The following is a 72,089-nucleotide window of genomic DNA, read 5'->3' as shown; positions in this document are numbered from 1 at the left end:
TGTAAACCACTTGATCGTACAATAATGGGGGACGCTTCCATTTGGTCGCATGCACACTAGCAGTTGCAGTGGCAGAGGTGAGGTTATTGTGTGGGACACTTGGCTTCCATTTTGTGTACCCTTGACTCCATCTTTGGACTAGGCCTCACTGCGATAAAACGAAAAGGCTTCTCTCCCCTCTGCAGCGCCGCGCACACCGTGCTCATGGCCCCCACCTTTCTCACTGTGCTTGAAAGCTTTGCAGCTCCGTTCTCACGGCTGAGCCAGAGGTAATTGCAACAACTACACCAACGTAACATCTCACTCTTCCTCTGAGATTATTGTCCTATGTGTGAACCGGTTCAAACCATACCCTGTAGCTCATCCATCTCCACAAACCTGCCCGTGCCCTTTTAGCCCCTCTGTTGGAAAATTACTGCCACTGCAACCCTGTGTCCCTGCAAGGTATTCTCTTGATGTACCAGACGCGTGACCCCATTGTGAAGCCCACCCAAGTATGCCCCAACTAATACCAGACCTCTGTCACAGTATGTTGCACCCTAGAACTAACAAATGTCAGAATGTCTTATAGCCTCTTCGATGCACCTGGACCCACCCCACAGCCAATGTTATCTTACTGACCAGGATCCTAAGCCTTCATATAAGTCCCAATGAATAATGCTGTGATTATATGTGCACGATTTATAGATCTATGATGATGTACTCAAAGGAACTGTGGTGACCATTATTTAGTGCATGTCTAATGGTAACAGCTCACGTTAGCCTAGTTAGGGCCTATCCTACCACACCGCAACCTGACCCTCAACCCGCCTGGACGCTGGCAGCCAGACCATGTGATGTTCACCCTCCCGCCAACTGGGAAACCCATCCAGATGAAGCAATGCCTACAAAGACATATGTATCGATATTGTCTATCCAATCCTGCGCTGTTCTAGTATCCTATGTTAGTTGTGTCATCTATGACGCTGTTTTACTTTATATTGTCATGTAATTGTAATGTTTGCCAGAGCGCTATCAGCACCAGAGTTCACTGGATGCCAATTTTACATAAATGAAACTTAACTCTTGCAGCCTGGTCTCATTTATTGGTATTTCACATGCAAGACGGGGAGTGGGCCTTTACATTTGGTGACCCCCACGACGTGATTGGGACAGGTGCCCCGAGGCCCCATGCCGTGCGCTGAGATCCTGGACGCCCCCAGCAAAACCATCTCCTCCGCGATTGACCAGTTTGCGCGCACAAACAAGAGGTTCCACGGGTTCCCGTTTTCCAAATACCCAACTAGAACTGCTCGCCAAGGCGGGTCATGGCTTGGTTGGGGTGCGTACCAGATTGTGGATAGACCGTGAACGGTGGCTCTCGGACCACCCTACGGAACTTGGTAAAAAGTAAAAAGGGATAAAATAGGGGAAAATAAAAACAGATACTGAGGGTAGAGTTTGGGGTCTGCGTGAATGTGACTGAGGCTTTCTCTCATCTATCCTTTATATGGCCATTAGGTTGTTGTGGAAATAGAGATAAAAAGAGTACAGGATCCTAGATCCGAAGGGGGGTTGAAGGCGGCACCGCATTGCATTGTCTTGACCAGTGCAGGGAATAAATAAGTGGAGATAAAGAGAACAAAGTAGGAGTCTCATGTATTTAGTATACTCAGAGTAGTAATTTAGAATTTTCTTTTTCCGTGTGTGCAGAATTCTTGGAAAGGTAGAGTAAGGGGGTTCATAGGTGGGGAATGTCTGAGAAAATAAAAACGAGGGACAATAAACTAAAGTAATTGGTAAACAAAGGGCAAAAGAGAAAGGGAGTATATGTTACATGTTCAATGTGCTAAAGTTTTTCATGTTGGTTCGTTAGTGAGTACATATGTATCTGTGCATGCACCAAACTAAGGTCTGATGAGAAATATTGGTAAATAATTTGTGATTTACATTGGTAAACAATTTGTGATTCCTGCAAAGGGGTATAAGTAAAAGAGGTTGTGATATCTTCTGATGTGGACAGGGAAATAAGATTGAACAAAGGTGTTAAAGGAAAGAGGTCACTCGGTAATTGACATTGTGTAATTATACCCAGAGGAAAAGAAGTGAACACAAGTAAGAGCAAGAAATACGGTATTATGGGAGGGACTACACCATTAGCGCATATCTGTCAACACCTCCCTTTGTATAGTGACAAAATCCAGAAATATCATGATCAGTGGGTGGTGCAAATAAAAGGAGAGGGTGTATCGCCTATATGGCCGGAAGAAGTGTCCTTTGAGAAACGTGTATTGGATCTAGTGTCAACAGATCTGTTAGCGAAATATAGGGAAAAACAATTGCAGAACAGAAGGGAGGTGTTAGATTTATGGGGAACGTTCGAAGAGGTAGGTAAGTAAAGACACAGTAACCGAGAAAGAGAATGTCCCGGAGGGAGGAGAGGGTGTTACAGGGGAAGAATGTACAATAAAAACAAAAGAGAATGATCTTACTAGAATTTACCCGTTGTTGACAAGACCTGCAGTGGAATACAGTGAGCCCCTGTATGTGCCAGCACCCACCACACCAACTACCCCGGCAACTGCGTCAGCGACTGCCCCGCCACCATATGAAACAGGAGGGTTGTATCGGCCAACTAGTGCCCTTCCAGTGAACTTAGCACGACTGATAGGAGAATTAGACAGACAGCTTGCACATGCACAAATGAAAATAACATGGTTAAGAGCCTTGTGTGATAGGGGTCAGATGTTACCAGGGAGAGGGGAAGTACCACCATTGACAGCAGTCGACCTCACCCCTCCGCCAAGTGTCGCAGGGGGATTCACACCATCCCCGCCACCACCGGCACGTATACCAAAGGGCCAGGAGCAAGAGTGGCAATCAGGAGAGTTCCTTTTCCATTTGAATGGCAAACCCATAAGAATAATAAGCCCTACAACCCCAGACATCCAAAGAGGGGAGGGACAAGGAGAAAGAGAGTCAGGAGGGGTTACAGAGGAAGAATGGAGTGACCTAGATTAATATGAGGAGGGGGTGGCAGCAGTGGGATCTCCGCTGCCATTCCCATTCGACCAAGAGGGTGAAAGAGCCGCACCAAGGTGGCAGGGGAGGTTAAGACAAAGAGTTCGAAACATGCTGGTAAGTAAAACAAAAAAGGGAACAGTAAGTAAAAGTGGAGGAAAGACAAAGCTACAAATGCCATTAATACACAAGGGGGTGGGGAGCCCACACTACATTTCATGGGCACAGATGGATAAGAATAACCTGTTGAAACGTCTTCCTCCACTTTCAGGTGGGGCGGGGAAGTGGATACATGCATTTGAAAAAAACACAGCAGGAGTGTCCATAGCCATAGGAGATGTAATAAGTTTACTAGTGTCCGCAGTCGGTGATCAAGCAGACCCAGTGTGGGTGAAGGCAGGTTTCCCGGGAGTTACAATGAACTGTGACTGCCATGATGGGTCACCATTCAATAACGTCAGAGCACAAGTATGGGATGCATTGGGGATAACTTTTCCAGACACTCCAGATTTACACTTAGTGATGCAATGCACTATGGGAGAGGAGGAGGAGCCTACGCAATTCATCCTTTGGGTGCAAGACCTATGGAGATATGAAACGGATATGGCGTGGACCAATCCACCGCCTTTTTCTCCTTTATAATTAAAAAAGGGCTCCCGAAGGCCTTGGACAAAATAGCTGGGATAGAAGCCAAAGGCTGGCCAGAGATTCAGAGTATAATTGTGCACCATTGTAGGAGGATCAAAGAAAGGGAAAGAGAGAAAGTACAGAGAAGGTTGGCAGACAAAGCAAAGTTAGTACAAAATAAATTAGTGCAGGTCGCAGCAAGGAACGCCACAACAACAACTGACAGACAGGGGGAAGGAGAGGAGGGGGTAGGAAATACACCAGCAAGGATGGCCGCAACGTGGGCTGCAAACGGAGAGGAGCAGTACGGAGGGCCCCAGTGGCAAAGAAGGCCCGCAAGAGGACGAGGTGGGTACCGAGGATCGAGAGGGGCATTCGGAGGAATGGGAAATAGAGGATTTGGAGGGCCAGGGATGAGGGGAGGACCACAAGGGTCATGTTGGAATTGCGGGAGGTGGGGACACTTTTCGAGAGAGTGCAGGATGTGACCAATGGGTTATTACCAAGGGCAGCCCCCAATGGGAAACAAACAACAGTATGGCAACCCACACCCAGGCAGTCCCTATGGGTTACCTATGGGAGGGAATGGGCAGAACAAACAATACTATAATGAGCCACAGCAGAGGGAACCACAAATGGAGCAAAGACAGCAACCACCACCGCAGAGAGGTATGTGGCAACAAATGGCAAGGCAGAACACTATGGGTAAGGCAAACACTAACATTTTCGCAATGTCTGCAAATGGCGCGCCGGCACTGTTTCACGACGCAGCAGTAGAGGGGGACAATGTATTCTCTGTTCCAGGAACGGAGACATATGCAGACTAGGACGACCCACAGAAAGCACTTGCGTTTCCAATCCTATCCACTACCTTACGTGCAGAAGAGGAACCACTAGTGGGGGCAGGGATAGGCAACAAACAGTTAATCTTTATGGTAGACTCGGGAGCTGAAAAATCATGTCTGATGGAAGGCCGGTTCCCGCTCTCAGGAAAACATTTGGAGACGCAAGGGTTCTCTGGGGCTATTTTAAAAGTTCCTGACACAAAAGGTCTTGACATAACGGTGGGAGGTAAAACGGTGCGAGCACCTCTACTATATCATGAAGACTAGCCAATAAATTTGTTTGTTAGAGACCTCCTGAGTAAATTGAATATGACCATTTCCTTTACCGAGCGAGGGATAGTGTGCTCTACCCCAGGAGTGTGCCCAGTAAGGGCAATGCTGATCATTAGCACCGTGACAAACAAAATTGCGGTAAGAGGGGTGCCCATAGACATGGACATGTTCATATATGGAATCTGGGTACTCGCCAGAGTGGTGCCAGAGATAACAAGAAAAGAATGGAAAGTGCCCTCATATTTTGTCATCCGCCCAATTGTGAATACAGATGTTTTCCCGGGCACCATTTTGTCCATAGACCTAGAAGGGATACAGGTTTCGAGTAAACGTATTGCGGTGATAGGACTGGACATACATGTATGCGAATGGAGAACAGTACTATGTATAGATCCAAATATAATGTTGCGTGATTTAACTGATGAAGAACTGTTCACTGACAATGAGAGTGATAGGGAAATAATAATGGAGATAAGTGTACCATGTGACATCATGATCCAACACAGGGAAATACACAGCCCCCTCATGGCTAGTGTTAATGTGCTACCCTCCATATTTGAAGAAGACATGGAAAAGGTCCTGCCAGAGATATGGACGACTGGCCCCTATGATGTAGGGCTCTTACAAGAGGTCACGCCCATTAAAATAAAACTGAAACCAGGTGCAATACCGCCTAGAGTAAAACAATACCCACTATCAAGGGAGATAGAGGAGGGGATACGAGAGACAATAAATGCATTACTGCAACAAGGGCTAATAGTGCCATCCACTTCACCATGCAACACAGCAAATTTTCCAATTAAGAAAACAAGGGGCGGGGCTTGGAGGATGATCCAGGACCTACGCCCACTTAATGATGTCATACAAAAGGAGTTTCCATTGGTGCCTAACCCTGCATCCATTTTGTGTAGTATAGCCAAAGATGCCACTTGCTTCACAGTAGTGGATTTAAAGAATGCCTTTTTCTCGATACCACCTGACCCAAGCTGTCAGTACCTCACAGCGTTCACGCTAGGGGGGAACAGATATCAACATTGTAGATTGCCCCAGGGATATTGCGAAAGCCCAAGCATATTCAATAGAATATTGCACGAAGATCTTGGCAACATTGATGTAGAGAGCACGATAATACAGTACGTGGACAATCTCCTCGTCTGCAGTAAAAGTGAAAAACAGTGCAGGACCGATTTGATAACATTGCTAAATTTACTAGCCACAAAAGGATACAAGGTGGACAAAGGCAAGATGCAATATTGCCTAGCAGAGGTGCTCTATTTAGGACAGCTAATTTCAAAAGATGGAAAGAGAATTTTACCAGATAGAGCAGCAGCAATACGCCACCTAACGATACCAAAGACAGTGAAGGACATGCAAAACTTTCTCGGCATATGAAATTACTGCCGTGCCTGGATACTTGATTATGCAGCCTACACGCGCCCACTGTTACAGGCCCGGAAGGAAGCACAAAAGAATAATGGCCCACTAAAATGGACAGACGAGATGATGACACAATGGGAGTCATTACGACCTGGGCGCAAAGGGATACTGGGCACCGGTAATGACACCGGTGCCGGTAATCCCTTTGCACCTTATTCAGAGGTCCCTTTGTGGGTCCCTCCATTAACGCCTGGTTTTACCAGGCGTTATGGAGGGGACCCGCAAAGGGATACAGGGGTCAATAACGGTACCGCAGTTTCCTCCCTATGGGGGCTCAAATGGGAATGGGGAATGGCTTTTCAAATGGGGACTTACCGGTCCGGCATAGGTCAGAATAGACCAGTAAGTCCCCATACCACCAAGTTGGTGGCGGTACTGGTATTGGTGCTAGTCATGGCGCTAATGAGGGCCAATATTTCAAATTAAAAGACCTTATTGCACACGCACCAGTTCTAGCGAACCCTGACTATGATCGGGAGTTTTACTTGTTTTCCCACTGCAATGGCATTTTAATGACTTCAGTCTTGACCCAGAAAACATCATTAGGGCACAAGCCATTGGCCTACTATAGTGGCACATTAGATTCAGTAATGCAGGGCCACTTCTCATGCGAACAAGCACTCGCTGCAGTGGTCTTCGCAATAGAAAAAAGCGCCACAATTGTGATGGGGTGCTCAGTGACACTATACGCACTCACTCTTCGCAATTTCGGAACGTTCAAAATCTACATTAACAACATAGAGGGCAACAGCCTATGAAATTATAATATCTAGCCCACACCTTCATGTGGTGAGATGCAAGACAGTGAACCCAGCTATATTCATTACTTAACCATGTACAGTTGAGGACATGCAGGCGCATGACTGCGCTAGATATGAGGGAGAGGAAGATGATATTCCCAAGGTGAGCGGAAATGCATTGCAGGATGGGGAGATATACTTCGTAGACGGGTCAGCATCTATAGGCAGTGAGACAGGAGAAAAACATGTAGGGGCGGCAGAATGGAAGAAGAAAGTTATGAGATTATTGTGCAGAAACGCCTCCCCTCTCATTACTCGGCTCAAGCAGCAGACCTGCAGCGCTGACTGAAGTGCTGCAAACAGCAAAAGGATGTGTTGTCACAATATATTCTGACTCAGCATATGCCACCACAACAGTGCACTTAGGGGTGGCACGATGGCGACAAAGAGGTTTTCGAAAGGCAGATGGTTCACCAGTACAACATGCAGCCCTACTGAACAAACTGATAAAAGCCCTTGCAGAACCATCAGTGGTAGCGCTGGTGAAGTGCCAAGCACATACCAACAACACAGACGTGATCTCATTGGGAAACGCAGTGGCAGACGCCGCATCGAAGGACGGTGCGTATTTCAATATTCCGCAAGCAATAGAGTGCATTGTTAAAATGCCTAATACAGATGCACAAGAGGTGGGCCATACACCAATTGCCCAAATAATAGAGCCCAAAAACATGCACCTACAGAAGAACAAGAGTTGTGGGGGAAGAGAGGTTGTAAACAGTCCCCGACAGATCTAATATGGAGACAGGAACTAACAGGGAAGGTAACAATGTCAGTGGAGTTATTAGAAATAGCTTTTCAACAACTGCACTTCCCAACACATGTAACTAAACAACACATTGCAGCTGAGATAAAGAAACATTGGTTTGTTCCAAATCTGCAGGAACACGTGTCAAAATTCACAGTAGAATGCACAACGTGCCAGACATACAGTTCAGGGAGGACCCTAAGGAGGTTGCGAGGAACGTTACCGCGCCCTGTGGGCCCATTCAGAGAGCTCCACATTGACTACGCGGATATGGGAGAAAGATGTAATGGAATGAGATACCTGATTGTGATAGTTTTCCCATTCTCCAGGTGGGTGGAAGCTGGACCATGCCCCCACTCAGATGCGAAGTGTGCCGCAAAGTTCCAAGTGTGGGAGGTTTTCTCAAGGTGGGGCATATGTGACTTAATAATATCAGACAATGGCACTCATTTTGTTAACGATCTATTTAAAGAAGTAACCACCTTACTGGGTGTTAAGCATAAATGATGTTCAATTTATCACCCAATGGCTAACGGGGTGGTGGAAAATAAATCAAAGGCCTACTCAAAAGCAAACTATCGAAGTTGTGTAACACCCTTAAGAAAAATTGGGTGTATTGCTTTCCCCTAGCACTGTTCCAACTCAGAACGCAACCAAATAAAGACCATCATTTGAGCCCGCACGAAATAGTGACGGGTCGGCGCATCCATACGCCACCTTCCCCAGTCAGAGCAGCCTCAGACGCTCACAGAGCTGCCACAGTGCTGGGGGATGAATTTAAGGAATACCTCACCCATTTGACACGCGCAGTGCATAGCATAGCGAGACAGATCGCGCCACCCTTCACACAAAATGTTGAAATAGAAACTGCAATGCCAGAACAGGACAGCCCAAAGGGTAAATTAATGGCAGGTGAAAATGTGGACGTGCAAAGTTTTGTGCGGAGATGGAACTCTCCAAGATTTCATGGGCCTTATGATGTCATCTATTGCACACCCACAGCTCTGAAGGTAAAGGGATTGAAATATTGGGTGGATCTGTCAGATGTGAGAAGAGCACGTGATAGTGAAATCCCTCAATGTCAACAAAATAACAGCAACTCTCTCTCTTTCTCTCTCTCGGTCTCTCTCTCTCTCCCTCTCTATATCTCACTCCCTTCCTTTAACTGCCTCTCTGTTTTCTCTTCCTACCTCTCGCTTTCTCTCTGTCTCTCGCATTTTCATGGCTGACATTATGCACGAAAAAGTGACCATCATTATTTACATTTTCTCTGATGAAAAAAAATGAGTTTTTGTTGATACAATTTAAATAACAGTAGCTGAATAAAATACAAGTATGCAAATTAAAAGTATAATAAATTAAATAGAACTAAGTGAAAAAAATGATGTTAACAACAATGATAAAAAAATGAATGTGAGTAATAATGAAATGTATGCATGTCACTTAACAATTTTGTATCATCCCTGATTTAGATAGTGGGAGGGTAGATAGAATAAAGAAATATTATAATTTAGAGTGTGGCCTTAACTATGTGGCGATATTGTTTTCTGTGATGTTGTTTTTTGCGACATGGTACTGGATTGTAGCTTTCATAATTAAGGATATGAAAGAGGGGGGGAGCGGGGTAAACCTGATACGAGAGGGCTCAACGCTCATATGGGCTGGAGTTAAAACTATGTAGAGACATAACCACTCTGTAAATAGCAATCTTACTACGCTGTACAAAAAATAAAAACCGTACTGTCACAGCCCCACGTTTCTCACTTACTGCTATTAAACCAAGTAAAGCTAATGAGACTAATCCGTATGAGGCGGATTACTCCTGGGAGGGTGAGCCGGACTTCATAAACACTGATATGCAAACAACCACAGAACCTACCTCACAAGGCACTATAATGCACTTTAATCTTGTTACTATGATTACACAAGAAACTCCAGAACCACAGGCCTGGCAAACTGTTAGTGAACCCATTGACACAACATGGGCAGATGTCTTTCCCATAAAGTATAGAAGAGTGAACATGAAAAATAATAGGGAAGGGGGGAGGAGGAGACGAAAAAGGGAGCGGGAGGAAAAAGATATGATGTATACCATGGCCTAGGATTAGATGAAATTGAAGACCCCCGCCACCCAGATCTCAGACATGAGTGCAACAGCAAAATAAGCCACAAACGAGTGCTGCTATGTTTGCTCTCTCATACCGCACGCATCAGGCACACCTAAAATACTTGTACCTCAAGAAGTGCCCTTGTCGGATGCCCAATGTTTAATTCATCTCATATTGTATAGAATTCGGAGAACCTTCCAGTCACACACAGTCACAAGAGAAATGCTGCAGAACGAGAAAACCTGCACCAGCAAACCACAAGGAGTGATTTGCATCAAAGAACCATTTTTTGTCATCAAAGGGACAAGGTTTATAGAGAATAAATGGCATGATGAGACGATCATATGCAAAGCTGAGGCACTACGAGGACTAACTGAGGAAAACTATCAATGGGTCAAAGACACGTGTACTCCCGTCTGGTCCCAGCACATTGCAAAACCTACGTGGGTCACTGCTCTCAAGAAACCTATCAAAATGCAGAAAGAAATACTGCATGAACTTTGTTTTCACAGCGAAGGGAAGGTGCAGATGGGGTCCAACAAGCAATGCAACAAAACAATCATCATCCCAGATATAAAAAAGGGCACAGCCGCACTCATGGAAATGTATTGGGTGTGTGGCAAACAAGCTTACCTGCATTTACCGGCATCATGGAAGGGCACATGCAGCCTGGCCACCCTGCACTCAGCGCTAATGGTAATCCCAGAAAGCCACATCCAAGGCGGGAGAAGTTCGGCTGGCATATCGGCAGCAGGGCACTCGGCTGACAAATCGGCAGCAAGAGATTCGGCTGACACATCAGCAGCACTTCAACCAGCAACCACAGAGCCTCCCACTTACGACATTCTGTCTGAAAATGAGCTACAAGACAGAGTGTACAGCAAAAAGTAGTCAAACTATATCTCCAGAGAGTCATCCAACCTTCTCGCCGAGATTCCTGCAAAATATAAATTGTTCAATTCAGCAGAAACTTTCTTTGCCTTCCTCCTAATACCAGGACTTCAGGCACAAACAAATGCCAAATGGCTACAAATAGTGCGCTGGGAGCTGATCCAAATGGCCAACGACACTGAAGAAGGGTTCAATGTGATCAATGTGGAACTTCGCGCCTTGCGCCTAATGACAATGCAGAACCGGTACGTCCTGGACCTTCTCACAGCAATGGATGGCGGTGTTTGATGAAAATTTAGGAGCGCATGCTGTACATTCATACCTTCTGAAGACACGGATAATGGGCCCCTCCCCCAGGTCATCTCGGCAGTACACAGCTTGGGGGAGAGAATGCAGAAGGAAGGAGGAATAGAGCTGAGAAACTGGTTCGATAACATGTTCAATTGGATACCGTCCTGCTTCAGCATCATTTTTGTTCCACTCGTCATTTTTATTTTAATATTTTTCTGTGTGTGCCAATTAGGAATCTGATGAGCAAAATCAATGCCTAATTCAACAATGATGATGGTAACAATGGGCAAACAGACAACAGTAGCAACCATGATAGATGCACAAATGCAGACTGGAGAACAAAATACACCAAAATACTGCATGACAGTTGTCTATCGCAACATGGGGATAGGGTGGATAGTTTATATCACACAACAATTAAAGAGCCAGGAGAGCTGCAATGGTACAGGGAAGTGTGGGTGGACCTGGATGGGATGGAGGAATACATATGACATGCACGCCTGATGAGTACGCAAGAAGAGGGCAGAGGTTGTGAGGTGTATGTAGGGCTTGGATGTCAATAAAGGGTACACCTGCATGGGACGAGGCAGTAGCAGAAGCAGAGTGTTATCAGAATGAGAATAATAATAAAAAGTAGTTTGTTGCGAAAGTGGGAATGTGTGGGGAGTGAGGGGTCGTTTAGGCCCCCCTCATACATTCAGCAAAATATAAACCACTTGCTCGTACAATAATGGGGAACGCTTCCATTTGCTCGCATGCACACTAGCTGCTTCAGTGGCAGTGGCAGAGACGAAGTTATTGTGCGGGACACTTGGCTACCATTTTGTGTACCCTCGACCCCATCTTTGGACTAGGCCTCACTGCAATAATACGAAAAGACTTCTCTCCCCTCTGCAGCGCCGCGCACACCACACACCGTGCTCATGGCCCCCACCTTTTCTCACTGTGCTTGAAAGCTTTGCAGCTCCTTTCTCACGGCTGAGCCGGAGGTAATTGCAACAAATACACCAATGTAACATCTCACTCTTCCTCTGAGATCATTGTCCTATGTGTGAACCGGATCAAACCATGCCCTGTAGCTCATCCATCTCCACAAACATGCCCGTGCCCTCTTACCCCCACTGTTGGAAAATTACTGCCACTGCAACCCTGTGTCCCTGCAAGGTATTCTCTTGATGTACCAGAAGCGTGACCCCATTGTGAAGCCCACCCCAGTATGCCCCCAACTAACACTAGACCTCTGTCACAGTATATTGCACCCTAGATCTAACAAATGTCAGAATGTCTTATAGCCTCTTCGATGCAGCTGGACCCACCCCACAGCCAATGTTATCTTACTTACCAGGATCCTAAGCCCAGTACTTCATATAAATCCCAATGAATAATGCTGTGATTATATGTGCACGATTTATAGATCTATGATGATATACTCAAAGGAACTGTAGTGACCATAATTTAGTGCATGCCTAATGGTAATATCTCACCTTAGTTTAGTTAGGACCCGCCCTACAACACCGCAACCTGACTTTCACCCCTCCTGGACACTGGCAGCCGGACCACGTGATGTTCACCCTCCCGCCAACTGGGCAACCAATCCGGACGAAGCAGTGCCTACACAGACATATGTATCTATATTGTCTGTCTAATCCTGCGCTGGTCTAGTACCCTATGTTAGTTGTGTCATCTATGACGCTGTTTTACTTTATATTGTCATGTAATTGTAATGTTTGCCAGAGCGCTCTCGGCAGCAGAGTTCTCTGGATGCCAATTTTACATAAACAAAACGTAACTCTCGCAGCCTGTTCTCTTAGTCTCATTCCTCATTGGGGTGTGTCTCATTTATTGGTATTTCACCTGCAAGACAGGGAGTGGGCCTTTACAGGTGTCCCATTTTTTTTTTTTCCGTGGACATAATGGGAAAAGTCTTTGCGCACGGCTACAGCTCAAACCGCTGGACGGATTTCCACCAAATTTGCGGCAGGAGAGGTGGCTTAGTCTCGAAAGCGTGCTTTTGTTAATTTGGTGTAAATCCGTCCAGTAGTTTTTTTTTAAATGGCCAAAACATAAGGTGAAAAAAGGACTGCTATCTATGTCCGCTCCGGGGACACACTTCCCTGTTCGCACCGCGGACAGGACACTGATTGGTTGATCAGCTTGCATCTTGTCCGCGGACATGAACGTGTTTCGGCGATTGGCTGGGGTGAACCTTGAGGCGCTTTAGATAGTTTTGATGCGCCCGCCATCTTGGATCCGCCAACAGTGCGGCGGCGAACAGAGGCAAAATGGAATTTTGGGGAGTGTGTTGGTGTGTAGGAGTGCTTGTGGAGGGTTGAGGAGTAAGAGATGGGTCAAATATTGTATTTGTTTATTAGGTGGCAGGTGCCCTTGATGTGTTCGCCATGCTTGCGGTCGTAGCGGCTGTCCACGGACATAATGAATGCACTACTAGCTATTTTAGTTTAGTATGGTGTTGGTTTTGGGTTGTTAATAGAGGATTGATTGTAATTAATATCCCCTATAAGCAGCCACATACCAAGGTCAAAATGTTTGGTATTATAGGTGTGTTATGCTGCAGTGGTTGTGGCCAGGGCTTAGAGTCTTGGTTGCATGGCCGAAGGCCGTAGGTAGTAGGCCATGCAACCAAGACTCTAGGCCCTTGCCACAACCACCGCAGCATACCCACATACCACAGTCAAACTGTTTGGTATTATAGGTGTGTTATGGTGCGGTGGTTGTGTCCAGGGCCTAGAGTCTTGGGTGCCTGGCTAAAGGCCGTAGGCCGTAGGCCATGCACCCAAGACTCTAGGCCCTGGCCACAACCACCGCAGTATAACACGCCCATAGAATCAAACACCCATCAAATATCCACAACACAAAAGTGTGTGTACTGTTTCATTTGTAGAGTTTCTATGTGAAGTTTTGGCTAGGTTATGCAGTTGAGATTGTAGAGTTTTTAACGAGGAGTGCAGTGTTTCTGAGTTTATTTTTTGGATACTTACTGGTTGAGTTTTTTGTGGTTGTATGCAGTTTTATTATGACATGGGTAACTGGACCAGACATATTTTTTCGATCTCTGTGATAAAAGAAAAGATCATATGTTAGAGCAGGTAGTTCATAATGAGTTATTGCATTGCATAATAAACATTTCTGTATTTTTTTTACCCTCATATTTAGTACTTTAGGAGTACTACAGGTCAAACCAGTGTACTGCGCAATTTGCTCAGTTTCTGTGTTTGATTTCTAAATCATTGGGTCTGTGGGGAATAAAAATCCATGCTGGATTAAAAAAAACCTTCTATGGTGTGGTACAATAAATGTCTTTTTTTTACTGTTTATTTATTGTTTCTTGCTAATCTTCTATGTTTGGCTTGTTGTAGATTTGTGGGGCAATTAGATACCTGTTGGTGTATTCTAATTGTTTATTTTTACTTTTATGCTATTCATCTATCTGTTGGGTTGTTGCAGATTATTTGGGGCAGTTAGATACCTGTTGGCATATTATAACTGTATATTTATTGTTTGATTTTAGTAGTATTTGTTTATCTGTTTGTTTGTTGCAGATTTTTGGGGTAGTTAGATACCTGTTGGCGTTTTCTAACTGTATATTTCTTATTTGATTTTAGTGGTATGTATTTATGTGTTTGCTTGTTGCAGAATCTTGAGGCAGTTAGATACCTGTTGGCGTATTCTAACTGTGTATTAGATTACGTATTAAATGATGGTTTTAAGAATATTTAGTAAGCGTTTACAAGATTTGCTGGCAATCTCTGCTTTAGAGTAATGGTACTATCATTACATTTGAACCATCCACAATTCTTTTTTATATATTCAGTGTAGTGACTTGCATTGGTTGTAACTCCTGCATGGTAGATTACACCTATTGTTGTGAAGGTTTTTTTACCAAGTGATTCTTGACCATGTGTGAATCCGGTCAGTTACAGTTGTTTTTGGTACCACCTGCATTGTAACGTAAAAGCATTACTATTATGTATTTACTATGCGTCTTTAGTTGTAAGGTGGAGCAATTATCTGAATTGCAGGTAGTACATAATCTGCCATGGTTTGCATTTTGTACAAGTTGCTGAAATGGAATGGATTCACAGTTAGGTATGGATACATACACAAAGCGTTCATTAGGGACTTCTTCCTGTGCCACATGGTTGCAGAGAGTGCATGTATGTTTCCACATGTATGAAATCTGAAAGATTTAAATGTATAAGTATGTTTTTGTTTTCCAGTACTTGTAGTAAGTACATTAGAAATTCTTGTGGATCTTCTTGTGAGTGTATAGTGAATTTGACAATTGCAACACAGTAGTCCAATTCTTGTCTTATTCCATGAACATTGGAAGTGTTGACAGGATTGTTGGTTGAATTTCTATGAATGACAAACATTTGCAAACACAATTGGTCTGTACTAGGTAAGTAAATGTTCTCACTAATTGGTGGCAATTGGAATAGAATATGTATTGCTACATTTGCGTAGCAATTTACAGCAGTTACATTTGAAAATTTGAATGGACAAGATATTTCTGTGTGGAAGTCATTTGTTTGGAGTTTGTGTTGCTTTTTTGAAGAAGTAGTTGAGTTCCTTTGACCACTAGATTCTTGTTTGATTGTGGTACTTGATGAAGTATTCATTTCTTTTTTTTTCTTTGGAGGAATTGTGGTGATATCCTGTATCGTTTCAGTTTGAAGTAGTTTTCATTTACAACGTTTTGCTTCTTGTGGAACAGGATAGGTTTTTAGATGGGGGGATGTCGAGTGAACGTAGTCTATTGTATTCTAGAATGCAAGGAATATCAGCATTTACTTTACTTGCATCAAAGTTGATTAGAAATAGCCCGTCAAGTGTACGTAAGCATGATAGTGCTACGTAGCTCATGCCTTCTTTAAAGACTGTGCTATCAATATCTAGTAATGCTTTATCTAGGGTAAGACCATGTGATTTGTGAATGGTCACTGCGTATGCTAGAGTTAGTGAAAATTGTTCTCTGCGTACATACATGTCTTTGAAAAGAAGGAAGCGGGCTGTTGAACGTCCTATCCTTTTAACTTCTAATAGTTTGTCAAAGAGAATATTGACAAATTGAATGTTGTTGTCACATGGGTATGTTTGAAAGCAAACAACTGTACCAAGTGCTCAATTAACTAGTCCTTGCTCCATATCAAGGTTACGTTTAAGCATTACTCAACAGTTTAAAGATAATTTTAATATTTTCTCCAAACCAGCTGTGTTGGAGATAGAGTTTTCTAGGGTATTTAGTCTTGTTGTGGTTTGTTGACACATGGGCAGTGTCAGACCATGTACGTCCAGTTTATCTGTGGAGCAAATTTCAATTATTGGTTGCATTTCTTTTTTTAACATTGTTTCATTGAATTTGGAACAGCTTGCAAGTGTTGGCATCAAGGACATACAATTGACATTTGTGTGTGCTAATTGTTGCATCACATCAGTAGCACATGAGTTAGGGCTATAGAGTGTATGGATGTGCCTGGTTTTTAATATGGATTGTGCTTCCAACTCTAATACTTTTTAAAATGTTGGCGTATGTGTGGTCTGCAGACTGGCACATGTTTTCAGTTAATTCTCTGTATTGGAAATGTTGCCAAACGTTTACATTTCCTATGCTGCCAAGAGTTTGATGGCACAGTTTGTGCCCTAAGGTTTTAAAAATAGGTTCAGCTTTCACTGGTGTCAATTGAAGAAGATCTCCAAAAACAATAATGTGTTTTCCTCCAAAGAGCTAGTCGTAGTCTGTTTTGCGGACCTCCTCTTGTAATCTGAGGGGAATTAAAGCTAACATTAGGTTGGAGACCATGCTCGCCTCATCTATTAGCAGCATTTTCATTTGTTTGAAAACTCTGCATAGTTCCATTGCAGCTTTGTGGAAAGTTTGTAATAGTCTAATTTGTTTTGGTGTTCTACTGGAAGGAGTAGTAATCAGTGTAAAGTGACACCACCTATGTTTTAGGCAGCTAAACCTGTGGGGGCAGTTACAACAGCTGACAGTTTGTTGTTTGTCAGTTGTTGAAGGAACTTGCTGATCATTTTGATTAAATGGCCGATTCATGGAATTAATGTGCGCTGAAATTTTCAGCGCAAGCGTGCGAATCGCAGTGCCAGTGCGAAAATCGCAGTGAAACCCGTGCAAAGCGATTCATGGAAGTCCGTGCATGTGGAAATCCATGGATGTGCGCTGAAATCCTGTTCGGCGCACGCTGGCGCACACGCCTTTAAACAGCGTGCGCTAAGCACACAGCGAAAGCGCACATAGCGCGGCGCACACAACAAAAGTAGGCATAACACAGGGCGTGACACGCGGAATGGGGAACAACGCGTGAAAATGTGGGAGTCACGGGGGAAGTACAGGAGGCAAGTGTGCGGAATGCCCACACGGTCACCTACAACACGTATTCATGGAATCGAATAGGGCAAACCAGCGCACGGGCAAAGACGCGCACAGGCCTAAACACGTCCGCCAAACGAAGGCAGGCGGTAGCGTCCCTGCGCATGAAAAAAAGTGTGCTAACAAAAAGCACATACATACAGCTATGATGAATGTCCCATACTGTGTCCCTCTAGGACAAATGACGTGCAAAGGGGTACGCGACAAACACGGACACCCGCTGTGTGAAAAATAGTGTGTGTGTGTATTTCGGGGGTGCGCAGGAAGTTTCACACGCGATAGGCCTTGGGCGAGCTGGGTACTTGTCTAACTTGGGTTCGCGTGAAGTCTCACACGCCATTGGATCCGGGTATGTGTATTTCTGGGGTTTGCGTGAAGTTTCACACGCGTTTGGCCCTGTGCGACTGGGGAACGTGTATTTCTGGGGTTTGTGTGAAGCTTCACACGCGATAGGCCTAGGGCGAGCGGGGTACTTGTATAACTGGGGTTCGCGTGAAGTCTCACACGCATGGATCCGGGTACGTGTATTTCGGGGGTGCGTGGGAAGTTTCACAAGCGAAAGGGCCTGTGCGAGTGGGGTACGTGTATTTCTGGCGTACGTGTGGAGATTCACACGCGATAGGCCCTGTGCGAGTGGGGTACATGTATTCCTGGGGTTTGCGGGACGTCTCACACGTGATTTCAGCAGGGTACGTGTATTTCGGGGGTGCCGGGGAGTCCTACACGTGAATTGGCAGTGTGGGTCCTCCCAGGTTTTCCCTCTACACCCTCCACGGCCCCTGCAGGCAGCCCACACCACAGGGGACTACCCTGCACCCCTGGTCATGTCCCGCAGGCAGCCCATCCACCATGGGCATGCCCCCCAGCCAAGCCACATGTCACCTTGCACTACTGATCACCAACGCATGACCCCCTGCAGCCCCACCCCCAAGCAGTGCAGGGCACCTGCCAGCAGGTCCCCACTCACGTCCCCCAGCCCCCAGCAGTGCAGGGCACCTGCCAGCAGGCCCCCACACATGTCCCCCAGCACCACCACCCCCCAACAGTGCAGGGCACCTGCCAGCAGGCCCCCACACATGTCCCCCAGCACCCCCACCCGCCAGCAGTGCAGGGCATCTGCCAGCAGGCCCCCACGCATGTCCCCCAGCCCCCCCACCCCCCAGCAGTGCAGGACACCTGCCAGCAGGCCCCCACGCATGTCCCCAAGCACCCCCACCCCCCAGCAGTGCAGGACACCTGCCAGCAGGCCCCCACTCATGTCCCACTCATGTCCCCCAGCACCCCCAGCAGTCAGGGGCACCTGCCAGCAGGCCCCCACACATGTCCCCCAGCACCCCCACCCCCCAGCAGTGTGGGGCACCTGCCAGCAAGCCCCCATTCATGTCCCCCTGCACCCCCACCCCCCAGCATTGACAGGCACCTGCCAGCAGGCCCCCACACATGTCCCCAAGCACCCCCACCCCCTAGCAGTGCAGGGCACCTGCCAGCAGGCCCCCACTCATGTCCCACTCATGTCCCCCAGCACCCCACCCCCCAGCAGGGAGGGGCACCTGCCAGCAGGCCCCCACTCATGTCCCCCTGCACCCACACCCCTCAGCAGTGAGGGGCACCTGCCAGCAGGCCCCCACTCATGTCCTCATCCCTCCCACCCCCCAGCATTGACAGGCACCTGCCAGCAGTCCCTGACACATGTACCCCAGCACCCCCACCCCCAGCAGTGCAGGGCACCTGCCAGCAGGCCCCCACTCATGTCACACTCATGTCCCCCAGCACCCCCACCTCCTAGCAGACAGGGGCACCTGCCAGCAGGCCCCCACACATGTCCCCCAGCACCACCACCCCCCAGCAGTGCAGGGCACCTGCCAGCAGGCCCCCACACATGTCCCCCAGCACCCCCACCCCCCAGCAGTGAGGGGAACCTGCCAGCAGGCCCCCACTCATGTCCCCCAGCCCCCCCACCCCCCAGCAGTGCAGGGCACCTGCCAGCAGGCCCCCACACATGTCCCCCAGCACCCCTACCCCCCAGCAGTGCAGGGCGCCTGCCAGCAGGTCCCCACACATGTCCCCCAGCACCCCCACCCCCCAGCAGTGCAGGGCACCTGCCAGCAGGCCCCCACACATATCCCCAAGCACCCCCACCCCCCAGCAGTGCAGGCCACCTGCCAGCAGGCCCCCACTCATGTCCCACTCATGTCCCCCAGGACTCCCAACGCCCAGCAGTCAAGGGCACCTGCCAACAGGCCCCCACACATGTCCCCCAGCACCCCCACCCCCCAGCAGTGAGGGGCACCTGCCAGCAGGCCCCCACTCATGTCCCCCTGCATCCCCACCCCAAAGCAGTGAGGGGCACCTGCCAGCAGGCCCCCACTCATGTCCCCCAGCACCCCCACCCCCCAGCAGTGATGGGCACCTGCCAGCAGGCCCCTACTCATGTCCCCCAGCCCCCCCACCCCAGCATTGACAGGCACTTGCCAGCAGGCCCCCACACATGTCCCCAAGCACCCCACCCCCCAGCAGTGCAGGGCACCTGCCAGCAAGCCCCCACTCATGTCCCACTCATGTCTCCCAGCACCCCCACCCCCAGCAGTCAGGGGCACCTGCCGTAAGGCCCCCACACATGTCCCCCAGCAGCCCCACCCCCCAGCAGTGAGGGGCACCTGCCAGCAGGCCCCCATTCATGTCCCCAGCCCCCCCAAACCCTCCAGCATTGACAGGTACCTGCCAGCAGGCCCCGACACATGTACCCCAGCACCCCCACCCCCCAGCAGTACAGGGCACCTGCCAGCAGGCCCCCACTCATGTCACACTCATGTCCCCCAGCACCCCCACCCCCTAGCAGTCAGGGGCACCTGCCAGCAGGCCCCCACACATGTCCCCCAGCACCACCACCCCCCAACAGTGCAGGGCACCTGCCAGCAGGCCCCCACTCATGTCCCCCTGCACCCCCACCCCCCAGCACTGGGGGGCACCTGCCAGCAGGCCACCACTCATGTCCCCCAGCTCCCCCACCCCCCAGCATTGACAGGCACCTGCCAGCAGGCCCCCACACATGTCCCCAAGCACCCCCACCCCCTAGCAGTGCAGGGCACCTGCCAGCAGGCCCCCACTCATGTCCCACTCATGTCCCCCAGCACCCCACCCCCCAGCAGGGAGGGGCACCTGCCAGCAGGCCCCCACTCATGTCCCCCTGCACCCACACCCCTCAGCAGTGAGGGGCACCTGCCAGCAGGCCCCCACTCATGTCCCCATCCCCCCACCCCCCCAGCATTGACAGGTACCTGCCAGCAGGCCCCGACACATGTACCCCAGCACCCCCACCCCCCAGCAGTGCAGGGCACCTGCCAGCAGGCCCCCACTCATGTCACACTCATGTCCCCCAGCACCCCCACCCCCTAGCAGTCAGGGGCACCTGCCAGCAGGCCCCCACACATGTCCCCCAGCACCACCACCCCCCAGCAGTGCAGGGCACCTGCCAGCAGGCCCCCACACATGTCCCCCAGCACCCCCACCCCCCAGCAGTGAGGGGAACCTGCCAGCAGGCCCCCACTCATGTCCCCCAACCCCCCCACCCCCCAGCAGTGCAGGGCACCTGCCAGCAGGCCCCCGCACATGTCCCCCAGCACCCCCACCCCCCAGCAGTGCAGGGCACCTGCCAGCAGGCCCCCACACATGTCCCCCAGCACCCCCACCCCCCAGCAGTGCAGGGCACCTGCCAGCAGGCCCCCACGCATGTCCCCAAGCACCCCCACCCCCCAGAAGTGCAGGGCACCTGCCAGCAGGCCCCCACTCATGTCCCACTCATGTCCCCCAGGACTCCCAATGCCCAGCAGTCAAGGGCACCTGCCAACAGGCCCCCACACATGTCCCCCAGCACCCCCACCCCACAGCAGTGAGGGGCACCTGCCAGCAGGCCCCCACTCATGTCCCCCTGCACCCCCACCCCCCAGCAGTGATGGGCACCTGCTAGCAGGCCCCTACTCATGTCCCCCAGTCCCCCCACCCCAGCATTGACAGGCACTTGCCAGCAGGCCCCCACACATGTCCCCAAGCACCCCCACCCCCCAGCAGTGCAGGGCACCTGCCAGCAGGCCACCACTCATGTCCCCCAGCACCCCCACCCCCAGCAGTCAGGTGCACCTGCCGTAAGGCCCCCACACATGTCCCCCAGCACCCCCACCCCCCAGCAGTGAGGGGCACCTGCCAGCAGGCCCCCACTCATGTCCCCAGCCCCCCCAAACCCCCCAGCATTGACAGGCACCTGCCAGCAGGCCCCGACACATGTACCCCAGCACCCCCACCCCCCAGCAGTGTAGGGCACCTGCCAGCAGGCCCCCACTCATGTCCCACTCATGGCCCCCAGCACCCCCATCCCCCAGCAGTCAGGGGCACCTGCTAGCAGGCCCCCACACTTGTCCCCCAGCACCACCCCCCCAGCAGTGCAGGGCACCTGCCAGCAGACCCCCACACATGTCCCCCAGCACCCCCACCCCCCAGCAGTTCAGGGCACCTGCCAGCAGGCCCCCACACATGTCCCCAAGCACCCCCACCCCCAGCAGTGCAGGGCACCTGCCAGCAGGCCCCCCCTCATGTCCCACTCATGTCCCCCAGAACCCCCAACACCCAGCAGTCAGGGGCACCTGCCAACAGGCCCCCACACATGTGCCCCAGCGTCCCCACCCCCCAGCAGTGAGGGGCACCTGCCAGCAGGCCCCCACTCATGTCCCCCTGCATCCCCACCCCCCAGCAGTGATGGGCACCTGCCAGCAGGCCCCTACTCATGTCCCCCAGCCCCCCCACCCCAGCATTGACAGGCACCTGCCAGCAGGCCCCCACACATGTCCCCAAGCACCCCCACCCCCCAGCAGTGCAGGGCACCTGCCAGCAGGCCCCCACTCATGTCCCACTCATGTCCCCCAGCACCCCCAACCCCCAGCAGTCAGGGGCATCTGCCATAAGTCCCCCACACATGTCCCCCAGCACCCCCACCCCCCAGCAGTGAGGGGCACCTGCCAGCAGGCCCCCACTCATGTCCCCCTGCACCCCCACCCCTCAGCAGTGAGGGGCACCTTCCAGAAGGCCCCCACTCATGTCCCCAGCCACCCCAAACCCCCCCCAGCATTGACAGGCACCTGCCAGCAGGCCCGACACATGTACCCCAGCACCCCAACCCCCAGCAGTGTAGGGCACCTGCCAGCAGGCACCCACTCATGTCCCCCTGCATCCCCACCCTACAGCAGTGAGGGGCACCTGCCAGCATGCCCCCACTCATGTCCCCCTGCACCCCCACCCCCCAGCAGTGATGGGCACCTGCCAGCAGGCCCCTACTCATGTCCCCCAGCCCCCCCACCCCAGCATTGACAGGCACCTGCCAGCAGGCCCCCACACATGTCCCCAAGCACCCCCACCCCCCAGCAGTGCAGGGCACCTGCCAGCAGGCCCCCACTCATGTCCCACTCATGTACCCCAGCACCCCCACCCCCAGCAGTCAGGGGCACCTGCCATAAGTCCCCCACACATGTCTCCCAGCACCCCCACCCCCCAGCAGTGAGGGGCACCTGCCAGCAGGCCCCCACTCATGTCCCCCTGCACCCCCACGCCTCAGCAGTGAGGGGCACCTGCCAGAAGGCCCCCACTCATGTCCCCAGCCCCCCAAACCCCCCCAGCATTGACAGGCACTTGCCAGCAGGCCCCGACACATGTACCCCAGCACCCCCACCCCCCAGCAGTGTAGGGCACCTGCCAGCAGGCCCCCACTCATGTCCCACTCGTGTCCCCCAGCACCCCCACCCCCCAGCAGTCAGGGGCACCTGCTAGCAGGCTCCCACACTTGTCCCCCAGCACCACCACCCCCCAGCAGTGCAGGGCACCTGCCAGCAGGCCCCCACACATGTCCCCCAGCACCCCCACCCCCCAGCAGTGAGGGGCACCTGCCAGCAGGCCCCCACTCATGTCCCCCTGCACCCCCACCCCTCAGCAGTGCAGGGCCCCTGCCAGCAGGCCCCCACACATGTCCTCCAGCACCCGTACCCCCCCATCATTGACAGGCACCTGCCAGCAGGCCCCCACTCATGTCCCACTCATGTCCCCCAGCACCCCCAGCAGTGCAGGGCACCTGCAGCAGGCCCCCACCCATGTCCCCCAGCCCCCCCCACGTCCCCAGCATTGACAGGCACCTGCCAGCAGGCCCCCACTCATGTTCCACTCATGTCCCCCAGCACCCCCACCCCCAGCAGTGCAGGGCACCTGCCAGCAGGCCCCCACTCATGTCCCCCTGCACCCCCACCCCCCAGCAGTCAGGGGCACTTGCCAGCAGGCCCCCACACATGTTCCCCTGCACCCCACCCCCCAGCAGTCAGGGGCACCTGCTAGCAGGCCCCCACTCATGTCCCACACATGTCCCCCTGCACCCCCACCCCCCAGCAGTCAGGGGCACCTACCAGCAGGCCCCCGCTCATGTCCCCCAGCCCCCCATCTCCCCCAGCATTGACAGGCACCTGCCAGCAGGCCCGACACATGTACCCCTGCACCCCCACCCCCCAGCAGTGCAGGGCATCTGCCAGCAGGTCCCCACTCATGTCCCCCTGCACCCCCACCCCCCAGCAGTGAGGGGCACCTGCCAGCAGGCCCCCACACATGTTCCCCTGCACCCCCACGCCCCAGCAGTCAGGGGCACCTGCCAGCAGGCCCCCACTCATGGCCCACCATGTCCCCCTGCACCCCCACCCCCCAGCACTCAGGGGCACCTACCAGCAGGCCCCCACTCATGTCCCCCAGCCCCCCCACACCCCCATCATTGACAGGTACCTGCCAGCAGGCCCAGACACATGTCCCCCAGCCAACACGTCTTCACAATCCAGATCCCTGGCTCTTATGGCCACCCAAATCCCACCCCACGCCAGCCCAGTCCAAACACCCAACCATGCTTTACATCCACTCCAAATTGAAATCCCCATTACATGATAGATCACAAATAAGAGGTATGCGCATGAGTACAAGTCTGTCAGACCCACACAATGGCAACACATGACTTAGAAAACCCACATTGTGACATGCATGAAACCAATGAGAGAAGACCACACTTTGAAGTGAGAAACAAAAATGTATTCAAGTCAAAATGAAGGGAATGAAATCAAAACACACAATAATGCCAATAATAATCAAAATGCAGCATGTCCCAAAAAATGAAAAATAAATAAAATGAGAATTCAAATTAATCCAAATGAAAATGTGTCCAAAGTCACCGTCCAACAAAGCAAATCCAAAGGGAAAGAAAAGCGTAATATCCATTGCTCCATGGTGAAAAAAAAAGAAGAAAAATCCACTATAAAACTATGTACAAATAGCAAATCCAGGGTCCATGAGCCCAACGACATAAATGAAACCTACAATGAAACCTACATAATTACTAACTATATACAAAAATGTGGGGCATAGTGTCATGATCTCTGCTTCCAAAAGGTCAGGGTTTTCCCAACTCCCTTGGAAGCAGATCCATAACCCAGGTTCCGAGTGCCAACCAGTCCCAATTGGGACCTTTTGGACCCAGTCCTGGCGCCAGTGGCACCAGGCTCATAAATATGCCCAGTCCCAGCGCTGGAAGCGCCGGGCTCATAATGCTTGGGTGGACTTACCTGCAGCAGACCATGCTGCTTACTTGCCTGCCAGTTGAGCCTCTGATCCTCTTCTGTTTGGAACTACTTTTCCTGTTGGGTGGGGCAGGAGCCACTCCCTAGATTCAGAACACTGGAACTCTTCTGGAAAGCAGGAACTCTTTTCTTACCTAGGCGTGGCTGTGGAAGGAGACACCTAAGCACTACAGGAGGCTATTTAAACCACACCCGATGGATGAATCTTGCTTTGCGTTATTCTGCATCCTCTGCAGCAGAACGCTCATCGTGTCTTCTGCATCTGATCCTAAGCCTAAGGAAAAAGGCTTACCATCCTGAATCCAGTCTTCAGCAACACCTATAAAGACAAGAAAGAACAGGTTAGCATTACGGTCTTCAGTGACAGCTCTTCACTTACCTGGTCCATCGGCTGTCACCAACGCCTCGCGCTGCATTCCGGCATCTGAAAGACAAAGGCTTACCTACTCTTTGTGCGCTCCGGAGGTCTTCACACTGCATTCCAGCATCTGAAAGACAAAAGCTTACCAACTCTTTGCACGCTCCGGAGGCCTTCGGCGCTGCATCCCGCATCTGAAAGACAAAACAAGGTGCGTTTAAAGACATTGGGGAACTTTAATACTCACGTGCCATTACTCCTTTCCACATCTAACCCAGTGGGTATTCCGGCACCCTGCAGCCGCTCCGAACTTGTACCTGCAAAATAAAAAGACAGTTAGAGCGCATCGTGAAGCAGGCAACAAGCGCTTACTTACGTGCTTCCAGGCGCTTCTATTCATCACACGGGCTCCATCTTCAACTCACTTCAGCCCGTCATCCACCATCGCCGGAACCCTGCAAAACAAGAAACATCATTACTAAAGACTTTAAAGACATTAGAATTACTCGAAACTTACCGTTCGTGCAGTAAACGACGGACAGCAGTCCTCTGAAGTCAAGAGGCCTGCTCCCCTTATCCAGTGAAGAAACTGGTTACAGCACCCTGCCCTGAGGCAGATGGAGAGCACGGCGTTCCCTTACCTAAGGTGAGAGCGTTAACCTTTGGGGTTCTACAGGAGAAGAGAAAGGGAAGAAGAGAGAGACATTCAATAACCCAGTTCCTTAATCCCATATTTTCTATCTGCAGACATCTTACCCTTCAAGTCAGACATACAGTGCACAGAGGTCCAGCCCAAAGAGCCAGCCGTGTGTTACACATCACCTTTGCAGATACGGTATACGCCCAGTCAAGACCGGCGCCTCTACGGGAATCAGGTGAGCGTTACACATAGTCCATGCGCCCCAAATGAAAGAAAAAAGAAATTAAACTTAACACTAATGAACTATATACAATGGCGGCGGGCAAGTCCAACGGCTCACTTGTTGATGTCATGGGCCAGGGCATCATCGAACTCCTGTTCAATTTCTTGGAGGCGGGCCTGTTCTCTGCCCCGAGGTCTCGCAGGGATAACCCTATGTCCACCTCCAACTCCCTGCGAATTCCCTCGAGGCACTCAGCCCGCCTCAGCGCCCTGCGCATGGAGTTCTCCGACCCTGACCATTGGGAGCCGTGCCTCCTCCACCCGCCACCGCTCCGCACCTATCTGCTGGCCCAACCGCTGCCACACGGAAGACACTCCCATTCCAGGGTCCTCCTGCCCTCCGGCCGATGCCTGCCCCTCTGATGTAGATGGCCCCGAGCCATGATGCCTCCCACGTTGAGCCTGCCGCTGCCTCAAACGCAACTTCCTCTGCCAGCACGACGGCATCCAGGCTGATGGAATCCACCGACGCCGTCGTGCACGTGCCATGCCCGATGATGCCGGCACATCCTCCATCTGCTGGGGTCCAGTTGCTGGGGTGTCCAGCCCTGCTGGACCTCCGACTCCCGACTGTGGCAGGGATCGGATCCCCACCGAGCTGGCTGCGTTGGTCAGGGCAGGTCCCCAGGGGGCCCTGGTGGCATCTGGGCCGGAAGACGGCATGGAGAACGACTGGTGCATAGTCTCCACAGAGGAGGAGAGGGCCGCCAGAGTGGCCGACACATGTACAAAACCCCCGACCATGGACACTCCCAACTTGGCCACGTTGGCATGCTGCTCTTCGTGATGATGTGCGTGCTCCCCCTGGGAAGCACACACGTCATCACGAATGTCACACGTGCGCAACGCAACACCAATCAGGACATTCTCCATACGGCCAGGGGTCCCCTCGTCCGCAGGTAGAGGAGTGTCAGATGACATGGACAACCCCCCTACCTGTGGACGGGCATGGGATGGGGCATCCCTGCTGGTGCATGGTGGTGCAGTCACAGTGTCAGAGACAGTGACATGCACAGGCCCCTCCACGGCGACCTGTGCTGCCTCCTGCCCCTGCCCCTGGACTGCATCACTTGCACCAGTGGTACCTCCCCCACCAGGCCCCATGTGCGGCTCAGTAGCGGCCTCCTCTTCCTCTGTGGAAATCACCAACCTGGATGGCTCCACACCGTCTTCCGCCATTGCAAGCCCCTGTGGGGGCTCACCCACCCCTTCCCCTGCAGCCGAGGTGGCAGACGCAGCACCAGTCCACTCACTCCCGGACGATGGTAATTTCTGGGAGGGTGACTGGGCCTTGCGTCGCCGGCCGGTGGGGGCATCCCCGCCGCTTTGCTCCATAGCGCCGTCTCCGCCCTCTTCATCACTTGCCACAGTGTAGAGGGAGACTGTGACAATGTGGATGTCTTATTACAGAAACTGCTTTCATGTAATACAAGCCGGACCATAAAGTCTTACTGACGTGGAGATGCAAAAGCAGGAAGTAAAACATGTAGCACCTTTCCTCTAACGCTGTTTTTCGTTCCCTAGGAAACGGTGGGCGAGGAAGAAGAGGTCGAGCCCAACGGTCTCAGCTGGGCGTATTAGGTTAGCGGTTTGAAGAGGAGATTACAAGAGTCCCGTTGCGCCGTTGCGCATAATTAAAGTTAAACGTTCAATAATAGTTAATTGGTGCCGCGTACCGTGTTGTGAGGAGGCGCGGATCGCTGCGAGCTGCTCCCGCCTGCGGAGTGAAGGAGGGAAAGAGAAGTGAAGGTATCGAGAGCATAGAGAGAGTGAAGGTTGGAGAGTCGGAAGAGGAGGAACAGCAGATGAGCCCTCATTCATCGATCGAGTGAAAAGGGGAAGACGCCACTCTAAGGTAACCACTCCGTATCATAAGGAGGAGTCAAGGGATGAAGCCTAGGGAAGTCGGCAAAGAGAGAGTTAAGTTAACCCCTTAAAAAGGGGCAGAGTGGTATCAGTAAGGAGGAGACAAACCCTACGAACTATAATAAGTTTTTTTTTACTATAAGAGACAGTGAAAAGGGAATCCTGTTTGAAGGGAAACATACGCCAGCAGTGTGATTGAGAAACATTCAAGCCAACTAAAGCTTTGCAAGTTTAATGAGAGACAAAGGGTAAAACGCTCGAAGTCTGAGGGGAAAACAAGGACAAATAAACTTTATCAGCTTAGTTACGAGCGAACCAGAAAAGATAAAGAAAAGACAGTCTAAGAAGATCCAATAGAGTCAATAGAAAAGAAACAGAAAGACAAGTAGAGAATAAAGAAAAGAGGCAAAGACAGAAGTAAGACCAATATAACTAACAAAAGGACATTAAGGAGAAATTCAAGTAGAGCTTACCCCTATAAACTTGGTGTATCAGAAGAGACGATCCTTCCCATGAAGGATTGTAGAACACGGAAGCCGAAGTATCCTTTTTATGGTTTTTCTGAACAGAAAGAACTCTGTTAATAAAGAATTGGGCTCTCTTTCAGTCCAAAGAAAACTACTTATTGACTGAAGTCTCTTGATTTCTTACTAATTCATACAGTCTAACCATTAGAATTGTCACAGTTGGTGTCAGAAGTGGGACGCTGAGAACGCCATGGAAGACCTGATTAAGACCCTAAGCGAGGGTCAGCAACTCTTACAGCAAGCCTTACAGATGCAATCACAACAAGCTCAAGCGGACAGATTGGCCTTCCAGCAGGCCTTACAAATACAGCAGGCTCAACTACTCGAAGTTACCAATGTACGAAACAATCCTCAGGTCCCCACCTCAGTCTTACAAAAATATTCGACTGGCGAAGATCCAGGACACTTTTTCGTGAACTTTGAACGAGTTGCTCGGAATGCACAATGGCCCGCCGAGAGATGGTGTCATTACATCGCACCATTGATGACCGGTGAAATGCAATGTGCATATCAAGCAGCAAACCCTACCGGTCATACAAACTATGGAGACATGAAAAGGGTGGTATTGGAACGGATGGGACACGACGAGGAAACTTATAGAGTGAAATTTAGAGAGCTCAAGTTTAAAGGGGACGAAACCCCAAGGCAATTGTTTTACCGAGTAAAGGAATTAGCAGAGAAATGGTTGCAGCCTGGTACATCTACTTCAGCAGAAATGACCGAAAAAGTCATTCTGGAACAGTTCGTTGAAGCTCTCCCTGCACCGGTGCAACGCTGGGTCAAACAACATCCCAGGCTGTCATTAACAGAGGCTGTGGAAGTGGCCTCGGCTTACCAAAAGGCGGGACAAGGGAAAGTGATGACCTACCCGACAAGCTATAAACCACCCCTTTTGTTGAATAAGTCTGCTTCTACACTAAGGTGGCCTCACTCAATGCTACGAAGATCAGAAGGTGATGGCGTACGATCTAGACCTACCAGTGAGGGTGCGATGAATTATCGTCAAGCTACTCCTACACCTAGAGGTCCACAATGTTTTGACTGCGGGGACTGGGGACATTTAGCGAGATTTTGTCCGAAAAAGCCGAGAGCCGAACCAATGGAGGTTGCCTTACTCGAATCACATAAAGGAAATGAAATTACCGAGACGATGAATGCGAGACCATCGCAGTATCTGTATACCTGTGACGCAGAGGTGGATGGAAAACCCACCACCGCGTTAGTCGACTCAGGGAGTCTACAGACGGCGGTAACATCAGAGCTGGTAGGTGACGATTGTTATTCCTCAGAGACAATTCATGTCCGATGTGTATATAGGGATGTAAGGGCATACCAATCTAAGGAAATACAAATCAAAGTAGTCGGGGAAACAATGGGAGTCAAGGCCGCAGTGTTACCACATCTACCAAAACCACTTCTAATTGGCTCCGATATACCAACGTTTCCAGAGTTAGTACATAAGATTGAGAAGAGCTGGTTGGAAACGGCCCCGTTCCATAGTGATGAAATACCTAGTACAATCCCTAAAATACTAAAAAGTAAAAAGGTCAGACGTTCTCTGAAGAAAGAATGGAGAGTCAAAAATGTCTCACCGGTAGCAGTAGATTGGAGAATCGAGGAAGACGGAGACAGTTTCCGGTCTGCTCAAGAACTAGATCCTTTGCTGCAATATGCTCGAGAACGAGTTCTAGAAAAAGTAACGGGAGAAGGACCACGATTCATCAAGGAGAAGGGGTTGTACCATAGATTAAGTAAGGCCAGGAATGGCGAAGACGTAAAACAGCTGTTGATTCCCCATAAATTCTATCAGACTATTCTGGAGGTGGCTCACATCCAAATTGGTGAAGGACACTTAGGAACGGAAAAAACCACCAAAAAGATACTCGATAGATTTTATTGGCCTGGGATATACCAACAGGTAGTTCGCTTCTGTCCGTCATGTGAAGAGTGTCAGCGGAAGAACCGAGCCAATGTAAGAAGAGCACCACTTCAACCTATGCCCCTAGTGATGGAACCATTCAGTCGAATCGGAATAGATATCGTTGGACCTTTGGAACCGGCCAGAAGAGGCCACAAATACATTCTGGTAGTGGTCGATTATGCAACCAGATACCCCGAGGCATTTCCATTAAAAGCCACAAATACCCAGCAGATTTGTGACGCCATCATACCTTTCATTGGACGAGTCGGGATACCCAGAGAGATTGTCACCGACCGTGGGTCGAACTTCATGTCCAAGGTTCTAGAACAAGTTTGTGAGACCTTGAAAATAGAACATCTGAAAACCGCTGTGTACCACCCACAAACTGATGGGCTAGTAGAACGTTATAATAGTACCATCAAACAGATGCTGAAGAAAACGACTTCCCCAGAGAATAAGGACTGGGATAGAATACTTCCATGGATTCTAATGACGCTCAGGAATACTCCACAGTCGTCAACAGGGTTTTTCCCCTTTGAATTATTGTTTGGAAGACCTGTTCGTACTTTGTTAGACCTCTTAAAAGAATCTTGGGAAGAACAACCAAACCATGAGGTTACACTAACAGAGTATGCTTCCCAACTGCAAGAAAGGGTGGAAAAGTTACAAAATGTTGCAAGAGATAATCTTCTTCAAGCACAGATAAGACAAGAGAAATACTACAATCAGAATACCCAGTTGCGTAGTTTCAAGAAGGGAGAACAAGTACTCGTGTTAGTACCTACATCAGAGAACAAAATGCTAGCTACTTGGAAAGGTCCATATGAGATTCAAGAGGTGTTGGGACCCTTAACCTACAAGGTGAAGCAGACAGACTGTAAACTTCCTTATCAAACATATCATGTTAATTTATTAAAAAAAATGGAGATCCCCCGTACCAACGATGGCCATGATATCCGTGAATGAAACTACAGAAGAACAATTTCTCCAAATAAAGAAGAAAACTGGTGCGGAGGGCCTAAATGTAAATCCAGATTTGTCAGGAGTTCAAAAAAACAGAATTGTCTAATGTCATACAAAAGTTTGCACATGTGTTCTCTTCCTTACCAGGGAAAACTAATTTAACAAATCATCATATAGTCACCAAGCCAGGAACCGTAGTAAGACAAAGACCTTATCGAATTCCTGAATCGAAGATCAAAGCTTTCAACCAAGAGGTCCAAGAAATGTTAGATCTAGGGATCATTGAACCATCTTACAGTGACTGGTGCTCCCCGGTTGTCCTTGTACCAAAGCCGGATGGGAGTGTAAGATTTTGCATGGATTTTCGAAAAGTAAATGACATTTCTAAATTTGATGCATACCCAATGCCCCGAATAGAAGATCTCCTGAACAATTTAGGGAAGGCGAGGTTTTTGACTACAATTGATTTAACCAAAGGTTACTGGCAAATTCCCCTACTTCCTGCTGATAAGGAAAAGACGGCATTTGCCACACCTACGGGTTTATATCAATTTACGGTTCTACCCTTTGGGTTGCACGGAGCTCCGGCAACCTTTCAGCGATTAATGAACCATATAATCAAGGGACATGAACAGTATGTCGGGGCTTACCTTGACGATATCATAATCTATAGTAACACATGGACAGAACACCTACAACATCTGGCAGGAATCCTTAAGACTCTGGAAACGACAGGATTACACATAAATCCCAAAAAAACTCATGTTGCCATGTTTCACACAAAGTATCTGGGATATTTTGTCGGTCAGGGGATCATCGGACCTCAAGAGGAAAAGATCAAAGCCATAAAACAGTTAAAATTTCCAGCTACCCCGAAACAAGTGAGGGCATTTCTAGGGTTTGTGGGATATTATCGTAGATTTATTCCGCACTTTTCTACTCTCGCCAGCCCTCTTACAGATCTATTAAAGAAGAACTCGATGACAAAGAAAACGTGGGAGACTCGAGAAACGTTACAAGCATTTAACGCCTTAAAGGAGGCCCTCACCGAGAGAGCTATCTTACACTGTCCAGATTTTAACACCCCGTTTTATCTGCACACAGATGCCTCGGGTACCGGAATAGGTGCTGTGCTGTTCCAGGATCAAGGGGAGAAAGAACGGCCCATCCTCTTCATTAGTCGGAAGCTGTTGCCACATGAATTGAGTTACCCAACTATAGAGAAGGAATGTTTGGCCGTAAAGTGGGCAATAGACGCTCTAAGATATTATCTGTTAGGTCGGGAGTTCACTTTAATAACTGATCATGCTCCCTTGGTCTGGCTTGCTCGAAACAAGGATTCAAATCAGAGAATACTTAGGTGGTTCCTTTCCCTCCAGCCCTTCTCTTTTAGAACAGTTCATAAACCAGGAAGATTGTTAGCCCAAGCTGATTATCTATCCAGGGCAGAAACCCTTCCCGATTGTAAGGGTTTAGTAGAGGGGGTGTGACAATGTGGATGTCTTATTACAGAAACTGCTTTCATGTAATACAAGCCGGACCATAAAGTCTTACTGACGTGGAGATGCAAAAGCAGGAAGTAAAACATGTAGCACCTTTCCTCTAATGCTGTTTTTCGTTCCCTAGGAAACGGTGGGTGAGGAAGAAGAGGTCGAGCCCAACGGTCTCAGCTGGGCGTATTAGGTTAGCGGTTTGAAGAGGAGATTACAAGAGTCCCGTTGCGCCGTTGCGCATAGTTAAAGTTAAACGTTCAATAATAGTTAATTGGTGCCGCGTACCGTGTTGTGAGGAGGCGCGGATCGCTGCGAGCTGCTCCCGCCTGCGGAGTGAAGGAGGGAAAGAGAAGTGAAGGTATCGAGAGCATAGAGAGAGTGAAGGTTGGAGAGTCGGAAGAGGAGGAACAGCAGATGAGCCCTCGTTCATCGATCGAGTGAAAAGGGGAAGACGCCACTCTAAGGTAACCACTCCGTATCATAAGGAGGAGTCAAGGGGTGAAGCCTAGGGAAGTCGGCAAAGAGAGAGATACGTTAACCCCTTAAAAAGGGGCAGAGTGGTATCAGTAAGGAGGAGACAAACCCTACGAACTATAATAAGTTTTTTTTTACTATAAGAGACAGTGAAAAGGGAATCCCGTTTGAAGGGAAACATACGCCAGCAGTGTGATTGAGAAACATTCAAGCCAACTAAATCTTTGCAAGTTTAATGAGAGACAAAGGGTAAAACGCTCGAAGTCTGAGGGGAAAACAAGGACAAATAAACTTTATCAGCTTAGTTACGAGCGAACCAGAAAAGATAAAGAAAAGACAGTCTAAGAAGATCCAATAGAGTCAATAGAAAAGAAACAGAAAGACAAGTAGAGAATAAAGAAAAGAGGCAAAGACAGAAGTAAGACCAATATAACTAACAAAAGGACATTAAGGAGAAATTCAAGTAGAGCTTACCCCTATAAACTTGGTGTATCAGAAGAGACGATCCATCCCATGAAGGATTGTAGAACACGGAAGCCGAAGTATCCTTTTTATGGTTTTTCTGAACAGAAAGAACTCTGTTAATAAAGAATTGGGCTCTCTTTCAGTCCAAAGAAAACTACTTATTGACTGAAGTCTCTTGATTTCTTACTAATTCATACAGTCTAACCATTAGAATTGTCACAGAGACATAGAACACAAGCATCAGGGTACTGTACAATGGTCCCCTAGACAGGAAGCAAAAGCAGATGAGTGGCACTGTCAAACATCACTTCCATCATGTCCCTCCACAACACATGGGTCAGTGCAGGCAAAACACATGCAGTAACAGGCATGGCGCATGCTATGAACATTAGCATACATGTCCAAGGGACTCTTGAAACATACAATGCTGGTTTGAAACTCACCTGCATCATGGGTCATGCCTATCACATGCACACACTTCACCGTAGTTTCATCCATCTGGCCTCGTACACCCCAGACACAGTGGATATAAGGATGAGTAGGCTGCTTCAGTGAATCTGAACATTGTCACAGACATGTGTCATGCATCCATGGCATTTACAAGTCACAGACACGCAAGTCAGACACACAGACATGGACACCAGACATGTCCATGACAGCAGCACCCATCTCTCACACCCCATCCATGTCCAATAACAGAGACAGGCATGCATTAATGTGTGCATTCCGCATGCTGCTCCGCATGTTGCATTGTAACACATGCACCAACCATGTGGTTCACACATTACTGGTCTCACATGCATGACCATGATGTCACTGCACACACACATACATACATGGCCTATGTCACACATACAGGCAAGTATTAGACAACCAGCACCCTGCAACATGCCCTGTCTCACACAGCAATGCTTGGCCACTTACTGCTCAACTCCAGACGGGTCTGCCTCTGAAGGATCTGGGCGTGGAGCACTGGGCCTATGCGTTCCAGGACCCTCATCTGGATGGTACTCATGCTGCCCCAGCCCCCCTCCACCTCAAGTCCTCCCAGCGCTTCTTGACTTGCTTGATGTTGCGGGTTGCCACCCCCTCCGCGTTGATGCCAACCACAAAGTTGTCCCAGATCCTATCCCGTCCTTCCTTGTTGGCACGTGATGTTCCGAAGAGGGCATCATAATGCCCCAGGACATGCTCCACCAGGACACCAACTTCCTTCTGACTGAAGCTGGTGGCCCTCTGCCCCTCTGGCCAGTGGTCTCAGATGGTGTTTGCCCCGACATGGCGACCCCCGAGGCAGGCGTGGGTGGGCAACTGTGTCCTGGGGCTAGGCTGTGGAGCGAGTCTTCTGTTCCAGCAGGGGTGGACACAGCAACTGGACCCCTGCAGATGGCTGATGTGCAGGCACCAAATAGCAGGGCACTTGGGCAGCAGGCAGTCAGGCAGCAGCAGATGGCAGGTGGGAGCATGCTCGGGGCTCTGGGGGCAGGAAAATGGCCTTCAGGGCAGGAGCGTGGTCTTCCGTGTGTTTTCGCGTGGCCAGCTTGATACATAGTGTTTTGGCACATGAAAATCTTGCACGTCAGCGTGTAATTCGAAGAAAGGGCCTTAGCGCGTAAGTGCGTCACCACACGCACGCGATTCCATTGGACCAAAGGCCCTTAGCGCATAAGCGCGTAAGTTACATACCGCGTGCGGGCGTTTCCCTCATAGCACGTGATGACAGAGCACACGTGTAAAAACTGCACGTCCGAGTGGCATCGCGTTTAATTGGATGAAAGGGCGCGTACACGCGTAAGTGAAGTGTACGTGTGGGCCGGTTTAAAAGGTACGTGTAGGACGCCATTTTCTTGTACGTGCTTTTCGTGGAGAGCGAGTGGGTGAAATCTGTACTTCTTGTCGGTTCATACGCGATTGGGCCTGGGCGAGCGGGCTAGCACTCACCGTCTGCCTTGTTTGTAGAAGAACGCGTAGCCAACACCCACCCGCTGTGAAGTAATAGTGTGTGAACCCCAACGCCTGGAAAACACACACACCGCACCCCACGAAAAGCACGTACAGAGCAATGGAAATCCACGTGGGATCTTCAAGCCCTGCCAGGGCAACGCCCGTGCGCGATACGTCACAGATGCGCTTACACGCTAAGGGCCTTTGGTCCAATGGAATCGCGTGCGTGCGCTGACGCGCTCACGCGCTATGGGCCTTTCCTCGAATTACACGCTGACGTGCAATTTTTTCGCATGCCAAATCACTCTGTATCAAGCTGGCCACGCGAAAACACATGGAAGACCACGCTCCTGCCCTGAAGGCCATTTTCCTGCCCCCAAGAGCCCCGAGCACGCTCCCACCTGCCATCTGCTGCTGCCTGCCTGCCTGCTGCCCACGTGCCCTGCTATTTGCTGCCTGCAGATCAGCCAGGGGTGCAGTTGCTGTGACCACTCCTGCTGGAACTGAAGACTCCCGACTGGGATACCATCGCTCCACAGCCTAGACCCAGTTGCCCACCCACACCTGTCTCTGGGGTTGCCATGTCAGGCACACCACCATCTGGCATCACTGGCAACCCCCAGCCAGAGAGGCAGAGGGCCACCAGCTTCACTGCCACCGAAGTTGGTGTCTTGGTGGAGCAAGTCCTGGGGCAGTATGATGCCCTCTTCAGAAGTTTGCGCGCCGTCAAGGAAGGACGGACCAGGATCTGGACGGACATCATGACTGCCATCAACGCGGAGGGGGTGGCAGTCCGCAAATTCAAACATGTCAAGAAGCGCTGGGAGGACTTCAGGTCCAGGACCCTCAACAAGGCCCAACGCCTCTTGAAGGCAGCGGATGCTAAGGGGCGCCGGGGCCACCTATTGGAACATCAAATGAGGGACCTGGAACGCATATCCCCAGTGCTCCACGTCCAGGTCCTTGAGAGGCAGACCCGCCTGGAGTCGAGCGGTAAGTGTACATGCATACTGATTGTAAGCTGTGCGTGTGGTGGTGTGCCAGTAGTGTGCAGGTTGCACATGTGGTTTTGTAGGGCCATGTATGGATGTGTATGTACAGGGCCGTGAGGCTAACACATGCGGGTCCTCTCATGTGTGAGACACATGGATGGGGCATGTGTGTGTAAGCTTGCATGCCAAATGCAGATGTGTGAGCACACATGTTTGAATGACTGTGTATGTAAATTGGCATGGTTGTGGTGTCACACATGGATGTCGGTTCCAGCTGCATGTATCTGCAGCGTGTACATGTGCATGTGTGTGTATTTCACAAGGGTGCAATAGTGATGCAACATGGATGCTTGGGACACTGATATGTAGAAGACTGATTGCCAGATGTGACATGGATGCCGATCTCATCACTGCGACAGTTGGTGGAGGTGTACACATGCATGTAAGTGTGGTGGCGTGTGTGCATGTCTAGTGCACTCCCTGTGTTTCATGTGATGTCTGGCTCACCTTTGGCTGCTCATGCTGTTGTATGTGTATGGATGTTTATGTTTATGTTTATGTTTATTATTTGATAATGCGCACAAAACCCAGGGGTAGCCGGGCGCAGCAGGTACAAGGATACTTAAGCTTAGGTTGTATACAGAGGATAAAAAGCATATCAGTACAGTGCATACAAGTCAATACAAGCAGTTGAAATGAAAACTAACATGTTACAGTATTGAAGGTGTATACAAAAGGATAAAAAGTGTAAAAGCAGAATAGTCTTAGACTGGGTTTCAGGAGTATCACGGCTGTTAGGTACAGCGAAAATTAGTTGTCGTTGGACCAGAGCCAGTTTTTTACCTTACATCTAAAGTTGGAGTAGGGTAGGTTGATGGTGCTGGCTGTTGCCATATGGCTGTGGAATTGCTCATGTGTATGAGTTGAGATGCCATGTGTGTTGGGGATTGTGATGCCATGTCTGATGTTTGACACTGCCACTCATGTGCAACTTGCATGTGTGTATCAGTCCATTGTACAGTGTCCTGATGCCTGTCTCCTATCTCTCCCTGTCTGCAGCGTCAGCTGATGAAGAGGGTGGAGAGGGTGCTGTGGAGCACAGCGGCGGGGATCACACCACCAGCCGGAGACGCAAGGCCCGGCTCCCCTCCCAGGTTGTGATCTCGTCAGGGAGTGAGGAGTCCGGTGCCGCGTCCCAGGCTGCAGCTGCCGAGGGTAGGTCCAAGAGGCGGAGGTCGGAGTTGGACTCCTCGGCAGCAGAAGGGGCAGCTGAGACCCCACAGGGTCCGACGAAGGAAGATGCAATGGAGTCATCCTGGTTGGTGGGGGGTTTGGTGGAGGAGGAGGCCGCGCAAGGGACAGAGACGGGGTCTGGAGGTGGGGATTCCACTGGTGCCAGTGGTGCAGTGCAGGGGCAGGGACAGGAGGCAGCACAGGCCACGGCGGAGGTGCCTGTGTGTAATCCTGTCCCCGATCCTGTGACTGCATCATCCCGCACCAGCACAGATGCCTATGTCCAGACCCATTTTCAGGGAGGGGATCCGCTTACAACAACTGGCCTTCCTCTCCCTGCAGACGTGGCTATCCGGGACCGGGTTGACCCTGTCCTGGGTGGGGTGGCGTTGTGTCAACAGGCCATACGAGGTGACCTGCAGTCTTTTCATGGGGAGACTGCATGTCATCTCGAATGGCTCGTTGACCACATCAGCCTACTGGGACAGGTCACCCAGGCTGGATTCCTCAGTTTGCTGAACCTTGCTTCGACCCCCTCCTCACCTGAACCCCTATGCGCCAGTCGTCCTCCGTGCCATCTTCCAACCACTGTATCGCCTGGGTACCCTGTGGAGCTGCCTCTGACCGTGAGGCCAGGCTGGTGGAGGACACATCCCTGCCACAGTCGGGAGTCAGACGTCCAGCAGGGGGGGCCACCTCAACAACTGCACCCCAGCCGGAGGAGGATGTGCAGGCAGCAGAAGCACGGGCACAGGCACAGCAGCAGCAGCAACAAGGTGGGAGCCATGATGGCTCGGGGCCTTCCACATCGGAGGGGCAGGCATCGGCCGGAGGGCAGGAGGACCCAGGACAGGAAGTGTCTTCCGTGTGGCAGCAGTTCGGCCATGCTATAGATGTGGAGCGGCAGCGAGCGGAAGAGGCATGGCTCACGATGGTCAGGGCGGAGAACTCCATGCAAAGGGCTCTGAGGCGGGCCGAGTGCCTCGAGGCAATTCGCACAGATGTCATCGTCCCTGCGAACCCTCGGGGCCATGGAAGAGGACCGCCTCCGGGACATCGAGCAGGAGTTCGATGATGCCCTGGCCCGGGAAATCAGGAAGTGAGCCGTCGGACTAGCCCGCTGCCATTGTATATAGTTAATTAGTGTTAGGTTTCCTTTTGGTTTTCATTTCATTTGGGGCGCGTGGACAATGCCCCACCTTTTTGTATATAGTTGTTCATTAGGTAGGGTTTTTGTAGGTTTCCTTTCAATGGTTGGGCTCATGGACCCTGGATTTGTACTTTGTATATAGTTCAACACTGGATTTCACTTCATTTAAGTTTCTTTTTTACCATCGATCAATGGATGTGTCTTATTTTTACAGTTTGGATTTGGTTGGACGTACAGACTCTTTGGACCCATTTGCTTTTGGATTGATTTGGATTCTGCTTTCACACGTTTTTTTGGAATATTTTGGACATGGAGCTTTTTCTTCATTATTTCCATTATTGTGGGATTTTGTTTTATTCATTTTGTTAATTATTGAATACACATTTTTTATACACTTTACTGATGTGGTCTTATATCATTTGTTTTGTGCATGTCACAATGTTGATCTTTTCACAGTCATGTGTCACCATTGCGTGGGTCTGAGGGACATTGATTCATGGCCATGCTGGTTATGTATTTTCTATCATGACTTTGGGAATTCAATGTGGGGTGTTTGTTAGGCGGAAACCTGTGCAGTTCCCTCTGGGACCACTGCAAAAGATTTAGGACTACAGGCGTTGGCGGTGAACCCACTTGGTAGCAGTCTGCACCACACAGATTCACGTGGTAGCTGTGGCTGAGCAGTCAGACTTCTCTCAAGAAAAGTTGAGCAGTATGTGGAGTATACAAAATAGGGCAATTCTTCACAGCAAGACAAGCAAACACGCAACGAGGCTTAGTGTAAAGATATTAAGGTATTTATTTATAACAGAACGTCTATGGAAAACACTAAGGCAAATCACGGCAAACAAATCAAACACAATTACTCTACGAAGTAGACGATCAATCCCTCTAACAATATCGACAACTCTAGGTTCTACTGGTACCACTTATTTTCAGACAGAGGTGTATACCTCAACCCAGATGACACTCGAATATTAGTTAGGACGGGAGAGAAAAAGATAGGCAGGTTATGAAATCAACACAGTTCGATCCAAGAGGATAAAAAGCAAGGCAGGAAAGCAAGAATCACAATAGATCGTAAAGTTCAGAGGCCAGGCCCCCTCGGAGAGAGGCAAGGCACGATGTCCCAAAAAGTCCCTAGTGGAGATGCATTCAAGTCTGTATCGCAAATTGTTATCGGTAGATCGAACCAGTTCAGAACAAAGAATGAGAAAAGCTTGGAGGCGACCCAACGGAACGGAGAGGATTAAGACACCTCACTCGAACCGATCGAAAGGGAAGCCAGGCGGACACGGTACCTTGTTGTGGAGGGCAGCTCCGGCGGGGGCAGTTGTTCCTGGTGGTGGATGCACGTCGGGTCTTTGCGAAGAGTAGAGATGATCACAAGGCACCACCTTTAGGTCGCGGTTCAGGGGTAGTGGTTATCCGGTTGCCGAGGTGCTCTGCACGGGCAATTCGACCACTGCGTCCTGAGGCGAATAAAAAAGCAAAGGGGACTGGTTGTTCCCACCAGTCAGGGGAAGAGACTCTCCGGCAGGGAGATCTCCTCTGTCGTCGGGAAGTGGTGAGTCGGTTCCGCAGGGCTCCACCGGAGGTGTCGTCGTGCAGGTCGGCTCAGCGTTATCCTCGTCGGATTCTTAGGTCCTGTGGCGACTTCTAAAGATCCAGTCCCAAAAGCCCTGCTTTTATGCAGAAAACCCCCATTCATTCAGCCTAGCTGTCAATCAACACATGCTAAGTGGTGAGCGGGAAGGCTCACCACCTGGGCCAATCACTCCAGAGTGCGGCCGGAGTTGGCAAGGCAACTCGGTCCAGGGTGCCTAAACCCCCTCCCACACCCCTGCGGTAACCCAGACAGAATGGCACCACTTTGGAGGGTCTCTGTACAGAGCCCGCCAAAAGTGGCACAAAGGGCTCGACCTTTGGTTTCGGAGTCACAGAGACGAACACAGCTGCCATTTTACAAACCGAGTTCTGGCAGAAAATACCACCCGATAAACCTATTTAAGATAAGTAGATCGGTGGTACGTTAGAGATTAATGAGAAACAGTATCAATCTCCAACAATGGGACGAGTCCCATAGGGTTATGTTCAGGGACGAACATAACAAGTAGTTTCCACTGCCACCAGCCAAAACTCGACGAGGGGGGACGGGACAGTGCCCCCTCGAGTAACAGATCCAGGAGTAATCGAATTACCCCTACTAGTACGTCCACAATAAGATGGTTTGTACTAGTTCTGTTAGTAAATTTAGGTCTAGTAAAGCCAATGGTGACTTTACATGCCCGGGGAGACAGTAGTCAGTCCCCGGGTATGGAGTCTATGGTGGGGGATCCGCTAGGACGCCCCATTGTTATGGCACGTAAGGTGCGGAGTAACACACATAGAAAAACATATGAGACCCTATGGAGTAAAAGACCCCATAGCCCATCGAACACATTGACATTTCAAAGGAATTACACACATACATGTCCAAGAGTGGGAGAAAAGAGTCTCACTCTTGGCAGGATGGAAAAAAACAGACTCCAGAAATCCAGCAAAGCTGCTGGGGGACTCACTAGGTTAGGAAATTCAGCCTAAACAGAAAATTCTCCCTAACACTCGCCCCCCCCAGACTAAGGGACAGGAGGATTTAATCCACTCCTGGATGAATCTCATACCTCAAGTCGATGACATACATCCTAGAGAGACCATCAGCATTTTGGTGGTGACATCCTGACCTGTGCTCAATGGTGAAATCAAACCCTTGCAGCCAGATCGACCATCTCAGTAGTTTTGGGTTTTCCCCTTTCATTTGCATTAACCATCTCAAGGGTTGGTGGTCAGTCTGAATGACGAAAGTAGAACCATACAAGTACGGCCTAAACTTCTTCAGAGCCCACACAATAGCAAAGCATTCTCTTTCGATTGTTGCCCACCTTGTTTCAGGATCCTTCAACTTGCGGCTGATGAAGCAAACAGGGTGCTCCCTACCTTTCCCATCCAGTTGACTGAGTACGGCACCTATTCCTACATTGGAAGCATCTGTCTGCACAATGAAGTGTTGGCGGTAATCAGGAGCTCTGAGTACTGGGGCTTGGCAAAGAGCCTTTTTCAGGTTTTCAAAAGCCTGATTGCACTCCTCGTTCCATTTAACCTTTCTAGGAAATTTGGGCGAGGAGATGACATTCAGTGGAGAAGCTATGGTCCCATAGTTCTCTATGAAATTCCTGTAATACCCAGTGAGGCCTAGGAAGGCTCTCACCTGGGTTTGAGTAGTCAGTGTTGTCCAATTTTGCACAGCTTCAAGTTTACTGAGCAAAGGCCTTATCTCTCCACCGCCTACCTCATGCCCAAGATAGACTACCTTACTCTGTCCAATTTGGCATTTGCTTGCCTTTATGGTCAGATTGGCTCGTCCAAGAGCCTGCAAAACATCTCTCAGGTGAGTTACATGTTCTTCCCAGGAATTGCTGAACACTGCGATGTCATCCAAGTATGCCATGCAGAAGTCCTCCATCCCATTTAGAACCTGGTTTACCATCCGTTGAAACGTAGCAGGTGCATTCTTCAGTCCGAAAGGCATTACCTTAAACTGGTATAAGCCAACGGGGGTAGAAAATGCAGTTTTCTCCTTGGCATGGTCTGTCAGGGCTATTTGCCAATAGCCTGACGTCAAGTCAAATGTGCTCAGGAACTTGGCGGCGCCAAGTTTATCCACCAACTCATCTGTTCTTGGCAAAGGGTGGGCATCAGTCTTGGTGACTGCATTAAGAGCTCTATAGTCCACGCAGAATCTAAGCTCTTTAGATCCGGCCTTTGATACTAACACAACTGGGCTAGACCATGGACTAGTAGAGGGTTCTATTACCCCGAGATCGAGCATCTTGCTGACCTCACCTTTGATGTGGGTTCGTACGTTTTCTGACATGCGGTATCCTCTGCTTTTGACTGGCAGACAGTCACCAGTGAGTATGTCGTGCTGGCCCCAAGGGGTCAAGCCTGGTGAAAGCGAGAACAGGGAGGCAAACTGAGTCAACATAGATTTGCACTCTTCTTGTTGCTCGGGTGTCAGATTGGAGGAGAGATTCACTCCTTCAATTTTTTCATCTAAAGGTAAGCCTCTGAGGAGATCCGGAAGAGCTTCACTCTCTTCTTCTTCCTCGGATGACGCTAGAAGCAACGCTCCTACATCAGGTCGCGAGACATACGCTTTAAGTCGGTTGGTGTGAAAGACTGTCGGAGCCTCCTTGGGATTGCCCAAGTCCACCAGATAGTTAAGCTCTCCGAGTTTACCCACTACTCGGAAGGGTCCCATCCACTTATCTTGCAAGGCCCTCTGCCTTGTTGGGATCATAACGAGAACGAGCTGGTCTTGAGCGAACTCAACCATGTTAGCCTTTTGATCGTGCCAGTGCTTGACCAATGCTTGTCCAGCTTTCAAGTTATCGCTTGCTTCCGTCATCATGTGCGACATTCTCCTCCGGAGACCTATCACGTAGTCAGTCACTCTGACTGGCTTGGGGGAAGGAGCACTCTCCAACCCCTCCTTAATCAGGGCCAATGGACCTCTGACTGGATGACCATAGAGTAGTTCGAAGGGAGAGTAACCTACTCCCTCCTGAGGGACTTCTCTATAAGCAAAGAGAAGGCATGGCAGTAGAAGGTCCCACTTACGCTTAAGGGGTTCTTCTAAAGCACCTATCATGCTCTTCATGGTTCGGTTGAACCATTCTACCAACCCATTGGTTTGTGGGTGGTAAGCTGTTGAGAACTTGTAAGTAACTCCACAGGTTTTCCACATGGCTTTCATGTAGTGGGACATAAAGTTTGACCCCCTGTCAGAGATTACTTCCTTAGGAAACCCGACCCTAGTAAAAATACCAAGGAGGGCCTTAGCCACAGCCGGAGCTGTAACAGTCCTCATAGGAATTGCCTCAGGATACCTAGTAGCATGGTCTACTACAACAAGTATAAACCTGTTGCCTGAGGAGGTTGGAGGATCAAGGGGACCAAAGATGTCAATCCCTACTCTCTCAAATGGGACTCCCACAACTGGGAGAGGCACTAATGGTGCCACATTCTTGGAGCCAACCTTACCAGAGATCTGGCAGGTGTGGCAGCTCCTGCAGTGTTTTTGTACTTCGGCCCCCATCTTTGGCCAATAGAAGTAGAGCGAGAGCCTTTCCTTAGTCTTCTTGAAACTCAAGTGACCAGCCAAAGGAATCTCGTGGGCTAACTGCAAGAACTGTGGTCTGTTCTCTTGGGATACTACAAGTCGTTTGTAGTCTCCAGGTGCAGGTAACATTTAACAAAGCACTGCTTGAACTATCCTTTGAATTGGGGAGGGGAGTACATCATAAGCCTACACTGTGACAGCTTCTGGAAGCCATCTCATCCTTTTTATGAACGGGATACCAAATATTACAGCTAATATAGTGTTGTAATATTTGGTATCCCCTTGATTTTGAGGGGTAACATTTAACAATGCACTGTTTGAACTATCCCTTGCATTCGGGAGGGGAGCACATCATAAGCCTTCACTGTAACAGCTTCTGGAAGCCATCCCATTCTTTTTTTGAAGGGGATACCAAATATAATGGCTAATATAGGGTTGTAATATTTGGTATCCCCTTGATGTTGAGGGGCAACATATAACAAAGCACTGCTTGAACTATCCCTTGCATTGGGGAGGGCAGTACATCATAACCCTACACTTGGACAGCTTCTGGAAGCCATCTCATCCTTTTTTTGAAGGGGATAATAAATATTACAGCTAATATAGTGCTGTAATATTTGGTATCCCCTTGATTTTGAGGGGTAACATTTAACAAAGCACTGCTTGAACTATCCCTTGCATTGGGGAGGGGAGTACATCATAAGCCTACACTGTGACAGCTTCTGGAAGCCATCTCATCCTTTTTATGAATGGGATACCAAATATTACAGCTAATATAGTGTTGTAATATTTGGTATCCCCTTGATTTTGAGGGGTAACATTTAACAACGCACTGTTTGAACTATCCCTTGCATTGGGGAGGGGAGCTCATCATAAGCCTTCAATGTGACAGCTTCTGGAAGCCATCCCATCCTTTTTTTGAAGGGGATACCAAATATAATGGCTAATATAGGGTTGTAATATTTGGTATCCCCTTGATGTTGAGGGGTAACATTTCACAAAGCACTGATTCAACTATCCCTTGCATTCGGGAGGGGAGTACATCATAAGCCTACACTGCGACAGCTTCTGGAAGCCATCTCATCCTTTTTTTGAAGGGGATACCAAATATTACAGCTAATATAGTGTTGTAATATTTGGTATCCCCTTGATTTTGAGGGGTAACATTTAACAAAGCACTGCTTGAACTATCCCTTGCATTGGGGAGGGGAGTACATCATAAGCCTACACTGTGACAGCTTCTGGAAACCATCTCATCCTTTTTATGAAGGGGATACCAAATATTACAGCTAATATAGTGTTGTAATATTTGGTATCCCCTTGATTTTGAGGGGTAACATTTAACAAAGCACTGCTTGAACCATCCCTTGCATTGGGGAGGGGAGTACATCATAAGCCTACACTGTGACAGCTTCTGGAAGCCATCTCATCCTTTTTATGAAGGGGATACCAAATATTACAGCTAATATAATGTTGTAATATTTGGTATCCCCTTGATTTTGAGGGGTAACATTAAACAACGCACTGCTTGAACTATCCCTTGCATTGGGGAGGGAAGTACACCATAAGCCTACACTATGACAACTTCTGGAAGCTATCCCATCCTTTTTCTGAAGGGGATACCAAATATTACAGCTAATATAGGGTTGCAATATTTGGTATCCCCTTGATTTTGAGGGGTAACATTTAACAACGCACTGCTTGAACTATCCCTTGCATTGGGGAGGGAAGTACATCATAAACCTACACTATGACAGTTTCTGGAAGCTATACCATCCTTTTTCTGAAGGGGATACCAAATATTACAGCTAATATAGGGTTGTAATATTCTGTATCCTCTTGATTTTGAGGGGTAACATTTAACAAAGCGCTGCTTGAACTATCCCTTGCATTGCAGGGGGGAGTACATTGTTTGTCTACACTATGCCTCCTTCTGGAAGCTATCCCACCTGTTTTTTGAAGGGGATACCAAATATTACAGCTAATATAGGGTTGTAATATTTGGTATCCCCTTGATTTTGAGGGGTAATATTTAACAACGCACTGCTTGAACTATCCCTTGCATTGGAAAGGGAAGTACACCATAAGCCTACACTATGACAGCTTCTGGAAGTTACCCCATCCTTTTTCCGAAGGGGATACCAAATATTACAGCTAATATAGGGTTGTAATATTTGGTATCCCCTTGATTTTGAGGGGTAACATTTAACAACGCACTGCTTGAAATATCCCTTGCATTGCGGAGAGAAGTACACCATAAGTCTACACTATGACAGCTTCTGGAAGCTATCCCACCCTTTTTCTGAAGGGGATACCAAATATTACAGCTAATATAGGGTTGTAATATTTGGTATCCCCTTGATTTTGAGGGGTAACATTTAACAACGCACTGCTTGAACTATCCCTTGCATTGGGGAGGGAAGTACACCATAAGCCTACACTATGACAGCTTCTGGAAGCTATCCCATCCTTTTTCTGAAGGGGATACCAAATATTACAGCTAATATAGAGTTGCAATATTTGGTATCCCCTTGATTTTGAGGGGTAACATTCAACAATGCACTGCTTGAACTATCCCTTGCATTGGGGAGGGAAGTACATCATAAGCCTACACTATCACAGCTTCTGGAAGCTATCCCATCCTTTTTCTGAAGGGGATACCAAATATTACAGCTAATATAGGGTTGTAATATTTGGTATCCCCTTGATTTTGAGAGGTAACATTTAACAACGCACTGCTTGAAATATCCCTTGCATTGGGGGGGGAAGTACACCATAAGCCTACACTATCACAGCTTCTGGAAGCTATCCCATCCTTTTTCTGAAGGGGATACCAAATATTACAGCTAATATAGGGTTGTAATATTTGGTATCCCCTTGATTTTGAGGGGTAACATTTAACAACGCACTGCTTGAACTATCCCTTGCATTGGGGAGGGAAGTACACCATAAGCCTACACTATGACAGCTTCTGGAAGCTATCCCATCCTTTTTCTGAAGGGGATACCAAATATTACAGCTAATATAGGGTTGTAATATTTGGTATCCCCTTGATTTTGAGGGGTAACATTTAACAGCGCACTGCTTGAACTATCCCTTGCATTGGGGAGGGAAGTACATCATAAGCCTACACTATGACAGCTTCTGGAAGCTATCCCATCCTTTTTCTGAAGGGGATACCAAATATTACAGCTATTATAGGGTTGTAATATTTGGTATCCCCTTGATTTTGGGATGTAACATTTAACAACGCACTGCTTGAAATATCCCTTGCATTGGGGAGGGAAGTACACCATAAGCCTACACTATGACAGCTACTGGAAGCTATCCCATACTTTTTCTGAAGGGGATACCAAATATTACAGCTAATATAGGGTTGTAATATTTGGTATCCCCTTGATTTTGAAGGGTAACATTTAACAACGCACTGCTTGAACTATCCCTTGCATTGGGGAGGGGAGTACATCATAAGCCTTCACTGTGTCAGCTTCTGGAAGCCATCCCATCCTTTCTTTGAAGGGGATACCAAATATTACAGCTGATATCGGGTTGTAATATTTGGTATCCACTTGATGTTGAGGGGTAACATTTAACAAAGCGCTGCTTGAACTATCCCTTGCATTGCAGGGGGGAGTACATTGTTTGTCTACACTCTGCCTCCTTCTGGAAGCTATCCCACTTGTTTTTTGAAGGGGATACCAAATATTACAGCTAATATAGGATTGTAATATTTGGTATCCCCTTGATGTTGAGGGGTAACATTTAACAACGCACTGCTTGAACTATCCCTTGCATTGGGGAGGGAAGTACACCATAAGCCTACACTATGACAGCTTCTGGAAGCTATCCCACCCTTTTTCTGAAGGGGATACCAAATATTACAGCTAATATAGGGTTGTAATATTTGGTATCCCCTTGATTTTGAGGGGTAACATTTAACAACGCACTGCTTGAACTATCCCTTGCATTGGGGAGGGAAGTACACCATAAGCCTACACTATGACAGCTTCTGGAAGCTATCCCATCCTTTTTCTGAAGGGGATACCAAATATTACAGCTAATATAGGGTTGCAATATTTGGTATCCCCTTGATTTTGAGGGGTAAAATTTAACAATGCACTGCTTGAACTATCCCTTGCATTGGGGAGGGAAGTACATCATAAGCCTACACTATGACAGCTTCTGGAAGCTATCCCATCCTTTTTCTGAAGGGGATACCAAATATTACAGCTAATATAGGGTTGTAATATTTGGTATCCCCTTGATTTTGAGAGGTAACATTTAACAACGCACTGCTTGAAATATCCCTTGCATTGGGGAGGGAAGTACATCATAAGCCTACACTATGACAGCTTCTGGAAGCTATCCCATCCTTTTTCTGAAGGGGATACCAAATATTACAGCTAATATAGGGTTGTAATATTTGGTATCCCCTTGATTTTGAGAGGTAACATTTAACAACGCACTGCTTGAAATATCCCTTGCATTGGGGAGGGAAGTACACCATAAGCCTACACTATGACAGCTTCTGGAAGCTACCCCATCCTTTTCTGAAGGGGATACCAAATATTACAGCTAATATAGGGTTGTAATATTTGGTATCCCCTTGATTTTGAGGGGTAACATTTAACAACGCACTGCTTGAACTATCCCTTGCATTGGGGAGGGAAGTACACCATAAGCCTACACTATGACAGCTTCTGGAAGCTATCCCATCCTTTTTCTGAAGGGGATACCAAATATTACAGCTAATATAGGGTTGCAATATTTGGTATCCCCTTGATTTTGAGGGGTAACATTTAACAGCGCACTGCTTGAACTATCCCTTGCATTGGGGAGGGAAGTACATCATAAGCCTACACTATGACAGCTTCTGGAAGCTATCCCATCCTTTTTCTGAAGGGGATACCAAATATTACAGCTAATATAGGGTTGTAATATTTGTTATCCCCTTGATTTTGAGATGTAACATTTAACAACGCACTGCTTGAAATATCCCTTGCATTGGGGAGGGAAGTACACCATAAGCCTACACTATGACAGCTTCTGGAAGCTATCCCATCCTTTTTCTGAAGGGGATACCAAATATTACAGCTAATATAGGGTTGTAATATTTGGTATCCCATTGATTTTGAAGGGTAACATTTAACAACGCACTGCTTGAACTATCCCTTGCATTGGGGAGGGGAGTACATCATAAGCCTTCACTGTGTCAGCTTCTGGAAGCCATCCCATCCTTTTTTTGAAGGGGATACCAAATATTACAGCTGATATAGGGTTGTAATATTTGGTATCCCCTTGATGTTGAGGGGTAACATTTAACAAAGCGCTGCTTGAACTATCCCTTGCATTGCAGGGGGGAGTACATTGTTTGTCTACACTATGCCTCCTTCTGGAAGTTATCCCACTTGTTTTTTGAAGGGGATACCAAATATTACAGCTAATATAGGGTTGTAATATTTGGTATCCCCTTGATGTTGAGGGGTAACATGTAACAACGCACTGCTTGAACTATCCCTTGCATTGGGGAGGGGAGTTCATCATAAGCCTACACTGTGACAGCTTTCGGAAGCCATCCCATTCTTTTTCTGAAGGGGATACCAAATATAATGGCTAATATAGGGTTGTAATATTTGGTATCCCCTTGATGTTGAAGGGTAACATTTAACAACGCACTGCTTGAACTATCCCTTGCATTGGGGAGGGGAGTACATCATAAGCCTACACTGTGACAGCTTCTGGAAGCCATCTCATCCTTTTTTTGAAGGGGATACCAAATATTACAGCTAAAATAGGGTTGTAATATTTGGTATCCCCTTGATTTTGAGGGGTAACATTTAACAACGCACTGCTTGAACTATCCCTTGCATTGGGGAGGGAAGTACACCATACGCCTACACTATGACACCTTCTGGAAGCTATCCCATCCTTTTTTGAAGGGGATACCAAATATTACAGCTGATATAGGGTTGTAATATTTGTATCCCCTTAATTTTGAGGGTTAACATTTAACAAAATACTGATTGAACTATCCCTTGAACTGGGTAGTGGAGTACACAAATTCTTTCTGTGCACTGTGACTCTGGGCCCCGACACACAATGAATGTGACAGGGATTACCCTGATCGCCGTGGTCACACGACAAGACCGCAGCTGCCGTGGGCTCCCGGACAAGCAGCTGCTCTGCGATCACACAGCGGGCCAGTGGCCTGGAGACACCCAGGTTACACATGCTTGTCTGGGGGCACCCAGACTGCACCCAGACTAGCAGGGCCGCAGGCCTGTGATCACACAGGGTAGGCTTGCAGGCCCAACACAATGAGACACAGAGACAGAGTGCCATTACATTTAGTCTACCGCCGTGGTATTGCACGTGCATGCGCAGGCTCCTTCTTTTCACAGTCAGGTATGAGGCTGTCATGACACATCCTTAGAGGGACAATACATGTTCTTAAAAGGGAAACAGCACAAATACTCCCACTATGCTATGAGATGTGTAATACATATACATATTGTCAGTCTGGTTTATTGTGTGATTTATCTGCATTTCATGTCAACCCTGTAAAATGAAATATTATTTGTATGTGTTTTACGTGCCTGCCATGATGACTGCACCGCTACGCCACACCCTCTACAGTGAACCCATCTATCGGGTCAATTTCCCTAAGGAGGTAGTATTCTGGAGTATTTTTTCAATTTTCAGCCATAGTTTGTGTAGTCATTTCCATCACTGTTGGCAGCTGTGATTTATTAAGCTACTAATTATATAACACACTAAGTGTTGGCAGCTATGATTTTTTAAGCTACAAATAACCATATGACCAACTAAGTTTCATTCAACTCAAAGCAGTTCGGCTGACTCATCAAGTAACAGTGGCGTACCGAGCCGCGGGAGTGGGGGGGCCAAGCTGCCACCCCACAGGCTCTTTTTAGAGCCTGACCGGGACTTTCGTCAGTGGGCCACCCGTCCCGTTCGGCACCTCAATGAGGACCCAATGAGAAAGATGTCCCGCTGGCAGGACAATGTGTGCTGAGTAATTCCTGCTCAGCACAGTAATTGTCCTGGCAGCAGGACACCGTACCCTTTCCGAAACCTCTGGGAGGACAATGTCCCAAGGAGCTCAGGGCAGCAGCAGAGGGGCTCTCAAGTTGCTCTGTGTCAACAGAGCATTTCAATGTGAGCCATTAGGCACTGATGGGAGGGAGGGGGGACTATTAGCAGGGACTTTTGTCCCTTTAGAAATGTACACGGCAGGAAGTGATCAGGTGTGAGAAGTTTACATAATGCTGCATGCTTTATGAAATAATGACTGTAAAGATGTGCTCAGTTGCTTAAATTGTCCACATCCCGGTTTCACTATTTTAACCAGTGTGTGATCCTGGGCAGATCATTTAATTAGACTGTCTTATCTGCAGCTCTGTAAGTGATTCACTTCAAAGCTTATGTGTTAATATATGATGCTATTTTTTTTTAAAAAGCCTTACTTGCTCCATATATAACAGTGCATTTTAGGTATTTTGCCTCACAAAATTATTTGCCTCTTGGCTTACTTATGACAACTTATTCTAAAGTCACTTCCATGGTGCCTCCAAGTATCAAAGACTGATGATGCTCCTTGCAATGTGCTTTCTGTGAAGTAATTTCTGTTGGTGCAATCCATAAGCAAATCAGGAGATGTGCATGTATTTTGCCCCAGAGCGCCTGGATAGAGCTCTAAAAGATGAGTTCCCTGCATCTGTAATGATTCTGACGTTTTGATGTTTTTATTGTGTTAAAATGCGATATGATGAGACAACCTGGAATTGCGTGCACTCCATTTGAGAGGGGAAAGTAGCGAGTTTTAAGAGGGGAAAGTAGCGAGTTTTGAGAGGGGAAAGTAGCAGGTTTCACCGTGGCTGTATGGAACTCGGGCGTTATGCCGGTGTTATGCAACATTTGGTATCCCATACCGAGGCTCAAAACTTACAAAGGCTCGGAACTCTCCTACTTTGGTCTGTGATCTACAAGACAGCCGAAGACAGGGGATACCGGATCGGTATGGGATAATAAATATTACAGAACAGCGGCACAAGGGAAAGGAAATGTGCCAAATGACGAGGAAGGTGCGGTGCTTGTGGGGATGGTGCTGTTTTGAAAAAAAACGTTTGGAAAAATGAGGAAGGGAAGCCGGCAGAAAGGAAAGGCTGCAGGGGGCTGTGGAACAAAAGTGAAATATGGAGTGTACAGCTGCAATGGGCTGGAGAGACAGAGAGAAACCGGCAAACAGGATGGAAGAGAACATATGGCAGGTTCACCAGCTGACAGGGGGCTGTGTCCCCAGAGGTACTATTTTTTTGAGCTGGTGCTGACAGGAGGAGCAGCCATAAAGACAAGTTGGTTTATTTGTTGTGGTTACAGTTATATACTGTGTTAGTCTGTTTAGGCAATAGTAGTGATGTGTAGTAATGAAGACCTCCGGTACTCAAGGTAAGTTCTTAGGGTCTTTATTGTCCTTGTCCTGTACTCATCAACAAGACACGGGGATGGTAGGGGACACAGATGACACAAGATCACAAGGGAAACACCGGGCTCACGCAAACACCCATCTTCTCAGATCACAGCTTTCTCTCTCTCTGACCAACAGTCACCCAGCAGAACACTTCCACCACCAACATTCCACTAGCAGATGACATCACAAACACTGCTACTCTGCAAGCGAGATTACAACATCTCTCCCTCCCTAGGGAAACACAAAAGAATGACTAAGGCAACATGACCAGCACCAAACCCTAATCATCCAAACACAGCACTGTACCAGAAGTTCCGCACACAGTGGCCGCCTATGCCCAGAACCCCTGGCAACTTCAACTAAAAGGAACCACACAAAGGAAACCCTTCACAGGGCAAACCGGACCACGTAGAAATGCCAATGGCACACTAACTCCAAAACACACTCACCAAATCCCTCGGTTAACACCTCGAGGCCTAAAAAACAATAAACAGAGCACTTACGCCTGTCCTGAGCTGCCCCTCAGGACCTAGGACTGCCACCCCTAGCCACACTATTGTTAGATAACACTAACACAACTACCTAACAGACTTAACCTCCTACGCACTTAAAACCTTCCACTCCAGTCTGCCACCCCGGAGCATCAGAGCTGCCCCTCTGAGCACAAACCAACCACCCCTAAACGGAGCAACAACATATGCCCAACTGCAACCGAGGGACCCACGCAGCACAACCCTGACCGCAGTAAAAAGAAGAACCGCATCCACAATACTGCTCCACTACCACACTACAGTTGGCCATTTCCTCTTTCTAACATTACACCATTTCTAAACAACCAGTAAGACAACCTGATTTACCAAACTCGGAATCAGGAGGTAAACTGGTCAAGTTAAAAACCCCAACCCATAGTGACCTACATCGGCCCTTAGACCAAGCACTATGGACGACATGAAAATTCAACACAGGCATAGCGACCAGACTGAAGTTAAACAAACGCTATGAAACACTCTGCAGCAAAACAACTGCCTTGAGAACAACACCCACGCAAAAAGTGACCAACCCTGATAACCATCAGGCACTAATGACCACAACACCCACGCCATAGTGACCTACCCTGATAACACATCAGGTACTAATGACCTCAACACCAATGCCAATAGTGACCTGCCCTGATTACACATCAGGCACTAATGACCAAAACACCAATGCCAATAGTGACCTACCCTGATTACACATCAGGCACTAATGACCATAACACCACACCATAACTACTACATCAACTCCAACCACACACTCAGGAATAATGTACAACCGGGACCAAAAACACCATAGTGACTTACCCTGGCACCAAACCAGGCACTATGAAACCACAGATAAACATTGCCCTGAGATACACCACAACACAGTGTCCTACCCCGGCGCTAGACCAGGCACTACAAACAGAACACGGAATGAGAACAGGCACACCGAAAACTATACACACACACATGGGCAATGAATCCAACCCATGACCATACACACGGCGACCTACCCCAGTATCAAAACTGGGCACCATGGAAAAGCAACAACTCTTACAGTCAAATAACTCAACGCGCACTCTCACACACACAGACCTGGAGAACTGCTACGGCACACATACCCGGCACTAAGAACCCAATGCAGTAATAAAACATGTGACCACAGGTGTGCCAAACTACTTGTATGCACCTATACACCACACTCACACCCTAAACACTGATAACATTAAGCATGAATAATATGACATTCTGATAAGATTGCATAATAACATGGAAGTTAAATGCAGACATCATGAAAACTACATGTGAAAAGCTGAAAACACTGCATAAAACATGGGAAGAAATCAGGTACAGTCCCCCAGCTGTTGAAATACGGCCCACATATGCAATCCAACATGAACTCCTGGGCACGAACAATGTCAATGTTGCATGAAAGTCAGTGTTCAAAGTGACAGAGGCCACACTGATGCATTTACTACCATAACTCAGTTCAAAACCCCAGTCCAAACTCCATGAGGTTAACGTTACCCTGGAACGACGTCCCACCCCTCAGATGAAACACAACAATGGCACTAGTTAATTAAATTAATTACATTACAACCCCCACTCCCCCTCACCTGGGAGTTGCAAGGGAAAAACCTTAACCCATATACCAAAAGGTTCTATTTCCCACGAAAGGCCACAACAATGGACACCACAGGGAACAAACAACGGCCTTCATGACCTAACAGACGACACTGCCAGGGACTTAATTGAGGGAGCCTGGTACCTCTAAGAAACAAATGGGCCACAACATGTAATCTGCACCCATGCTCACTCACACGGCCCGATTAACTAACCTGACCAAAGTCCCATGTCACGCTGCACACCAGGCAAATTCCACAAATTCTTGCCCAGTGCTGAATCAGAGAACACTGCAAAAAGATGCTCCAACTGCTGAAGCTCCAAAGGAATGACAGGCATGTACTCGCCACTCAACGGAACCGCTCCAAACCCAGTGGCAACTCTCCAGGCGTGTTCTGATCCAGTGGTTAACTCCATTCAGGCGAATTCCTGCTTCTTTCAGACCTGCTGGAAACGAGGCTTGAAACACAGGAAACAACAACCAATGCCAAAGTCCATCCAGGCAAATTCCTGCTTCTTTCAGACCCGCTGGAAACGAGGCTTTAAACACAGGAAACAACAACCATTGCCACGTGACCCACTGGAACACAGGAAGCAACAAATATTGCCACGTGACCCACTTGAACGCCTTCCCAGCTGTGACGCAACCAGTAGGCATGGAGTAGATGTGCCCGCAACATCACTGGAGCTGGTACAAACTCCCTCCCATAGATAGGCGCTCATAATAACTGCCTCAAACATTCGCACAAACCTCCTCCAGAGCACTGCGGGCGACTGGCGAAACGCTCTACGCAGGTAGCAATCTCCGGCACTCCTACTCAGCCGAAAACCATGGAAGACGAACCTAACTCCCAACCACAACACGGAGGGAAAAGGGCCCTGCAGCGAGACATCGCTCCGCTGACCACAAGAACAGCAGCAGTCCACTCCACTACACCGCAAAGCGCCATGTGGATAGACGACCATGACAACCCCAACGGCTGCATTCATGCCCTTCAGCGGCCACCGTGCCCGAAATCAGGTACAAATCCACAACGGATGCCAACTGCTCCAAGTCAGCGGAACACCAGCCAGATTGTGGGCCTTTAAGCACCTTTACAAGGCCTCCACTGTCGCGTCCCTTAGCCCCCACGGCTCCGGCTGGCATCAAGAGCAAAACGCTGTCCCCATGACAAGCAAGGCAACAATGACATGAACCTCACTGGGGCAATGGACTTTCTGTGAAGGGCCAACTGACCACAGACCCACCTGGGTGTGGGGGGACATCACGGGGGGCGGTGTTCCAGGAGTACAGCACCCTCCCGGCAGCGCCATCAGGAAGGCAATCCACCTACCATCCCATCATCGTCACCAGTGTAGTAACGAAGACCTCCGGTACTCAAGGTAAGTTCTTAGGGTCTTTATTGTCCTTGTCCTGTACTCCATCAACAAGACACAGAGATGGTAGGGGACACAGATGACAAAAGATCAAAAGGGAAACACCGGGCTCACCCCCACACCCATATTCTCTGCTCTCAGCTTTCTCTCTCTGACAAACCTTCACCCAACAGAACACTTCCACCACAAACATTCCACTAGCAGATGACCTCATACACACTGCTACTCTGTAAGCCAGATTACTACATTATGTGAGACCTGTGGAATATTTCCATTATGATTGTGATGAGAGTGTTTTCTTGGTTTTAGATGCACTGAATGGAAATGTTTGATGTCGTTGCCTCTGTTAGAGAATGCATAGTAGTGAGTTAGTAGTGAGTTAAGTACAATGGAAATGTAATGTTAATGGAGATTGAATGTTAACAGCTTTATCTAACAGTTTTGTTTTCCCACAGATGGACTATGGAAATTAATAGTTAGTGTGGACTGATTAGATTTAATAGGAGTTCAGAAATGTGATTTGGTGAAATATGCTACACTAATCTTTTGCTTTTACAGGTGGGACTTTTAATGATGTTAGAAATTAGAATTTCAAATGTAGAATTCACATTTGATAGAGATGCACAGTTTATTGCATTTGTCATTACGTGTAGAAAATGTTAGTGATGATGAATGCTGTGATAGCGTCTAGTAATATGATGCATTGAGTGTGTAATGCGAGGTTCCCTGAAGTTAGAAGTTGTTGTGTGGAATGTGATCCTTCAGCACAGGCACATGGTGAGGTAGATGAACATACGGGGTAGAGGTGCACTACCTTCCTTTTTCAGGGTCACTGATTTATACTCTCTGTGATAAATTACTTCATTTGATAATCTGATTTAGGTGCTCCTGTGTGGTTCTCGGCTACAAGACCTATATAACAAATGCAAAGGAGGAAGGCCCACCTAAACCTGGTGGGCAAACACAGGGCACATTTTTGTCTGACAAAAGTCAGTCATAACATTCAAGACATGATTATAAGAACAAATCAATCATTAATTAACATGCAGATATATCGGTTTCAGAATGTGTGCATTTTAATTAGAACAGAATAGATTTAAAGAAAACATTCTTCATCGAATACCTAGGATATAGACAATTTCAACATTCAATAATCATTGCGTAAAGAACTGAAAAATCATTTCCTTTTGTTTTTCAAACAATATCATTCGGTGTTGGAAGTCAAAGTGTTATACAACGTGTTTCGGGACTAGCCCTTCATCAGGTACAATCAATTTTCAAATGAATTCCCCTAAAATTAAACAAAGTAAATCACTTTCAGAATGAAATCCAATTTCCGTGTAATTAGATTTATATCTAATCATCATTTGAGAACCAAAAACTGACCTGTGTCCTTTTAATGTCCAATTGTAACTGAAAAAGGTTCTTTAAGGTGTGGTTCACTCTTGTGTTATCAGAAGCTCGACCGTATGGTGGGCTACAACCTAGCAGGAAAATATATTTTTCACCAAATCTTATCATCAATTCAATGTTACAACACCGTATCATCTGTATTTCTGAGATATATAATTCTGACTACTCACTGTCTTCACTGTGGTTCTGGGCTTAATGTTGTTTTTTTCGCCACACAAGAAATTTTATATCAAGGGCTCTATCTTCTTATTTCTGGTCTTCGTGGTTTCTAATTACAGCCTTCAATGGATTTATAATCTGTAAAGTATCATGTTCGTGTTAAATGCTTGAATCGCTGCATCTTCTTTTTTCAAAACGCCATGAAGTGGCAAGCAACCATTCATTAGTTGACTTACTTTCTGCACAGAGTCCGTGACGTCCTACTGTAGTTGTGAATTGTCCTTCGCCCGTGCTCAGGTGTGCTGTTTGTCAAGTAGCTGCTAATCTTAACAGCTGACTCCAAGTTGACACAGCGATTCTTACAAAAATGCGTGTTAATACCTTCCGCGTATTGCAAAATGAAGCCGCGAGTGTTCTACATCCGTGTTGTCATTAAGAATGCCGTAGGCAACCTGCCTTTCTTCATAACTGTATGTAACATTGCCAGTCAGAGATTTTTGTTTGGTGTCATTCTCTTTGCCAGTCATTCCTGATTCCGAGTGTTCTGTATGACAACTGCCAGCATGTGATATGTAACTTACATGTATCCTTATGTAACCAAGACTGCTCAACACTAGCTTGTCTAATATTTTGTACCCGGATAAGCACCTTAATGCCTAAGGGTTGCATGTGCCCTTTACAAATGAAATAAATAAATAAACATGTGGCTGTACGACACATGCTCTTACGACACATGCACCAACCACACACACTTTTACAACTCACACTCTTACGACACATGCTTGTATGATGCACACTTACCACACACTCTTCGGACACATTCTTATGATACACATTCCTGTGATACATGCTCCTATGACACGTACTCTTACAACACATACTTCTATAACAAGTACTCCTATAACAACACACACACCTCTCATACATAATCCTATTACACGTGCATGTAGTATACATGCGCCTACTGCCCATAACATGTGGATGTACAATACAGTGCTCTCACATGCACCTTAATACACATGGACCAATGACAAATACTCTTATCACACACACTGCTACTACACACACTTACCACACACACTGTAATGATACACACACACTTTACACATGTGCTTCTACAACATGTGCTGCTATAACACATACTCCTTTAATACATGTTTCTATAATACGCTACTACACACGCATCTACTACACATAGCACATGCTCCAACCCCACACACACTTTTACAACACACACTCTTATGATGCACACTCTTACAATGCACTTACCCCCACTCTTATGAGACATTCTTATGACACACACTGCTACAACACGTGCTCCTATAATGCCTGCAGCTACTAGACATGCTTCTCCTACACACATTCTCCTACAACTGATGCTCCTACGACATGGGCTCCTATGACATGCGATCCTACAACACATGGTCCTACGAGACACACTCTTACAACACATACTCTTACTACTCATGTGCCTACTATGCATAACATGTGGGCATACAACACATGCTCTTAAATACACCTAGGGCACATGCACATACAACACATGCTCCTATGGCACATGCTTCTACGACACATGCTCCTACCACACACACTCTTATGGCACACATTAACTGCACACTCATATGAGACACTGCAATGACACATATTCCTACGTCACTTTCTCCTACGAAACACACTGTTAAAAAACACGCTCCTACAACACACACTCTTATAATATATGTTCCTATACCATGCCTACCTACTAAATATGCACCTACTACACATAACATGTGGAAATATGACATGTGCGCTCATGTGCACCTAGGAAACCTGCACCCTGAACACATGCACCAACAACACATGCTCCTAAGGCACATGCTCCCACCACATACACTCTTATGACACACTCCTAAAATATGTGCTCCTATGACATGCAATGCTATAACATGCCCTCCTACAACATGCGTTCCAACAACACAAACTCCTACAACACACACAACACACAATTTTATGATACACATTCTTACAACACAGAAACACACAGCACATGCACTTAGAAGACATAGGGCCTCATTACACGGTAGGCGGTAGGGTATTACCGGCACCAGTGCCGGTAATCCTCTACCGCCCTACTACGAGGTTCCCTCCACGGGTCCCGTCCTTAACGTGTGGTCGGCCCTGGCGGTTCCCACTGAGGGACCTCAGAGCTAATAACGATACCGCAAATTGTGGTACCATTATTAGCTCCTTCCCCATTCCCATTGAGCCCTATGGGGGCTCAAATGGGAATGGGGAATGGATCCCGGAATGGGGATTTACCGGTTCTGCAAAGGTCGGTATAGACCGGTAAGTCCCTATTCCGGGAACCCAGACTCCGACGGCGGTAGGGAGTAGCCATGGCGCTAATAGCGCCATGGCTACCGCCTACCGTGTAATGAGGCCCATATACTTACACCACATGCTGTTATGCAACACACACACTTATACTACATGCTCGTACAACACAGGCTAGTATTACAACAAACACTCAGAATCAATGATGCTTAACCATAAACAAATTATTTTAATTTTATTTTTACCAAAGAGTTAAGGTTAAACCAACAAAAACCTACAAACATCAGAAATAATAATGTTAAGGTGACAACATAACCTTTATTAATAAATTAAAAAATATTAAAATCAAATATCATGGTAACCTTAACTCACCCATTCACTTAAAAGCCTACAATATTAGCATACATTTACAACAAGTTCACACATAAAAACAAGTAATTGTAAAAATAAATCATTCAAAAGTTCATTAAATGTACATCTTTAATGAATGTTAAAAGAAAGTATCAAATATTTTTGGAATACAAAATTGATACATAATAACAAACTTAAATTATATAATACAGGAGCATAATTCCTCCTTAAAATTGATTGCAATAATAAATGCACATAATACTTTAAAAAATAAATCTACAAAAACAAAATATACATAAGCATTCAAGTTTTATAATTTTTATATACAATAATATCAATTAACAAATAATTATATAAATTAATTTTTAAAAAACATTCATTAACAAGCTACATGTCATTGAAAATACATATGTAGAGGAGGAGCCAAGTGCCTCTGCAGGAAGTCCCGCCCCCATTTTGCCTATATGTTGGCAACCCGAAATTTCGGCATGCGCAACACCAGTGATCGTACCTATACCGCGAAGAGTCCTTGAAACAAGTTATCCATTGAGAAAACCCTACATGATGTATCCACGAAGAAATGACATTCTTCTGAAGGAAATTACAGACGAAGTGTGAAGATGAGTGAAAGATAAGACTGGTGACATCACATGAAGCAGAAATGACACACCCAGAAGAGATGCAATGAAGAAGGTGAATAGACCTTAGAGAATCTGATGGTGAAGTAAAGAATTGAGCAAAATTTCATGAGAAAAATGAAGATTGCACGTGCGGGAGAAGCACTGAAGAAAATGCTAAGCCGTCTTATAATTGTACAGATGCAGTAACACAAGTAGACTAAGTAATCATAAGGCTGGCTATATGTAGTGAATAGACTGCAGGCCGAGCCGCTAATATATATATATATGTGTGTATACAATCTGGATGTTCCATGACGCATTTTAGCAAACTTGGACCCATGAATAGAAGGACTGACAGTGTGGTGCAGTAGAATAAAACAGCTGACGGTGAAGGAAGATTCAGGAAGGCTTGCCTGGCCCTGTGTCAAAGGTTGGGGCCGCCAACAACCTGGTTATCTACTCGAGAAGATACAATGAACGTGACAAGCGAGCCAAAATTCTGTTGAGGTGTAATGGAAAAACACTAGAAGTTCCAGATTTTATTCATTTAATAGTATTAAGGAGTTCCAAACGTGGTCTCCTGTCACATGGTCAGATGAAAATAGACTTTGGCCAAGCTACACAGAGACCAGAAGTTAAGGCCATGCTCACACTCCCTTTTATTCTCAGGCACAGTGATCCTTTGCAAGGCCGAGTTCAAAGAACTAATTGAATGGCAGACAGCAGGAGTGATGATGGATGTTGGGCTACTTGGGTGGGGAGGCATGACCAAGCCAACCCTCCAGCACCTGCGGTACAGCATGCGTGCTGCTAGCGAGTGGAATATTCCAGAAGGGTACAAGTGTGCCAAACAATTTTAGAGGGCCACGTAGCAAAGAGCCATATACTTTTAGAAGCCAATGAAAATTGTGTATTAGTATGACAAGGAAGATGACTTGAACTAAGCGTGGGCATAGCTGTCCACCTGACCTTAGAGACCCAATCACAGTCCAGTCCCCCATAGAAAATATACATAGATGTTCCCTTTATGCCTATAACATCCCCTAGTAGGTTTTCTTATTTTGCCATGTAGTATGATGTCACTCATGACAAGTTTTTACTATAAATGTGTTTTCTTTCATGTGAATCATTGAAAGACTTATGACTTTGCGGCGTCCTTTGATGCCCGTTGTACTCCCTGTTTTAGACAATTGCAATTAAAACAGTTGTGTTTTTGCCAACTTCCTGAGTCGATCTGATTATTGATGTATGAGTAAGATCTGCATCCCCATCCATCTCAGATACTGCTAACTCGTCTTAAAGGGCCTACAGCTTCACATGGTAGCAGAAAGAGGATATGATATGATTGGTTATTTATAACGCGCTTAATACCCAGAGGTGTCTAAGCACGGACCCGGGGATCGAACCTGTGTTGCTCTGTGTCGTCTTGCGTCCAAGACGTTCGTGTTGCCCATGAGCTAGGTCTGTCGGTTAGTAGGCTTTTAGTGTTTTCAGAAAATAGGACATCCTCCACCATCCTCCACCATTTCGCCCGAAATCTTGCAAGAAAATCGATATAGCTGGGACGGGTCCCTCTTTCACAAAATCCCTCCTGGTTTCCACAGGCACTGAGCGGACCGAAGTTGACGGTGGCTGTTTGGAGGAGGGGACGATCCTGGGGATCTTGAGTTGAAAAGGGAATGGTGAGTAGATTGAGGGGATGTCCAGTTAAAGTACCTAATACAAAAGGATCGAATGCCAAAGGGCCGACTCAATTTGACCTAAAACCAATTTTTATATATATTTATTTCGGGTTTCCTTTTTTGAAAAAAAATTGGTTTTACCACAAAAAAAGTGGGTTCGGGGGGGACCGCCCCAACCCCCCCAAAAAAAAAAATTCGACTCTTTGGTTTTAGGTCCTTTTGATTCCACCCTTTTGGCATTCGATCCTATGCATGCGAAACTATTACCTATAACCGATTGAGGGGACTGGCAAAATAAGGGAATGGGGATTGTGGTAAAAGAAAAGGGGGGGTTGATTAATATAGGATGAGGAGCATCAGAGATATATGATGAGGAGCATCCAAGAGCCCAGTGTCCTAGCTCAAGGAGCTTTAGAAGGAGTCATTTCAAAACCCAAGTGGGTACTTAGGCAGCACATAAACAGGTTTATGAGAGGGAATGACTCAAACTCCAATCACTGTATTTTAGGGACTGAGAGAAAAGGAGTATCATGATGAGATACATGTAAAGTCGACTAGTCTGTCTGTTGGTGTATTTTGAAATTGAAAAGAGGTGTCAGAGAGCAACAAAAGTAAAATTGTGAGGTTAAAGTAGAGATAAAACGTTATCTATCTTTTAGTCATTATCGGCGCCGACTGAAATAATTGAGTAGAGGCTTTGAGCAGCAAGGGTGGTGCACGCTCATATTTGTTATTTTTCTGAAACATATTCTGTATAAATCAACGGTAATTAGCGACAGTCAATGAAGATTTGTCACAATGGGGCATGGTACTCCACTGATGCACTTGTGCAAGACACTGCCAAAACACATACACAAGCTTAAACAGTATAGTGCGGAGTGGGTTAAGGGTATAGCAGACAAAATGTTCATGCGAGGGCCACAAGGGGGATCGCTGTCAAAGGTGGTTTTGCAACACATGACCACATACCTGCATGCTGCGTACACAGGGAAGAAAATGGAGAAAAGGCTAGCTGGTTTTGAGCTCTGGAAGATGTATCAGGAGGAACAGGAAGACCCGCCTCCTGAGGACTGGATGTTTAATTAGTACAGGGAGGAAAGTGCTGAGCCTTCTGATCCCCTTACATCGCCCGAAGTACATGGCGATAGTACAAAAGATGAAGGATTGTAGCCATTAAGGGAATTAAAAGCGGCGACAGGATATAGTAATCCGATACATGAACTGCCTGCTTATATGATGACAGTCCAGAGGAAAGTAAGAGAAAAGAGGAGATCTTTAAGGTCTTACAAGACAAAGAGGAGAAAAGCAAACAACCAAATGTGACCTTAGATATAGAATGAGAGATTAAGAGATGGAAAGGAGAAAAGGATAAAGGTGACAAGGTAACGCTGGTACAGCACTAATGTATGGGTGGACAGATATTGCTCAAGCTCGATGTGAAAAGTCGAGGAAGTTAGGCAAAAGCAAAATCAAGACAAACAGGATAGAAAAGACAGGGAATGAAAGAAATGACTGAAGGAGGATGAATATAAGAAAAAGAATAGACAGAGACGATAACAAATATATTGTTGGGGAGAAGCTGGACTCCCCCCCCCCAGGGCAGTGGGGGGCCAGCAGCCATACCCTCACCAGCTATGGGAGACCCCAACACCTCCCATATGGCCCCCAGAAATGCAACAGAGTCCCAAGCAGGCAGCAGCATGTTCCAAACTGCATTTATTTCTGGGCGGCAAAAAAGAAAAAAAACACACAGAGCATCGTGCATATCGCGAGTTCAGGCGCCGTCTCCCCCGGGGCTGGCTTGCAAGCCAGCTTTGTAATCACACTGCAGAATTGGATCAGCTCCCAGAAACCTATCTCCTCCTGCTAATGGCTGCTAAGTGGTAGGTTACCTATGTAGCCCTTATCGTGAGACTGACAATTGGATATTAACCTTTTGCGTCAGTGGGTTGATTTAGCTGTGCCAGCCCCCATTACCTAATTCTAACCTGTTACATTATGACTTTGTTCCCATAACTTTTTAGCTGAACAAGCAGTTCGCACCTGGGCTCTGGGCGCTGGGCTGCGCCATTCTTGTTACAATTTATGTTTCAAATGTTGTGCGAGTCCTTGAGAAAATGTCTTTCATTCCCGGAAAGAAAAAAAAGCACACTGGGTTGCCGTGATTTATTCGCATTTGTGGATAATTAAAAAATGTCTGTCTGCAGAAAGCAATCTTATCTTGAATGTGCGGCCTTGGCAGGTCGGATGTTTTGCTGAAGGCTTCTGCAGCCAGTGTTCAGTGAGGGAAATGAACTTGGCTGTAATTTTCCTGAAACATGGCTTTACACTGTGCAATTAGACCATGTTAATTCATATAGGCATTTGCAAGCCTTTAAACAGGGATTTTTGTGTTTGTAGATTCTGATATTGCAGCATTGATTCTAATGTAGCATGGAAGTTGCACTGTTGGTGAAGTGGGTGTGTTTCAGCATATTTGTCACCCATGGGTGTGCTGGGGCCTGGTTCAAATGATAAGTGTGCTCCTTGTTCTTCCTGCTGTTCTTCTATATATGCGCTTGGGGTGAGGGGGCATGGGTTTGGTCTCGATTTTCCCTCTTCAGTCCCCCCTCTGGTCGACTTTGTCGACCACACCACCAAGCAACATTCACCTCCTTCCGGTCTGCATATCTTTGTCAATTCCTTGAAGTGTCCATAATTTTCTGCATTGTTGTTGATGAACAGTACATATAGGAGTGTTCTCCTTCTGTGTTCCACCACACTCACTTCCCTTCGTACTTCCTCTGATCACAGGGAGTGGCCACCTTTATTACTGCTGGACCATGTTGCACACCGCTATGTTAGTCCGGCTCTTCCTTTCACCATGTCTCTTATTTGCATTCCGATGTCTTCTTCTGTTGTTCTCTTACATCTTGCAATGTATCTCTATCTTGCACAATGATGCTGTGCTCGGTACTAGTCCTTCCGTTATCACCTTCAATCAACCAGGCAGTATGATGTCCTCCATTACCATGCAAGCACTAACTAGTTCTTTGCTTTCTCTTTTCAGATGCAGTTTTGCTGATCATTCTTTAGTATGCTGGTACTTCACCCAATTATTCTTCTGTCTCGCTCGAGAAGTAATTCCCCCCTCTTTTTACTTCTCTGTCTGTTTCTCTTCTTCCGTTGTTTTCCATCTTGGTGAATGTGTCACTCTTCACATCTTCCTTGGTCATCACCAACAAGGGCATGCTGATGCGCACCAATGAACACTCTCCTCCCCAATTCAGTGGTAGTTTCTCTTGATCTTTAGATGCATGTGCTCAATAGTAGGCCATAAGCAGTGATGTTCTTGCTCTCATCTCGCAACTTCTCTCAACCTTCTTGCATCCAGAATGATTGTCCACTTCTTGTCACTGTTGTGCTGGTAACATAACGTTGGTACCTTAACAGTATACGTCCTTCTTCATTCTCCACCCAAGTGACCATCTTTGCTCTTTTGTCTCACTCCGTTAGGCACTTATCATATTTTTTGTCTCTTTTATTTTATTTTTTCTTCTCTCTTTTTGTTTTTCTTTCCTCTTTTATTATTTATTTATTTTTTTCTTTATTATTTTTTTTTTCTCTTGCAGCTTGCTCACTTGTGCATTTGCTCGTTGTTTTTTCTCTCTCTGGTCACTTTCCACATACAGTTGTTCTCCAATTAGCTGCTTTATGTAGTCATCTTCCATAGGGCATTACCCCCCTTTTTTTATTTTTTTTTTTTTCAATCTCAATGTTGCTGTCTTCCCTTGCAATCTTCTTCGCACCTTGTCATACATGGGCGTCGTGCTCTGCTGTAGTAATTTCTGTTGTAATCAATTCTCTTCCGGCATATGTTAAAGAATAGTCAGGACAGCTCTCTCCAGTGGTGTCCCTACCAATTTTGTACATGTGTGCATGTTGTTGGTCACTTCTGATATGTGTGTTATGTGTATGTTTTACTCCCTTTGTGTCTGCCCTTAACTCTCCTTACTTTAGCAGCAGCTTTTCCTCACCCACTGACGCCGTAACTCTTCCTGCTTAGGTTAGGGAATGTTAGTAGGGGATACAGCGGTAATGCTCACTATTACAAATAACTTTCAAATTACCACCCCCATTATTTCGTTCATCATTAATAGTCCCATCGTGAAGGTAAAAGTCCTTATTTGCGTGCCCATAACCACTTACGCTGCTGGGTCCTTGCAGCTGATGAGATGATAAAGTTGCCCGACTGAAAATCGCAAGAAAGGCGTTAATACGTTAGTACTTGTTAGTAACCTCAAGCTCCGCGAACTAAACAATCACTAAGGGCAAAAATCAAACCTCTCCCTGGACATTTCGTGTTTTCAAAATTTCTCAATATGGGTAGGGAAAATCTTGGGCTGTTTATTCAATGGAAGCAAGGAAATATACTTCAGGGAAACATGCTCTAAGGGGTCTGAGGTTCTTGATAGGGTGGGCAATTGAGTGGGGAATGCTACACAATGTTTTAATCAGTAGGCCTCACAGTTTCTAATGGAAGATAACATTAAGGAAATTTCCTACACATTTCTAACAGCATACATACGCAACAACCTGCATGTGCGGGGAAAAGAGAAGAAACAAAACAGTGTTACAGCTGTAGGTGCACAAAATGTAATATGAACCGCAATTAAACTTTGGAAATGCGTGTGTCAGTCCCTATTCTAGTTGCTAGTGTGCGTTGGACCATAGGATGGCCATGTTTCCCTAACTCGGGAGTGTTCGTGCTATTTTGCAGTTCATGAAAATCTCTTGCGCTGGCCCTGTTGATCGTTGCTCCCTCGTTGCCAGGGTGGCCACCGCTTTGTAGGGCTTGACGCCTTACACTTCTAACAAAGTCTGTCAGGAGGGGAAAATGTCCCACTGTAGTCCATAGCCATTGGGTGTTGGTTGTCCGTTGTCTTCAGGTCTGCCCTGGGTCCTTTATATCTGACGAGAAATGAAATGGAAACGCTTGAGACCTGAGAATTTACATATTCTTCAATTTCTTGACCTAACCTCTCTTCACTACTCTCACACTATTCAGTGTCCTAGTGGGAGGAGCCAATGGTACACCTATGCACCATCCTGTCACCACCTGGTGGCGTTCAATGGCGGTCTGACTGTAAATTATTACACAATTCGGAATGTACCCAGAAAATGGGTAGGCACTTAATTTATGTGAAGATACTCATTACACACTTGGATCATATATATGCAATTTGGGTGCTAGTGTACAAATGGGCCTTTGGATCTTTATATTTACTGTGCTTTTGCTGTAGGCTATTTATAGTGCGTGCCTTTGTCCCGTGGGGCATCAGGCACTGACAAGCTAAATAGGGAAACATCAGGGTGGTAAATTTGTCATATAGGGTGGCTGTGTTTCTAAATTAAGTGCACCATGTTACTTAGTTAAGATAATCGCAGGGTTTTTACATTTTTTTTTTTTTCTATGGCTCCTCTCTCACTTCTCAGGGCGTGCCTCGCAGTGAACTGCAGGCACTTTAAACTGGTACTAATGAAATTTGCTACCAATTATTCGCTACCTGTCTCTCCCCCCTCTTTGTATTTATTTATTTATTTATTTGCTTCCTCTTTTCTTTCAAACCCAACCGTCACAATTTACTCCCATTCTCTCTATCCCACCCCATGTCCGCTTGTTAAACCCTACCTACTCTGTTAATTACTCATTTAGTCTAGTATTTTATTACTCCACTACTGTAATTACTGTTACATTTAAACAATATATTTCTCCCCCCATTATCTGCTCTCAAATTTTAATACAACCATCATTCTCCAGTTCGTGCAGCAATGACCTCTTTCCCTATGTGTGTTGGCTAACGCATTTGTGCCAGTGCTGTTTTCAAAAGCGCTAGTGGCATTACCACTTGCACTGTTATTGTGTCGCCAAATTCATTCTGTTGGGAACATGGATCATCCACCCTTTACCTCCATTTCTCTCCTCCCGTGGTGAACTGTCAATGAAATGTAGGCCTCCCCCCTCAAGCGCACCTTCTTCCACCTTGTGTGTCTCATTTAATTGTTCTGTGTTATTCGTGTATTCATGAGCCCAGTCTCCTCGCTGAAAGATGTGTGCTCAAAATGTAGCTAAATGTACTCTCTTGTGATGCGCTATCATTATGCACCCCCCTCTGTACCGTGCACCTCCATTATGCTTAAATAATCTTCCTTACTTTCAACATGTGTATGCCTGGTGTTTAACAAGTTATGGATTTCTCTGTTAATAAGGTGGTCATATCCACATTGCTCATGATGTCACAAATCTCTCTTCCCTAATGCATGGCCTAGTCGCCCCACTGTCACCCAGAAAAGAAAATGTTTTGATACCTATCACCACCCCTATGCAATTGTCCTCTGCATTATTGAGTGTACGTGAGTGTGTGTGTCGGCGCGCGTCTCGCCCGCTCTGTCGGGGAGGTGGAGCATGAGTGTGTGTGGCAGAGTGAGTCAAATCAAGTTTGTCTTGGGCTGTCCTATTAGCGGTATGATGTCAATCTATGTCCTTTGAAAGGTTTGTTCCCCATCAGGAAGACCCCACCCAGTCATGTAACCGGTACCATTGCTATTGTGTCAGTGTTCTGTATGGGTGCTGGCTGCTGTGCAGTGCCCCTGTGTTGTCATTCTAGTCAGTCCTGGGGTAGTGGTGCTGTCATTTGTTGTGTCTGTACATGTAGTGGTGACAGTACCTGCGTTGGTGCTTGTGGTGTCTGCTGAAATGATCCCATCCTGCCCCATGTATCCTCCCCACATGGGCGGTGCATATTGTGGTGATTGTTGACACTGCTATTGTGATTCTTGTGCGTGTGTGTTGAAGCTGTTTTTAATTGCCCCTCCCATTGCATACTTTAATAATTTATTTTGTGCCTACTTGTCCTCATCTGCCTTTCTCTGCCCCTGTGTCATCAAATATTACACTCGCGGAGGTTCAGAAGGGTGAGTCCCCTCTTCCCTCTGCTCGCGCTGGTTCAGCATCAGCTGACCCCTCCCATCTTCCCTTTCCTTCGTGCACACAGTTCAACTGTAGCCATGTGCTTTTAAAGCTATTCCCGTGTAAGTGCTGTGTATGTGTGTCCTTAGCGATTTCTGCACGCTTCTGGAGAAGCCGCCTATGAGCAGCCATGGTCTTTTTTAATTTACCTTCAGTACTTTTGAATCTTTGCACACTATGTTTTACTGACTTATTTCGGCATGGGAGCTGAGTGCTACACAAAAGGTGAAGGGGAGTCATTTCTGTATTGTGTGATACATTTTACCTCTATTCAATTTGAAAATATCGATAGTCTGCTGTTCAGGGAGCAAAAGTTAGAAGATAATTGAACTTTTTTCAACTTCTGTGAGCCTTCTTGGCTCCTCACCTTAGCCAGTGCACTCCACGTGCAGCCCATCTTCACCAAACCATTGCCTTCTCCGGCACACCCCCACAATCTTGCGCATGTGTCTTCCACACACCGCATCTGGGTCACCTATTCTCCAAACCCAAAACCACACCACTATCTCCTCACCATCAAAACTCTGTGTCCTATGCATCAATCTGAAGGTGACGTCACCAAACTAAAAACACAGTGCAAATGAAAAGACAAATGTGCATACACAGAACAATAACCCATTTCTCCCAACCCCACAAAAATCCCAAAATAAAACCCCACAATCCCCACAGCTGTCTTCCTGTCTCAACTGGAACAAGGTAAACCACAAAAAAAACTCTTATAATTGGACTGCACACGCTGCGTCGCCTAACGTGTGATACACTCCTCACCAGGGGACCTTAACCAGCCAACTATCATCCACTCACTGAACTAAAGCGCTCATTTAGCAGGGAACCTCATCTACTCATTGATCTATAACGTCAATTCATAGGAAATCCAGACCCCGTACATGAAATCGCCATCCAGACCAATCAGTACGACACTCCTGTCCTATATGTGGGGAGTCACTACCCCACCCAATAGGCTCAAAAACACAAGAAGGGACCACTGCCACCGCCCCAGTCCCAACTACAATTCAGGTGACGATCACCACCAATGCGCTGAATTTTGCGACAATGTTCAATCACCCACCACCCAATTTACAATCCCTCCCTCAGTTTCTACCCAAACAAAAGAACTTCATAATACTTTAAACATTTCCCCCCCTCAAAGCCTATGTTGCTGGTTGACTTACATTTTCCTATGCTGGACTGGCAGTTGCTCCGCTGCTGGACACCCCCTCAAGGCGCTTCACCGGACCCCTTCTCCTGCAGGGCTCTCACCTGCCCTCAAGCGGGGTATTTACAAGTGGCCCCCGAAGCCTTTAGCCGGTTACGCATTTTCCGGTGGTCTTCAGGTGCAGGCGAGGGTCCCACAGCTTCCTTGAGTCGGCGGCAGGGAGTTCAGTTCAACGCAGGGCTTGCGCAGGCAGTGCTCATTCACCCATGTTACAATGAGCAATGAGCCTCACAGAGGGCACCAACTTGTTGGGGAGAAGCTGGACCCCCCCCTCCAGGGCAGTGGGGGGCCAGCAGCCATACCCTCACCAGCTATGGGAGACCCCAACACCTCCCATATGGCCCCCAGAAATGCAACAGAGTCCCAAGCAGGCAGCAGCATGCTCCAAACTGCATTTATTTCTGGGCGGCAAAAAAGAAAAAAACACACAGAGCATCGTGCACATCGCGAGTTCAGGCGCCGTCTCCCCCGGGGCTGGCTTGCAAGCCAGCTTTGTAATCACACTGCAGGCTGACCTCACAGAATCAGAATTGGATCAGCTCCCAGAAACCTATCTCCTCCTGCTATTGGCTGCTAAGTGGTAGGTTACATATGTAGCCCTTATAGTGAGACTGACAATTGGATATTAACCTTTTGCGTCAGTGGGTTGATTTAGCTGTGCCAGCCCCCATTACCTAATTCTAACCTGTTACATTATGACTTTGTTGTAACGCTCACCTGATTCCCGCAGAGGCGCCGGTCTTGACTGGGTGAATGCCGTATCTTCAAAGGTGATG

Source organism: Ambystoma mexicanum, chromosome 5p (assembly GCF_040938575.1).
Source record: "Ambystoma mexicanum isolate Mex_15411 chromosome 5p, UKY_AmexF1_1, whole genome shotgun sequence".
NCBI classification, from domain to species: domain Eukaryota; kingdom Metazoa; phylum Chordata; class Amphibia; order Caudata; family Ambystomatidae; genus Ambystoma; species Ambystoma mexicanum.
This window is presented reverse-complemented; position numbering follows the sequence as displayed.